The sequence below is a fragment of the Hoplias malabaricus genome, chromosome 1 (assembly GCF_029633855.1).
Source record: "Hoplias malabaricus isolate fHopMal1 chromosome 1, fHopMal1.hap1, whole genome shotgun sequence".
In the NCBI taxonomy this organism is placed as follows: Eukaryota; Metazoa; Chordata; class Actinopteri; order Characiformes; family Erythrinidae; genus Hoplias; species Hoplias malabaricus.
Genome location: NC_089800.1, coordinates 29,939,095 through 30,003,819, shown reverse-complemented (window position 1 = coordinate 30,003,819; position 64,725 = coordinate 29,939,095). Strand labels below are relative to the sequence as shown.

General features: G+C 40.4%; 3 protein-coding genes and 1 long non-coding RNA gene across 4 annotated transcripts; 3 read left to right on the top strand and 1 right to left on the bottom strand.

Moving 5' to 3' along the window:
• Positions 1 to 4,810: 4,810 nt before the first annotated feature.
• On the bottom strand, positions 4,811 to 9,609 carry LOC136686644 (uncharacterized). The gene is made up of 3 exons (XR_010800344.1): positions 9,527 to 9,609; positions 8,077 to 8,324; positions 4,811 to 5,398 (listed from the first exon to the last, which is right to left on the bottom strand). It is a non-coding gene; the product is annotated as an uncharacterized lncRNA (long non-coding RNA).
• Positions 9,610 to 9,673: 64 nt separating this feature from the next.
• dusp12 (dual specificity phosphatase 12) lies at positions 9,674 to 13,959 on the top strand. The gene is made up of 7 exons (XM_066686331.1): positions 9,674 to 9,759; positions 10,551 to 10,848; positions 11,324 to 11,437; positions 11,516 to 11,634; positions 12,371 to 12,458; positions 12,752 to 12,932; positions 13,763 to 13,959. The coding sequence occupies exons 2-7, from the start codon at positions 10,589 to 10,591 to the stop codon at positions 13,910 to 13,912; spliced, it is 912 nt and encodes a 303-aa protein (XP_066542428.1). The 5' UTR covers positions 9,674 to 9,759; positions 10,551 to 10,588; the 3' UTR covers positions 13,913 to 13,959.
• An 11,889-nt stretch (positions 13,960 to 25,848) lies between these two features.
• Positions 25,849 to 29,845, top strand: LOC136687340 (CD209 antigen-like protein E). Its single transcript, XM_066661728.1, has 5 exons — positions 25,849 to 25,974; positions 26,539 to 26,670; positions 27,133 to 27,275; positions 27,650 to 27,759; positions 28,583 to 29,845. Exons 1-5 carry the CDS (start codon positions 25,962 to 25,964, stop codon positions 28,728 to 28,730), a joined length of 546 nt encoding a protein of 181 aa, XP_066517825.1. The 5' UTR covers positions 25,849 to 25,961; the 3' UTR covers positions 28,731 to 29,845.
• A 13,478-nt stretch (positions 29,846 to 43,323) lies between these two features.
• LOC136708552 (CD209 antigen-like) lies at positions 43,324 to 61,959 on the top strand. Its single transcript, XM_066683221.1, has 6 exons — positions 43,324 to 43,394; positions 51,053 to 51,192; positions 57,564 to 57,929; positions 58,335 to 58,477; positions 59,934 to 60,049; positions 61,830 to 61,959. The coding sequence occupies exons 2-6, from the start codon at positions 51,066 to 51,068 to the stop codon at positions 61,957 to 61,959; spliced, it is 882 nt and encodes a 293-aa protein (XP_066539318.1). The 5' UTR covers positions 43,324 to 43,394; positions 51,053 to 51,065.
• Positions 61,960 to 64,725: the final 2,766 nt, after the last annotated feature.

The window sequence follows — 64,725 nt, the reverse complement described above, 5'->3', positions numbered from 1 at the left end:
GGATGGGAACAGTGTGAAATAAACACCACAAAAGAACTCGGAGAGGTCCAAACGAAGACGAACTGCCCTCTTCCAGCAAACTCACACTAATTCCACCCTGTCACTCCTTCACTGTGGGGAGATGCAGAGCCTTTCTCTCTGGGGACAAAAAGGGCAGTGCTTCAGTATTGCTCCTGCTCGTATTCGCCGGAGGTCCTGAGATTTTACACGGTATACTTACAGCTGCAGTGTACAGGGACGTGATATATTACTGTACATCACTGTCAGAACTACTGCAGTTCGTAAAACTCTTATATATAGTTCATCAGTTCATCAAGATATCAAGAAAAAAAAGTTGTCTTTTTTCTACATAAAGTTCATCTCTTTTCTTCAGAAAGGAATTTTTGTTACATTATTACAATGAAGTGATCAGTAAGATGTTGATAAAACAAATGCAATTAACTCATTAGCACAGTAAAATGGAGTTGAGAAACTGTGCCAAAACATGGCCTTTTAGGGTTTCGGCAAAAAACAGAATTTAAACTGAATTACATTTAAATTAAATCAATTAATAGAAAAAGAAACAGAAACCAAACAATTGCTTTAATTAAAAATATTTAATCCAGAGTAATATATATATATATATATATATATATATATATATATATATATATATATATATATATATAATCATTATAAAAATATATAATATAAATATATCTATTTTAAAATCTCCATTTGTCATATAAAAATTTAAATAGAAATGTTATATAGTCAATAGACTTATTATTTCGTATTACAATTGAAAAAACTCAGTAGGTGAAATATTTAAATTTAAGAAATGATTTCTCAAGAACCTCTCCATTCTCCTAAGTGAGTGGACATTTTTCTATCTGTGTGTAGAATCATAAAAGACAAATGTGGAAACAAATTATGACCACACATTAACATAAGCTGCAGAAAGAAGGGGCGATGTTTAGAAATGTTTCCGTTTTACTTCTTTATGTTCTTTATGTTTTACAGACTTTAAAAAGGAATATGGGAGGAGAAAGCAGTAACATCACTAACATTTGGAAATATCTCCAAATTTAGGAAACACATTTCTGCATGAAAGTAAACAAAGAGCGAAAGTGCTACAGATCTAAGCAACACGAGTTAAAATTGAGTTTCTGTGGTGATTCAAACAGTGAATAAAAACCTTACAGACACGTTCAGCTTCAGCCATATAAAAAACACCAGTCTTTTTTTCACCCTCAAACACACCATTCCACCTTAAAAGACACAGAGCTTCTGAGCATAAACAAACAAGAGGACAGCTACAATTCTAGACATCCCCTTTAAATCTCAGCAGAGAGCATGGACCTCTTAAACACAAAGAGATTGAGGATTGTAGATGCATATGTCAATCAAAGTTTAGATATATTGCACTTTTCACAATGGAATATATTGGTGAATGAACATGAATTGGTGTTCAGAGCATGGATCTTATTTTCAGTGACCAGTGAACACATTTCTTTTATTGCTCACATTCACCTTGTGTCCAGCTCTGAGTGTTTTGTTGAAGCACTGGTCAGAGTTTTTGACCAGGAGAAACTCATCTGTCATTATCTCGTTTAGGGAATCCTTCACTTGTTTATCAGTCTCTCTCTCTCTCTCTCTTGCTCACCCCCCCCTCACCCCCAGGAGCAGGGCTTCCCAACATCTTGCCTTGAGGGGGATGGGGATTGGTTTGAGCTAAGCATGCTTAGTTACAAAAGTTGTATAATAATGAAGATGGCTTATATTCAACATTTATTATTATAACTAAATTCTGATACTTAAATCCTTCTACAACTTTGTGAAAAAGCACAAGAGAAAGAGAAAGATTGATGTATTGAGTCAGATAGAGAGAGAGGGAGAGTGCACTAGAGAGCAGTGTTTGGCCAGCAGTAATAGAGCATGCAGTATTTGATCTCTGACCTCTGGAACGGAGGACCAGCTTCTCCTCAGAGCTACAGGAAGTGAGGTTATAAATCTTCCTCATGACCCCTGACACACTGATCAATGCTGACACAAACCACCAAGACCACCAAGGACAGCACATCAGTCCATCAGAGGAAACCAGCCGCCTTCAGAGAAACAGGGCCAATTAGAAAATGTGTTATGGCACAAAACCTTATATCTTCATGATGCACATAAATCAGCACAGGACACGCACTGGTTACAGTTAATGAATTCAGCCTCACTGCACACACAGCTTTGTTTAATAAAAGCCTGAAATGAAATGGGACACTCTACAGCAACAGTAGCACAAGCCTAAGGTCACCAAGCTAAGTGGCAAGTAATGGCTAATATCTTTCACATCTGCTCCATGTAGGCTTTCAGCCGGCGTCCCACAAGGTTCAGTGCTTGGCCCTTTTCTTTTTTCTCACTCTACACGTGCTCTCCTGGTGAAGTAATAACTTCTCGGGTTCCCTGTCCACTCTATTGCTGGGGACACTCAAACAAAATTTTTTTCCTGTTTGGCTGACATCTCATCATGGATGGAGCTGATCACCTGAAATCAACTCCAACAAAACTAAGCTGCTGTACATCCCTGGGAACACCTTCCCACCCCCTTTGAGAAAACACTGGTCGCTCATTTGCAGACAAAATTAAGTCTTGGTGTAGATGTGGATGACCAGTTATAATTGTCAACTCATGTCGCAAACCTGAACCAATCATGCTGATATCTCCTCGACAACATCCAGAAAACTTGTCCTTGACCAACCAGCTGTTTGTTCATTTTCTTCTCAAAACCTGTGTACTGCAGCTCCTTTGGGCTGGTCTTCTGTGGACCATCTGGCCCTTTCATCTGATCCAGAACATGGCAGCACGACTTGTCTTGGGTGCTCCTAAGTTCAGCCAGGTAACTCCTCTGGTTTGTTTTCTTGCTTCCTGTAGAACCCTGACGCTGCAATGCCCCTTCAGACTTGGTGGACGCAGTGCTACGAAGTCTCCATCTTTTGCTCTCTGAACTTCTTGTTCCTACCATTGCATTACTATTTTCTTCACAGTGTAGATATAAACCTGGGAGAGACGCTCATAAAAGTTGTCTGTTTCCCTCCCCCCAGTTTTATACGATGCATCTTTGCACATATACAGAGACAATTTGAAGAAATATTAAGCATGGAATAAAGTAGCAGATACTGTTATGTATCTTGGAGCTTGTACACAACAACGTGAGAACCTCAAACACACACACACATACACAGCAGACAAAAGTGGAGTGACATAAGCGACTTCTCGCCTGTTAGTGAGAATGGGGGTAAGTGGTGGAGCAAAATTCCCTGAGGATCTGAAGCGCTCGAAGGCCTCCAAACCCAGACTGAAGACACTTCACTTTCAAGAGTACACAAATCTGCACTTATCCTGCACTTATTAAAGGCTTGCAGTTGGACTCATGCCTCACTTTATCTGACATTCAGGCAAAGTGTAGTGTGTGAGTGTTGTGTATCTAGGCCAGCAAATGTGTAAATCACTCTGGATAAGAATGCTAAGTGCATTAAATGTAAATGTAAATCAAATATGTTTTGGAATGAGATGGAGGGTTGTTTGCCATCCAGAACTAATTGGCCAACTCCAGTGTCCATGAAATGTTGACCATTGGGGCTATCTTCTTTTCCTCTTCAACCACATTCAGTGTCCGTTACTGTTTTTTGTGTTTTTTCTAATCATTATTTATTTGAATAGTTCTTTTTCACAGTAGATTTCACAATGGACATTTCCTGTTTGACTGAGAGAGGATTCGAGGATGTGATAAGTTCCCGCTCTGTTACTTCAGTGACTTTGCGCATTTCTTACAAAACACAGACGTAATAAGAGTGTGATGGTAATCAGTGTTAGCTAATGTTCTGCAATCGGTCAGATGAAAATGTGGCAGCTCAAGAGTGTTCAAGACAGGTATAAAGGCCTTTTTCTGTAGATACCCCAATTGCAGTGTTTTTTTTTTTCTTTCTTTCTTTTGAGAACGTTTTGAGGCCCGCTCCTGCTACTATAACAAGCTTATCAACATTTAACTGAACACAGCGTCTTTATAAATCCATCTTCACAAAACATATAATTTGTCCCGGATTTTATTATGTATTATCAATAAAATAAAATAAAATATAATCAGTACATGATGATAAAAATGCCTGCTCTGGGATGCTTTCTCTCCTCATTCATAGGTCTGTCAGCCCAAAAACTCTGTGATGCTACATTTCTCATACATTCATTGTCTGTAACCGCTTATGCAGGTGAGGATTGCGGTGGGTCCAGAGCCTACCCAGAACCATTGGGCGCAAGGCGGGGACACACCCTGGAGGGGGCGCCAGTCCTTCACAGGGCAACACACACACAAACACACCTACAGACACTTATGATTCACCAACCCACCTACCAATGTGTGTTTTTGGGCCGCGGGAGGAAACCGGCGCACGCGGAGGAAACCCACATGGACACGGAGAACACACCAAACTCCTCACAGTCACCTGGAGCAGGACTTGAACACACAACCTCCAGGTCTTTGGAGTTTTGTGACTGTGACACTACCTGCTGCACCACCGTGTTTACTTTTTATTACACAAATAAAATAAATGAGTGTTACTGAATTAGTCAATTAACTGTTAGTGTGAAAATAAATAAAGTTATGACAGAGTCATTGAAAACTTTATTTTTTGCAATCTCACCTTTCACCTCCACCCTGAAATTAGTTTATTTTAGGAATCCATTAGTTTACAATGGATTAAAAAAAACCTCAATAAATAATTTTTAAATAACACTTCGTACCAAATAAATAAATAAATGAATAAATAAAAATAGAGCTGGCAATCCCAAGTGGATGCTGTGTGTGCTGTAAGTACATTAGCTTGGAACTGATAATAATTAAACACAATCAACTATAAATAACACACAATATACAAAAACTCTGCTGAGACACTCATACTGCATGGACATTACTGTCCAACAATAAAAATTAACAAAACGGAATGAAAACAACATGTTATATAAGAAAGCGTGCTCTGACTAAAAACTCACCTCCAGGAGGATGTGCCATGTACTGTGAATACATTAGTGTAGAATTGATTATAAATAAGGCACAATGAACTAAAAATAGTGAACTATATAAAGAAACATGGTCCGGTTCATTAAAAATAGACAAACCCAGGAGGATGCTGTACCAGGAAACTCTCACATTTAAGGGGGCAGTGAAGTAAACCCCAGGCCCGCAGCTGGAGCAGGACCCACTTGGACGCCCTCTGGAAAGGAAGCAGCAGGGCAAAGTCGATTGTAGTCAAGGAATGTCCAGGCCACGGCTCTCATCACCTCTCATTGGAATACATGCCTTATGAACGGGCAGCGAAGCTTGGGCTCTGATTAGTGCACTGTGTTCAGAGTTCAATACCAGGAAGAAAGGGCACTGGGAATCATGGGAAAGACAAGCAAGAAAACAGACCCAGTGCGTCAAAAACAGTGTATTAATACAGAGAGTGTGTATTGATAAGGTAATTGATATTCACTACATATATACTGTGCAAAACACAGTAAAACTGTATGCAGTGTCCAGCATAACATTTTTCATCCCTAGAATTTTACCGGCCCTTTTATATTTTTACTGGCCCTGGAAAGGAAGAGCAAAAGAAAAAGCACTGTTGTATAAAACTGTTAATTTATTAATTATTTGTACATATATGTTATGTACAATTGTCCAGATTCTGATTCATTTTCTTTCTGGAATATTTCATAGAAATTAACATTTCTAAATTAAATTCATATTAATATATTTGGTAATAACTGTGGATCCTTCACTGCAAGCTCAAGAAAAAAACTTTTCTGGGAATCAGATATTAATTTCAGCCAGTTAGCCAACATAATAATAATAATAATAATAATAATAGATAAGGGCTGGCGCCCCCACAAGTGTGTGTCCCTGCCTTGTGCCCAGTGATTCCAGGTAGGCTCCGGACCCACCGCGACCCTGAACTGTATAAGCAGTTAAAGACAATGAATGAATGAGTGAATGAATGAATGAATAATAATAATAATAACTAACTTGTTTTGTGATTGACCCGACTCTTTAGTGATTTACCCGTCATATTTCAGAAAAACATTACACCTATCGAACATCTTAGAGGTTACTTGTGAATTATAACTGAGAATATACAGAAACCTCACAACAGCTGACACTTAGAGAATATCTGTGGATGCATAGTGCTCATTAAATTACTGTAGTGGCCTGAGGTCAAAGATGAATAGGAAGATTTTTTTACCTCACTGCGAGTTTTCTAATGCTCTTTATTGAACAAGGCACTTCCTTACAGACATAGCGTCTCCACAAAGCATCACCTAGTTGCATGTTTGTGTGTGTGTGTGTGTGGGGGGGGGGGTGGGGCATGATGTGAATGGAAAGGGCATTACCAATACCACACACAGCCCTTTCAATACCAGAGACCCCACAGTGCTGCCACGGTATGAGAAGACCATTAAATAAATAAAACGACATTATAACTCTTTTTTGTTCACTATTTCATTTCTCACACTTCATTGTTTTTTTTTTGTTTATTTTATCTCATAGGTGAGAGTGTGTGATGCCCTGTGATGGACTGATACTCTGTCCAGTGTGTGTTCCAGTCCTTAGCCCAGTGATCCTGGGTAGGCTCTGGACCCACCATGACCCTGACCAGGATGAAGCGGTTACAGAAGATGAATGAATTAATGTTTCATCCTACCTCAGGTCACCACACCTTTTGGTGTGTGTCCCCAGGGCCAACAGTTTGGGCACCTCTGTTCTAAATATTTCTTGTTCTTATCTAGTATAAATCATTTTGTGTATGCTCTTGGGAGAAATATACAACATGCTCATCTCATCCTTAGCTTCTGGTTACCTTATGACAACTATATTTAGAAATACTGAATATAGGCATGAACCCATCCATCCATCCATTATCTGTAACCGCTTATCCAATTTAGGGTCGCGGGGGGTCCAGAGCCTACCTGGAATCATCGGGCGCAAGGCGGGAATACACCCTGGAGGGGACGCCAGTCCTTCACAGGGCAACACAGACACACACACATTCACTCACACACTCACACCTACGGACACTTTCGAGTCGCCAATCCACCTGCAACGTGTGTTTTTGGACTGTGGGAGGAAACCGGAGCACCCGGAGGAAACCCACGCGGACACGGGGAGAACACACCAACTCCTCACAGACAGTCACCCGGAGCGGGAAGCGAACCCACAACCTCCAGGCAGGCATGAACCCAAGGATTAATAAGTAGCATTTAATGAGAAATGTCACTGCTCAGGCATATAACCACTGCTCCTCAGTGACCGGCTTTTAGATAAATGTCAGAGCATCGTCTATTATCACAGACAACATCAGAGACAGTAATAACCCAAGCAAAAGGGCAGGATTGCACATATAGCAACTCATCACTTCCACTCCGTAAGACTAGAGCTGGAAAGATCCAGCAAAATCAAATACTGAAGACTTTTCTCTTTGCTCTGTGAGAGAAAATGGCAGTCCTCCAAGTAGTGGAGGATTTCAGGCCAAAGCATGATGACTTCAGAGAAACTTGAGTTGATTTGCTTCAGGATAAACTGAAGTGACCCTGATTTCTAAGCGAAAAGAGCGAAGGACACTGTTAATACGTTTTAAAGCATATTTGTGTAATGTATAACTGCAATTCAAAACATAAACATTCTCCTTTTTTATGGTATTTTATGGTAACTGTTGTATAGTGCTAGAATTCACTATATTCACTTAGTTAAAAACAAACAAACAAACAAAAAACTAAAAATGAAGTATTAATACACTACATTCATGATCACCATAATATTAAAATTAACATCTTTAAATTGTCTAAACCAAAACTCACACATACTTTTGGAAACAATATTATCCCCAAGAACAGCCAAATTGATGGAGTGCATTCTGCAGTGCACTTTCTTAATGGAGCTCATAACAAAGGCAGTGACCAATAAATTCTTCTCACTCACCACTTTTCAACTTCTTCATATATATTTGAATTAAATAATAATTGTTCTTTTTAATACTACACAACAGTTGTCATAAACTGGCATAAAGCATATACCTAACGGACAGCACGGTGGCGGAGCTGTTAGTGTCGCAGTCACACAGCTCCAGGGATCTGGTGGTTGTGGGTTCAATTCCTGCTCCGGGTGACTGTCTGTGAGGAGTGTGGTGTGTTCTCCCTGTGTTCGCGTGGGTTTCCTCTGGGTGCTCCGGTTTCCTCCCATGGTCCAAAAACACTCGGTGGATTGGTGACTCAAAAGTGTCTGAATGTGTGAGTGTGTTGCCCTGTGAAGGACTGGGTAGGCTCTGGACCGATAATGAACAGATAATGAATGAATTATACTTAACATAAAATACTTTAAAGCTTACTTGTACACCTAACATTTAAAAGTGCATCTATTTCTGACTGAATGTCAGACAGTCTGAAGCAGCCATGCTCAGTAACAAGTGTTAGCAAAAGAGGTGTATTTTCCCCAAAACTGGGCTATGGGGTGATGGAGCTCCATCCAGTCCTATAGGGATTATATGGAGAAGTGTTTGGGATCCATCACTAACAGGAATCCCACATGATGTAGTTGAATGCAGTCAAATCCTCACATGAATGTTCCCACATCTTGTGTATAGCCTTCTCCAAAGAATAGCTGCTAGGGCAATAAAGAGGGACAAGCATCCATATGTGGGCTAAAGGGGTGTCCACACACTTTTGGCCATGAGAAAATACTTGAGTATCTCACTGTGTTAGGGACAGGAGAAGTGTCTCAACTTCCAGGAGGAACTAACTGTCTGCAGAGTTATTTCAGGAGCTGAAACTTCTCAGTGAGTCTTGAAACTCAGACATCTGAGTCTGAGCTCAGAGCCACTATACTCTAAATTGTTTTCACATTCACTGTCCATTTTATCAGCTCCACTGACTATACAGAAGCATTTTGTAGTTGTACAATTACAGACAGCAGTCCATCTATTGCTCTGTAATTTTTGTGTTCTTCCATTCAACATGTTCTTTCAGTGACAGGACCTCCACAGAGTAGGTATGGTTTGGGTGGGGGATCATTCTCAGTGCTGCAGTGACACTGACGTGTTGGCCGTGTGTTAGTGTGTGTTGTGCTGGTACAAGTGTATCAGACACAGAAGTGCCGATGTCCAATCTAGACACACCTAACTTGGTCCACCTCAGACGTAAAGTAGCTGACAATAGCTCATATGTTATGCATAGTTTGTATTTGTTGTCCTCTCGTCCTCTATCAGTGGACACATGATGCTGTTGGATGGATATTTGTGGTTGCTGGACTATTCTCAGTGACACAGGGGTTTAAAAACCCCAGAAGCACTATAGTGTCGGATCCACCAGCACAACATACAATAAAATACCACCACCATGACAGTGTCACTGCAGCGCTGAGAATGATCCACCACCACCCAAATCATACCTGTGAGAAAATGAACGAGTGTTACATGTGAAAGGCATTATACTCGAACAGCTGTGAGGATTTTATGGCATTCAGACATACCAAAGGTATTTCATGGAGCTCCATCTCTCCAGAGAACACAATTCAACAACTCCACAGCACAATGCTGAAGGACTCTAGCTAACGTCAGTCTGAAAACTTTTAGACAAATATCCTGAGTTTGTATATATTGCCCTCTAGTGTCTGGAAAGAGAACAACTCCACAGCTCTGAATAAACGGAACTGATGAGCTTCACTCTTTAGTCCCCACCGGATCTGTTATTGTACAGAACCAGGTAACACGATGCTGATTATAATTGTCTTTTTTATTCATTCTGTTTCCCTATAATAGTTTTATAGCGATTTTATATCTAATTAAAAAGGAGATGTTTTAAATATTCATAACAAGCTAATATTTCATAAAGCATTCGTCTTAGTAATAAACTTTGCGTTCTACCTTAAGTGTACCGCAGTTACATTGTGTTGCCTCAGGCGTCATAATATAAGAGCTGCATATTTAAGGTGGAAGGAAAGTTCCATTAAGAAAGTGGAGAATGAGAAGTAATTTAACGATTTACTAATCGTTTGAGTGCTTTTTCTAACCACTTTAATAAACTGTATCCACTTTATAAATGAGCCTAAAACAACATAAATAACGCTGTTACTTAAATGAAATTATGATTCAAACTAAGTTAGAAGTAGCTGGTATTTCTTCTGGCATAAACACACATGGCAACTAAGCTAAACACCTTTTCACTGGAGTGGGTCTTTAAACTCTAGTTGTAGATCCGAATGCCATGTTCTGTATATTCATTGTCCATATTTTTTTACATTGTTGCTTTGATTTTTGGGCCATTCCAACTGTGAAAACTGTAATTATTGGTCTACCACAATACAGTAATTAAGAGCTCTATTAATCTTTATCATGCATCTGAAAATATTTTTCTGTTACAAAAATCTCCTGAAACTCAATAAAAATTTTGGTGCTAACTTGAGCTATTTACTCCCCGTATCTCTTTCCACATACCAAAGAAAAAATATCTGATTATTATTATTATTTTTTAAATTTTGTTACTGGTTTTCCTAGAAGTTCTCCACCAGACTATATGTGTATATGGGTGCACTATGATTGCCATTGAGCCTGGACTCTATATTGGATCTGTCTTGGATCTGAAGGACACTGATGCACTGATCAATGCAGGAATCACTCACATCCTCACTGTGGACTCCGAGGAGCCAAATATCTCCGGCTTTCACACAAAATTCGTCAATGCTTTGGATGATTCGTCTACAGATCTCCTCAGCAGACTGGATGGCTGTGTCCATTACATAACAGAAGCTCTCACTACACTCTCAGACAAACCATCATCTGTTATTGTTCACTGGTACGTTACAGGATCACAGTATAAATAAAATACATAACAAATAACTGTAATTACACCAGCCTCAATGAAGTAGATTGTATCCACAGTTGAATAACTGGAGTGATTCATTTACAGTATAAATATGAGATGTGTAGTGTTTACAGTTTGAGTGTAATAACAGTGGAATGATTATAATACAGTATAAATTTGTTTTTAGTCTCATGGTATTGTCAAATATGTATCCAGTATGAATTGGCAGTAATAACTAGAGTTTGATTTAAATCCAGTATTAATGTTTAATTTGCTTGAAATTTAAATGCATAACATGCACCAGGAAATGTTCATCATATTTAAGAAAGTCTAGAAACTGTTATAATAAAAATACAAACATATTGTGATATGACTGATTATTAAAACCCTGGCCCCTTTTCAGTGCATTCACTTTTGACTCATTGTCAGAGATAAAGTTTAACGGTTTCTTTCTGCTTTGTTTCAGCCATGTGGGTCAAAGCAGAAGTGCTGCGGTGGTGACTGCATACCTCATGAAGACACAGAAGCTGCGTCTGCAGGATGCATATACCAAGCTCCAACAAATCAAGCCTGATGTTAAGTGGGTACAAAAAACTGCATTGCTTTTGCAGACTACATAGCTAGGGCTTTATATTTTAACATGTTTTTTTTTCTTCAGAATGAACGAGGAGTTTCTGGACCAGTTGGCCTTGTATGAATCTATGGAATGTGAACTGGACACAAACAGTCCGTTATACAAGCAGTTTAGACTGAAGAAATTAACTGAGAAGTATCCAGGTTCATGCAGACTTTAACATTTCTGATGATATTATTTTGCTTTGTACTTAACATATACATATTTGTATAATCATGTGCCTGATATATATATATATATATATGACATTCAGATATTTTTTGCTTACTTTATTTATGTATTTATTTATTTTATTAATATCCTGATTTTTGACAATTTGATTGTAAAAATTAGTTGCCATCAATTCCATTCCATTAGCAGTTAGCAGATTACCCATCACACACCCAACCCCCATACCCACACACAGTCCCCATATGTCCCTCTGATTTTTGTAATGTCAAACACAGCCTCTTTTCACACTGCTACAAATGCAAAATCATCAGATAGTCCCATGTGGCTGTCACATCAGCAGAACACATCAGGAAGGCATCCCTCCCACCCAGAGAGTGTAGCCTGTTGTGCTGTCTTAGAACTCCTGGCCTCAGGTGGTTGAGGCATCACCAGGGAGCAAACCAGCAGTGCCCTAATGGAAGCGCCAATGCTGAGAAAGATGGACTCATTTCTGAGCAGTTGTTATCACACACCTTTACATTTCAGGGAGATTTCTATAGTTACATTTCAGGGAAATTTCTTTCTGTCAGGAAAAAAAGTTTTTATCATACAATGAACCCAAGTTTGCCATTTTTTACATTTCTAAAATACAGAAATAAATGTATGAAAATAATGTGTAGAATATATCCAAAATAAACCCTTTCAACACGGATGTTTATTTGGATTTAGAGCTTCAGAATATCCCCAAAGATGTATTCGCTGCCGACCCAGCACAGACACAAAACGCTGAAGCGGTCTACAGATGTCGAAAATGCAGGTGAGATTTCTGTTTAAATTCTTCTTGTTACATTTCACTTCACTTGCTATATTTTTAGCGCTTTCTATAGTGTGTCTCACTGTTAATTACATAAAAGACCGTGCTGCCCTTCTTGTAGCAGACTATTTATATTATAGCAGTAAGAGTCCTTAGTCAAGACTCCTAACACTCTTTGCTTACATGTGTAACATGATTAAAGTTGCAAGTCGCTGTGTATAAGTCAGTCAAATGCTGTAAATATAAATATAAGCACAATTGTTGTCTCCTTTTTGTTTGTTTGTTAAATCATACAGGCGAACTCTCTTCCGCCACTCCAGCATTTTGAGTCACAGTTTGGGGAGCGGAGCGTCTGCTTTTTCTCATAAAAGAGCCGGTGGTGGATGTCCTGCAGGAGATCAAACACAATGTACGTCGTACTTCATCGAGCCGGTGCAGTGGATGGAGGAGGCTCTTCTTGGTGTCATGGATGGACAGGTATTGCTCATAAATACAGATGATCAGATTGAAGCGTGTTAGATCCCTAAGAAATCCTGTGGAACTGGAAACAACAGTGAGGCCAGGCATGTTTTATAAATCTAAACACATTCACTCACATGTAGTGAATGCAAGTTTTGGACAGAAGGTGCATTTCTGAGGTGATTAGATTTAAGATAATGCGCGTGTGTAAGGAAGGGGAATGATAAAAGAAAGTATGTGACAAAACAGGGCTTTACAAAAACTGAGTTTAAAAAGTGCATAAAAGTTGCAGAGAGAATGAGACTTCTAATAAATGTGCAAGACCTGGCTTCGCCCTAAAAGTGTCCCTCTCAATTAAACAGATAAAAATTAGCAAGTCTCAAGAAGAATGGACCCTGTAAAGAAGGCAAATGTGGCTGCACATAAATGGGACATGTTTTTCCCCTTCTCCACAAGTGAACAGAGTTCTGGGTCTTAATTAAACATCCGTGACCTGCTTTGGTCAAAATACCACAAGGATCTAACCCCACAGCCGTGTTCTCCCCCTGAACAGCCTTGTTCGGAACGGCCGGTTTCAGCGCCTGTTCCTTTAAATGATAATGAGCCACTTGCAGTTCAACCCCCAACCTGAGGGCTCAGCAGTGAGGAGGTCTGTTTAACTCCCTTTAACCGTACACTCAGGTCAAGCGCTGTGATTGGACAGACTCAGACGAGGGGGCGGGGGTTTATCTGTTAATATTTTTTTAAAAATTGATAGTGTATTAGGTTTTTGAGGTTTTCTGATGTTTTTGACAGATTTTGGAACTGTGCTGTGTATTGTGTAAATCTGTGTGACTGGTCTCTTACAGCTCCTCTGTCCTAAATGCAGCTCTAAACTCGGTTCCTTTAACTGGTATGGTGATCAGTGCTCCTGTGGACGCTGGGTGACCCCTGCCTTCCAGATGCACAAGAACAGAGTGGACGAAATCAAGCACATCAGCATACCAATGCTCAAATAACAAAAGGCTGTTTAATATCACGAATAAAGGTTTATATTGTTGAAGTGTTTTGTAGGTGTTTCAATTGCTTCTGATGGAAGTAACTAATGCTGTATCTGTGCATTTCACTAAAATACACTACATGGTCAGACATTTCTGAGATGAAGGATATTAGAGTGAATCTTTGAAACTTTGCTGCGGCGACAGTCTTTAATCATCTCAGAAGCCTTTAGAATAGACACTGAAACATTTCAGTCTGAATTTGATTGCATTCAGTCGTCATCCATTATTTGTGGATCCAGCCACAAATCCCATAAAAAGGAGGGATTTCCATCACTCCCAAGAACTGAATATCTGTGTCCACAATAATTACGCCTAATGAGGGATAGTGTACATGATATATTTATTCATGATTATTATTTTACATCAATTTGCCTTTTTACGTTTCCAATGTTGACACTATAGTTATTTACATGATTTGTCCACAAGGTGGTGCCACGCTGTAATTGTCTTTCCCTCCAACACAGTCCTTTTAGTCTATTTCACAATTTTAACAAATAACCTAAGCTCAGAATTGAGGGATGTCCAATAGGTATTTTGCTGTCGGTTGGGATTAACTCCAGGCTTAAGTTATCTGAATAAACTGATAAATCCTCCATTCTCTGGAACGATGGAGCTCCATCCAGTACCTTTGGGACAAAGTGGTCTGGTGTTTATGATCCAGAATGAATCCTGCAACATCAGCTACTGACCTCACTAAAAAGATTAAGGCTGGAGGCTATCAGATCCTCACAGCAGTGGTCCTTCATCTAGGGAAAGTAAAAGCTGTTGCTAGAAAAGAAAGGACAAACTCTAGATGAATACCTTTTATTTCAGAAGAAATTTTGGGTGAGCTGCTGACCACAAGCTTTTTTTCCATGTAGTGCATAAAAAAAATATGTAAAACAAATGACATGCTTGTATTTTCCAGGATGTGATTGTGGCCAGTTTGTGTCACTGTTTATATGTTTAAAGCTTGCTGAAGTGTATAATTACAGATTACAGACTCTTGACCTGCTGAAAGGAGTGGAGCTGAATACTTCTCAACACTGATGCTTCCAGGTTTAGCCAATGTTATACACACACAGTGCTAAGCACATGAAAACTGACCACAGAAAACACCCTTATTGTCCTTAAACTTATTTTTAAGGGGACATTATTCTACCCCTTTCCTATAAGTGAACACAGTTCTGGTTCTTAATGAAACGTCCGTGACATGCTTTAGTCAAAATCCCACAGCAGTGTTCTCCCCTTGTCTAAACAGCCCTGTTCAGAATGACCTGGGCTGGGTGTCCCAAAAGCATCTTGGAACAAAGATTATTCAGTGGTATGTTGAGCATCACTTTGATCATCCTCCCTCCCTGTTAAGATGGTCTTAACATTAAGATGTTTTTGGGAAATTAGGCCCTGTCCCTTTAAATGATAATGAGCCACACAGATGTGTTTTTCCCCCAATGCATCTATGTTAGCTTCCATCTACAGACTTCAAAGTTATAGCACATTTTTCTAGCTTCTCCATGCTTATATTTGCAGTTTTATTACAGTTGTCTTCCCTGCTCTAATTTTTTTGCAATTTTAGCTTGGTTCTCTTCCTTCTCTGCTCATTTTCAAAGACTTAACTCTGTTCTCTTTTTTCTCAGATCTTGTTTTCACCACCCCAGGATGAATTTATTACCACAGCCAACCTCCTGCTTTAACTGATTTAATCTCACATTTCCTTTATTAGCTCCTCTAGAGGCTGTATGTTACTGTGATTTTACTAGAGAAAAGAGTTGTTGTTAGGCACACCACAAAACAGATATGATCAGAAACACCTTCCTCCTCCACACTTTTATTAGAAACAGACTTTGTAAGTCTGTTCACTGGTCAATTTATTAGAAAAGAGTGTAGATTCATGCTGCTGTACCCACCTCTGTGTAGTCATATGTGCATTTAAACCTTCCATTTCTTAACATGTAGTATGGGCATGTACAGCAGAGTGACCAATATTTCTGCTCGTTTTGATGGTCTTCTTTAACACATCTGGAGCTTTGCCCTTTTTTAGGCCCCAGCAGCTGTAAGGCAGTAATGTAACTGTGGGAACCCCAGAGAAACTGTCAGTTTAGTGCCCTGTTTCTCAGATCCTGTCCAGTTTGAGGGTCAAATCCTCTGCGTAATGACATGACCCTTGCTTCAAAGTACTGTGTTTGTGTGTGTGTGTGTGTGTGTTAGGGACTGTATGATCGATTGAGTGAGTGAATGATTGACTGATTACCAGAGAGTAAGCATTCCCTGTTCTAGTTTGGCTTTGGATTCCTTCTCACTTTTAAACTATTTACAGAATCTGACCACTTCCCTTAAACCACTCTGGTCCTGTTGGAAACATTTGTCCTAAAATGATGAGTATTAATTAGGGATTTGTCTCCCCCTGTCTGCAGGCACAGCCTCTTTTGAGATGTTGTAACACTAGACATTTGGACATTTTTGCAACTGTTTTGGCACCTAACCCTAACTGCCACCTGCCACTCTAGATGTGTTTGTGGTGGCATACTGTATTAGGCATGTTGGGTTTCTTAGTCTCATATGCAGCTGCTCCAGAGCATCACAATTCATGTCATGCTTTTCTATGGCGATTATAATGGTACAGACATGGCTGTGTCTGGTGTTGATTAGCTAGGGCCCATTTGTCCTCACATTGACAGCCTTGACCTTTTCTCAGCAGCTGTCGTGGTTATAGACAAACTTTCCTCTATCTTTACAGAGAGAGAGAGAGAGAGAGAGAGAGAGAGAGAGAGAGAAGTCTGTAAAAATTCTGAGCTGGCTGCCTCACATACAAACAGGATCCAAATGACATTTTATTGCACTTGTAGTGAGAGAAATATGAAAGTAGATTCATTAAGGAGTGCTAAAATCACCAAAAAATGAGACTGCTTTGGAAAGGAGGGATTGGAAAACTGTGTAAGGAAAAAATGTTACATTGCCGTCTGCACCTGAGCAAACTCAAACTTACTGGAAGTGGCCCCAGTGGTATTAGCTACAGCACTATAACATACATCTATACCAGATATGTAAACTGGATTCATTTATTACATTTAAATACCATTTATTAGAAAGTGATCAGGATTGATGACATTCAGCTTCATTAGTGAGGGCAGTTAATGATGGTGAGTGACAAGTTCTGGATCACAAACACCACTCAGCATTGAAGTGAATTTCATTTCTTGCTTTTCTACCATCATTACACAAACTGTGTGTGCACAAAGGGGGAACTGTTTTCAAGAATTATAAGGAAACATTTACTAACCTCTTAATTAGAAGCACTAGCCACTTTATTAAAAAAAAGCTGCTTTGCATTTCCACTTACTGAATATTTTATTGAAACACATAACTTATACTGACAGGCAAGTGTCCAAAGTGGCTCAATATGCTATAAATGGTATAGTAAGAGTTTTAAAATTGTATTCATATCAGACAATGATTTAAAGAAATACTAGGTAGTAATTTTACCTTAAAAATGACAGCTTAAACCCATTGTGATGCTCCACTGAGTTTAACAGGGAGAATAGAGCCTCTGTCGATGCTACTCTGGGCTCAGCACTGCAGAAACTGCACTATGTAATTTTTGGAGGAGGGTAGGAAAACAACCCTACCCTTGATTTCAGAACAGTGTTGTAAAGGTGAAGTACATTCTGCAACTGTAGGGGGAGCCCAGGAGCAAAGATACCAAATCTTACCTAGTGTTGATTTAAATCCAAATGATGATGTTATTGTATATCTGCAGATATAACTGGGTTTATGCCTCACATGCTTTAAGGCAGAGGTATTCAAACTTTCCTTCAGACTCCCATTGCCATGTTTTTTGAGTATGTGAACCCTCATGCGAACTGTAGAAAACAATTGTCAGTATGTAAATCAGTGCAGCGCATGTATAAACAGGTCAAATCATTCCATTTCTATAGGACTATTATGGTGTATTATAAACTGGCTAAAAATAAAAAGCTGCATATGATGATAAGAGCTTCCCCTCTTTCCTGCTCATCGAAACAGAACATATGCTACTGCTCTGGGGGCTTTCTCTCCTCCTCCAGGGGTCCAGCAACAGCTAAACTCAATGATGCTACATTTCTCTGCATGTCGACTAGCGCAGCAGGTAGTGTCGCAGTCAAACAGCTCCAGGGACCTGGAGGTTGTGGGTTCGATTCCCACTCCGGGTGACTGTCTGTGAGGAGTTGGTGTGTTCTCCCCGTGTCTGTGTGGGTTTCCTCCGGGTGCTCCAGTTTCCTCCCACAGTCCAAAAACACACGTTGGTAGGTGGATTGGTGACTTAAAAAAAGTGTCCACAGGTGTGAGTGAATGTGTGTCTGTGTTGCCCTGTGAAGGACTGGCGCCCCCTCCAGGGTGTATTCCTGCCTTGCGCCCAATGATTCCAGGTGGGCTCTGGACCCACCACGACCTGGAATCGGATAAGCAGTTACAGATAATGAATGAATGAATAAATTGTATTATTTATTTTTTCAACCTCACCTCTCACCTTGTCCCCTACAGTTCTTTGCCCCAATGTTTGAATACCTCAGCTCTAAGGCTTCTCTGTACAGTTCGACAGAGAGGCCCATGTGGTGGGAGTGAGAAGAGGAAATGTCTCAGGTTTGTTCTCCTTGAAAGAAAACGTGTTGCAGATACCACTACGGCAGGCAGTCGTTTCCCAGGTCAGCAGGTTCAGGATTTGGACTGGGATTAGTGCTATAAATTGGGGCCTGTGTGGTCAGAGGAGGGTCCAGCAGACCCAGCAGCTTCCTGAGATTGATGATCTAGTGCTCCCTGAGGTCAATACGATGTTTGAGGAGATACAGATCACTTCCTCAATAGACATGTGCTGTGCAGAGGGTAGTGGAAACCACATGTATGTCTACATTTACAGAATGTAGTCCATCTGTTGCTCTGCATACTTTGTTTGCCTCCTTTCACATTGTTTTTCGAAGTTCAGAAAGGATCCCCACAGGGCAGGAATGATGTGGGTGGTGGCTTGTTCTCAGTGCTGCAGTGAGTTAGTGTGTGTTGTGCTAGTACAAGTGGATCAGACACAGCAGTGGCTGCTGAAGTTTTTAAACACTCTGTCCACTACCTCACTGGTCCACCTTGTAGATGTAAAGTCAGAGACAATGGCTTATCTGTTGCTGCACAGTGTGTGATGCTTGTCCTCTAGTCCTTCATCAGTGGACACAGGACATTGCTGACTGGATATTTTTGGTTGTTGGATTATTCTCAGTGCAACAGCATTGCTGTGTCTAACAAAGCATTACAAACTGTTGACTGGAATGTTGTTCCAAAGCGTGAGGCTTTATATGAAAAGAGTTATGAAATGAGTATTTGCTTTTCCGTCTTATACTTTGTTCACAGTATTGTTTCAGACTGAAATTACATGCTCTAAGAGTGGGTCTGCTCCACACAATGATATTTCCAGTGGTTAGACTGTTGTCTGTGGGCTGTGATTGCAGAGAACAATACGAGAGAAAGCCCCCACCTCCCACCTCAGTGCTGAAATCTGTTAAGAGTCTGAGGTAACTTGTGGGAAAAGGCCCAGTGCCCTGTGTTTAATGGGGAAGCTGTATTTCTGGAGCGAATCGAAATAAACCTTCATCTAAATGTTTATAATAGATGTTTCCCTCTCAGCTCTCCTCCCTTTGTTCTTTACTGGGAGGATGAGCAATTCCTTCTGCTTCTCCTCAGATATCATATGATACAATACAATGCACACTTACAGTGCACACTTACAGCTCTTGTGCTCTCTTATGCTCTCAAGGACATCAAACCCTCACAGAAATGTGTTACAGCAAATTAAGGGGGAAAAACACCCCATTCATACCCTTCATTTCAGAACAAAAATGTGGATCAGCCTGTGGGGGTCCTGACCATTGAAGAACAGGGTGATGAGGTGTTTAAAAGTATGCAGAGCAACAGATGGACTAAATCCTGTAATAGCAGATCTACAGAGTGCACTTGTATGGTCAGAAGGGCTGATAATAGGGACAAAGAGAGGTGGTTTTACTGTTATGGCTGATCTGTGTATATCTGTACTGATTGAAACATCTTGTACTTTAATCCTGTTAATGCCCACAGTGCTGTTATGTATTTGGACACTTTAAACAAGGGCCTAGAGTTTGGGGACATGTTTCATAAGCTTTGGACACATGTCCAACACGTTTAACTTCATTCAGCTCTGAATTAAAACTGTGTAGTTCCTACATTGCAGATGTCACTCACTCAGGCAAAGATGGGTCATTATTTTCAGACGCAATGACCTCCTCCTGAACATTACGTTTCCAAATGGGTATTTTTTAAAGACTATCACATGTTGCAATAAAATTATCTCCTGTTCAAAGCTTGTGCATCAGCAAAGTAGTTACAAACGACTTCCTCAAGTATGGACAGATGACTTTATAGGTCAGACACCTGGAGAAACACATTAAATGGCGCATGTCCTACATTTTAAAGTCAAATTATTATAGCATTTTTTTGTACTGTTATATTTACTTGATTTTTTCCCCCCCCCACCTACTCTTTATCTTCATCTAATGTTTTTTTATTAAACACTATTTAACTCATCTTATGTGTTTTTAAGGGGCACTAGGTAATATTTTTGTTAATTAAAGCTTCAAAATCATTGTGATGCTCTTACCAAATCTTACTTAGTGTTCCTTTAAAGGGCTAATGTCCTACATTTTAAAAACTCTTTTTTTTAAAATAATCCTACTCTTATCCTACTCTTTATATACCTGTATACTGTATATAAAACAATACAATAAAAAGAAAGAATTATTTTTATTAAACCAGCAGTGCCTTTAAAGCTGTATGTTGTATAAATGAGCTCTGATTGTCCGCCCTGCTTACACAGTCAGAAGGATGCTATGGAGTAGCTGCATCTGAGGCTAAGGTCACCAGGCCCAATGCCAAGAGTCACTCAGAGGGGTATAAATCACCCCAGCATTGGGATGTTTTGCAGTGGAACTGTATTGTCTGTAAATACAGAGCTCCATCCAGTAGCTTTGAGATGAGTTTGAGTGGGGTTTCTGACCCAGAACTACTCTTTCACCCATCATCAACACCTTATATCATCGATATGTATGTGGCTGGATGCCATCAAATCCTCACAGCAATGTTCCAACATCTAGAGTGCTGCCTTCTCAGAGTAGAAGCAGTAACTGCAGCAAATTTCAAAAGACACACAAAAGGTCTGGCCTAGTTTGTCTATGGAACCAGCAGCAATCCCACACAGCCTTGAATCAGCAGTCCCACAGAGAGGGAAGGTTAGCAGACCACAGGCTTCTGAATTTAACATCAGACTTCTCCACAATTGTCTGCTGTGATTGTGTGAGTGGTGTTATTATAGTGAGAGAGTGCTGACTCTACGGGAGCTGGAGCTCTGCTGCTTCTGTTTCTGGTTCTGTTTCTAGTGTATCTGTCTCTCTTCAGACTCCAGATGCTTTCTCTTCTCAGAAACCTCATGGCTGTGATCCCAGATCTGAAAAAGGTTTCTCGGGAAACCAAATAAAACACTGCGGTCGGAACTGAAGCGGCTCTGAAGTTTGAGCTGTTCCACAGACCACGGCGAGGAGAGAAACACAATGGAGATGAGATTCAGGTCAGGGAAGTACAGGGATGCTCTAAATTTCGAAAACTGTGCCACAGAATTATGATTTTCCACTGAATGTTACCTACTTGATCAACTCTTTTGCTTTAACATTAGGTAGGTTTGGTACCAGGAACCTGTCCCCAGGTGTGTGTGTGTGTGTGGTTGTGTGATACAGTGAGTATGTGAAATTGTTGCATTCTTTTGGATAATGCTTGTCTACAAACTTTTGACAGCTCATTTGTGAGGATCTGGATGCAGTACACATTTTTGGCACATTTTGGCACCACATTTTGGTGTGTTCTCTAACACTGTGCAGGGTGTGGGAGTCATCAGAGTGAAAGAAAGTTAAAATAAATCACTGCCTGGAACACGAATCACATCAAACATGTCTTCACCCCTTACGTGTCTTTTCCGAGAAACAGATCAAGATTGAAAGTCTGGTTCGTAAAACATTCCTGACTATCTTTGGAGCTACACAATGAGCTGTGTATTCTGCATAATAAGATGGTTGAGAAGTGAGGGTAACAATGTCATCAAATCATGGTATCACTGTGAATATTAATATAGGAAATCACGACATATGCATTAATGTTACCCATACACCTCACCGTGGCTTCAAGGGCTTCAAGTCTGGCTCCGGGTCACTGTCTGTGGTGTGTTCTCCCTGTGTCTGTGTGGGTTTCCTCTGGGTGCTCCGCTTTCCTGGAAAGGTGGATTGGCTACTCAAATGTGTCCATTGGTGTGAGTGTATGTCACCCTGTGAAGGACTTGCGCCCCCCTTCAGGGTGTGTTTCTGCCTTGTGCCCAGTGTTCCCAGGTAGGCACCAGACACACCGCGACCCTGAACTGGATAAGCGGTTACAGACAATGAATGATGATGACATTCCTCTGATAAAAGCTTAAAGACATATTCACCTCTCCTTCTGCTTTAGGGAACTCCACTGGAGAGAGAGAGAGAAAATTGACCCGATTGCTGTATTTCTTCCTATTTTTATAACCAGTAAGATAGATCTTCATCCTCTCATCTGTTAAATGATGTAACCACTGAAACCTTTGGCTTCATATGACGTTTGGGATGGTTTTTAATGCACTAAAATAAATGTTTTAGATTTTAGAACCAGAAATTAATTCTAGTTTTCTAATAATGTGAAAAGAATCACTTGTTCAATGCAAGTGCATATTAATGTGTGAATCTGGAGCCCACCAATCCACACACTGTGAAACAAGACCACCCAGTCAGTTTACTGTGTGCTGCCTATGTCAGAAAACATAGGATAAAATGAGCCATTCTGATTCTGCTCCAATTCTGACATCAAGCGCAGAGACTTTAGAATGGCCTCACACCCTTGTCTGAGTCTGTCCAATCAAGGCGCTGGACCCGCATTTATGTGATGGTGCAAAACCAGGGTAAATGCAGCAAGACAGACACAACAGCTTATTTTCACTAAAAGGAACAGGCACTGAAAGCTCTGTTATGGACAGGGCTGTTTAGGCATGGGAGGAATGCAGCTGTGGGGTTTGATCCTTGTGGTACTTTGACCAAATTAGGTCACAGATTTTTCATTAAGACCCAGGATTGTTCTCTGGTGGAGAAGGAGGAGAACATGCCCCCTTCATTAATTCCATATCAATTCTAGTGAATGTACAAATTGTAGCAGTGAGACAGTGTCTGCACTGAGTTGAATGTGGCTCTGCTGCTGCACAATCCATCCATCCATCCATTATCTGTAACCGCTTATCCAATTTTAGGGTCGCGGGGGGTCCAGAGCCTACCTGGAATCATCGGGCGCAAGGCGGGAATACACCCTGGAGGGGACGCCAGTCCTTCACAGGGCAACACAGACACACACACATTCACTCACACACTCACACCTACGGACACTTTTGAGTCGCCAATCCACCTGCAACGTGTGTTTTTGGCTGCTGCACAATCTTTGAATTAATTCCATGTTTTTTCCTTTTTCTTTCTGCCTCGCGTCTTGGAAAACCAGACTTTGTCCAAATGCACTTTCTTGATGGATACTCTGGAAAGTTGGCCACTGCTAGAGCCCCAGCATCACTCTGACTTTTCCATGCGCTCAAGCTTAAGGAACGGGAACTACAAAGCTGCAGTTTCAAAATGAAGCTCAAAAATCACATTTATATTTAGAAACCATTGCGTCTTGCCAGACATGAGTGTCCACGTAACTCGTAAATCCATTTCCAGAAATTTTTAAAGGTACAGTCAGTGTCTTTTACCTCCTAACAGTAACAAAACATATTTATGAAAGTAGTTATTTACTATTCTTTACATGTTGTTTCTATGAAGTTGAAAAGCCATAAGATGAATTAAAAATTGCTTTGTAGTTGATGAATGAACCAGTTATTTCTGCCCAAAGTAGGGCCCACACATGAGGGTGTCCATGTATAAAATAGGATTAGTGTAGTGTAATACAGCTAGGCCACTTCTTCTTCATGTCCTGAAACACTCATTAAACTGACAATTAGTTTAATGAGTGTTTCAGGACATGAAGAAGAATCACAGGTAAAAGTGACTGACATCTCCTTTAAATAAACCACAGAGACTAAGTGTGCCTACAGGTTTAATTTAGCCTCCAGTCCTGGGTTTGTGGACCTGGGGAGGTTGTCATCTATCAGAAAACAGGACATCTAACACAAATGCTGACTCTTGTAGAGCCTGTACAAGCTCTGCAAGCACCTTCTACAGTGTCTATGTCATTTCTTAATGAAGAAAATTATATTCAGTTTTTACTTCTGTTACAGAAATGATCCCACAAGAAATGTTCCGTTATTAGAAATCATGAAACTGAAACTAGTTCAAGAGGCTAATGTAGAATGCAGAAATAGTGAGAGGAACCACATATAAAAAGAAGAACCAATCTTTCTGAATTTTTTAATTTTTTTGATCCCAGAAAACAAAATACACAAGTAAAATGAGCTTACAAGTGCTCAGATCAGGAAGTGCACACACACACACACACACACACACACACCGACACAAAAATATTATTGGTTACTAATGATGACAAACAGTGTAATGTATCTTTAAATGTACAGCAGTGGTTCATTCTCTTCTCCAGAAGAATATCTGTAATTTTTCCTAATAAAACTGGTTAAAATAAACAAACACAATAAAAGTCACATGAAAAAAAAGATGAAATGAAGCATATGACATAAATACAATTTAAAAATCTACAATTAAAGAAGAATATGGCATATACATTTTACCTGTTTAAAGGTACTGGCTGTGTTCCTCTGAGGGTACCACCATGAAGACAGGAGTCCTGGGTTCAACACTTGTCTCCAGTCACTGTCTTTGAGGAGTATAGTGTATTCTCCCTGTGTCTGTGGGGGTTTCCTCTGGGTGCTCCAATTTCTTTCCACGGTCCAAACACACGTTTGTAGATGAAATGTGTAAGTATGAGTTTGTGAGAATGACTGGGTGATCATGTGACGGACTGGCGTCCATGGTATTGCCTGTGTTTCTACTTTTCACCCAGTGATTCTGTGTAAGATCTGAACCCATCACGACACTGAACAAATATATTAGTAGTACTCATTTACATACCAATGTAATAGGTGTATACAGCTGCAATATTTAACCCTTTAATGACAATCACATGATGACCCACCATAGCAAGCGGCCTGATTGTGTCAGAGACACTGTACTAAACCGATTATGTTCAGGACCCACTCTATGGATCACAAATGCATTCAATCAAGAAGCAGTTTAATTCTTCAACTCATGAGAGTTGCACTTTATAAAAAATATCACTTTTATAAATATTTCTGATGATAAAAAATATGCTCCTGGTTGGAGTCTCCCATCATCTGTGGAGTACACTTTAGCGTGCCATAGTTTCAGAGTCCCTTAAGGTCTTAAGATCTGTAGCAGAGTAAACCGATCAGTGGTCCCCACTGTGACATTTCTACACTTTAGGGATTTCTTCAGAGTAGATGCTGGAACATTGCTGTAAGACATTTTTCTGTTTGTCCATTAATGAGATCAGGTCCTGTTTCTGTGATTTGTTCTAGATTCAAATTTTATTCTCAGTGGATAACCTTCTGGATAGAGCCTCATAGTCTCATATTTGTGGGTAATAAATAGGACTTGCTGGAAGCTGGTCAGGTTCACGCCCAGAAATCAGAATTAGGAACGAGTAATCAGGGGAAGTAGGAGTTCAGAAACACATTAGAACTGATATCTCGGTTTCAGAGTTTGACCAAATACTTTCAAACATCTCCCTCTGGTCAAACTGATTGACTTATTACTGCTCCACAAGGCTATAGCTGAGCATGGAGATGAGGAAGGAAATCTCTTCAAAAAAAGCATTTTTTGAAGATAGATATGATTCAGATTTATATACATATGAAAATGAGGAGAACCTGGGGACCACCAGGACCAGAAACATCCAGGAATCAATGACGAATTCAGGTACTGTAAACTCATATGGTTTATTATTGCTATATAATATGTGTATTTTCATCTTAAGAGGAGAATTTAACATAGGAAATTAACAGGAGAAGGCAAAGTTATTGATCTATTGGTCTATTGGTCTAATCCCTTACAAATCAACCTGTTATTTCCTTATTTCAAATAACTTCATCATTTTCACGACTGAGTGCAGATGGTTTTGAGTGTTGTGTATTTCAAAAGGCTGAAGCGGATAATGTAACCCTTTTAACTTCAGTTAGATGAAGAAGTGGTACTTTATTAATCCCCAAATTGTGTATGTGAACACAAATTCATGCAATTTTTTTTAACAAACACACACACACAGTCAACCAGCTGTCAGCTATAGCCCCTGGGGAGAAGATAGGGAACTAGATGCAATTCAAGGACATTAAAAGTTATACCATTGAAAGTCATTAAAAGGAGAAGAAAACAGTTCCTCCACTCCCACCTCCCCTGTCAGTCCTGGGAATCAAGCCCACCTCTCTAATCTGCAACCTGATGTCTATGTCTAAATGTCTTATAATTATTTCTTTCCATATTCAGGACATGATGCTGTAAGGAGCAAATGCTACAGACTGGCCGTGGTGTGTCTGGGGCTGCTGTGTGTTCTCCTCCTGATTGGCATCACCGTGCTGTGGATCGAATACAGCAACCTAAAGAAATCAGCTGATCTAAGTGAGTATATCTGAGCAGGAGGGAACTGAGAAACGCTGACAGAAACTAGCACTTATTTAGCAGGTTAATCACAGAATTAATAAATAATGTTGTCTGTGGACTTTTCCACCCAAACAAGACCAGACTTGATGCTGTTAGAATGGGGAGAGACCTATAAATTTAAATGTCACAAAACTGTACTTGCTTCATTCATTTGTGATGCTCAGTGCTCGGATGCTGAAATCTGAACACTGGAACATGTTTTGATGTTTAAGGCCCTTTGGAAATAAATTATAAGCGCATTTGTGTTTAATTTTTAGGCCCTTTAGTCTTAATTCTTTAGTAGAAACTCACTAAGCATCTGATGAATGTACAAACCGGATTCCAAAAAAGTTGGGACACTAAACAAATTGTGAATAAAAACTGAATGCAATGATGTGGAGATGGCAAATGTTTTGCATTTTGCATGTTCTGTGTGAGCAGGTTCGCACCTCCAGTCGGGATGGGTGTACTTCGGCTCCAGTTTTTACTTCATCTCATGTTCCAGTAAAAGCTGGAGTGAGAGCCGGGATTTCTGCAGAAACAGAGGAGCAGATATGGTTATCATAAATAGTGAAGAAGAACAGGTGAGATTAAAAGGACTGATATTTATCTCTTTGTTGTATTTAACTGTTTTTATATTAAATAAATTATATTATTGTATTTCTGAATATGAATTTCTGAATTAAATTCATGATTTGGTTGGTGGATCATTCTGAAAGCTGCAGTGACGTGGTGGTGCCAGCATGTTAGTGTGTGTTGAGTTGGTATGAATGAATCAGACACAGCAGAAAATAAATTATGTAGAGAAACAGGTGGACTACAGTCTTACTGTAGATCTACAAAGTAGTTCTGTGTAGTATACACCTTTGTTTCTGTGGTTGGTTTTGTGTAGTGTTATGTTTCTGAGATTCTGTTAAATTGGTGGAGTATTCCTAATGTTATTTTTCTACTATCACAGGATTTCATTGCTGAAAATCTATGCAACGCAAAAAACGCTTGGATTGGTCTGACTGACAGAGACACAGAGGGCAAGTGGGAGTGGGTGGATGGCTCAATACTGATCAGTGGGTAAGAGACCAATTAAACCAAGAAACTAGTGAAAACATTCATTCATTATCTGTAAGCGTTTATCCAGTTCAGAGTCATGGTGGGTCCAGAGCTTACCTGGAATCATTGGGCGCAAGGTGGGAATACACACAGTCCTTCACAGGGCAACACATACACACACACATTCACAGACCCTTTTTTTTTGAGTCCCCAATCCACCTAACAGGAAACCCACACAAACACAAGGGGAACAAACCAAACTCCCGGAGCGGGTCTCGAACCCACAATCTCCATGTCCCTGGAGCTGTGTGACCGCTACGCTACCTGCTGCGCCACCGTGCCGCCCAGTAGTAAAAACAACACAATTTAAATTTATCTGTGAGAAACTTCTAATGTAAACCACACTGAGAAGTTTAGAATCATCTGGTTAATCCAGGAGTGGCACGGTGGCGCAGCAGGTAATGTCACAGTCACACAGCTCTAGGGATCTGGAGGTTGTGGGTTTGAGTCCTGCTCTGGTTTTCTCTCACGGTCCCAAAACAATGAGGGAAGGTGGATTGGCAACTCAAAAATGTCCATAAGTGTGAGTGAATGTGTGTGTGTATGTGTTGCCCTGTGAAGGACTGGCGCCCCCTCCAGGGTATCTTCTTGCCTTGCGCCCAATGATTCCAGGTAGGCTCTGGACCTACCACAACCCTGAACTGGATAAACGGTTACAGATAATGAATGAATGGTTAATCTGGTTAAGCCTTAAAGGGTTCTTCATTTCTTAGTACTGAGATAAAGTCAGAACTCAAGGTCATCCTGCCCTTTAGCATATGTATGTGATTCTTTTGGTTTTCAGGAACTGGAAAAAAGGGGAGCCGAACAATAAGGGCAATGAGGACTGTGTAGAATTTTTCCCACAGACTAAGAAGTGGAATGATGAGGACTGCTCTGATGAAAAACGATGGATCTGTGAGAAAAAAGTTGGGGCTCTTATCTCCCAGTAAATCTGCAATGTGTCAGAGCTAACAGACCAGTAATGGTCATCTAGGTTCATATATAACTGACTCTTCTTTAAACGCATCTACATGGATCCTGATAGTTTTAAAAACTGAGATTTTCCTCCCTCTGTTTTTGAAAATATCCCTGTCCAGACGAATACAAAAACAGTTGCATTATCATTCCAGTCCAGTAGGGGTCCATAGTACCTCTTAAAGAGAGACTGTATATAGATTTAATTCATACAACATTTCTAATATAAAATTATTTATATGTGGAAATGTGAAATCTAATGCCACCTGAGTGTGAACATTTTAGTTTTATGATTTGTGTCATTCACTATATAGAGAATGGGGAGCTACTTTGATTTCAGACATATGCTCTGTGATGTCAGTGTTTCAGAAAAGCTCTGTTCTCTCATCCACATGTGAACACTTACAATGGCGTTTTCCAAAATCTCCTTGTAGAGTTTTTTTTTTCAGATTTCGTGTAGGTGGGAGGCCAAAACACAGGCAAAAAAAAAAGTTTTTAAAAAAGCAGATGCGTGTGGACTCACAACCCTGAACTGGATAAGCAGTTACAGATAATGAATGATTGAAGATGCGTGTGGACAGGATCTAAAATTAAAGCTATAGTATGCAATTTTATCATTTTGTCATGGGGAAAAACTGACTACTCTAGCGCAGATCCAAACACAAGACACTCTGAAACCCAAAAACATTTAATGTTGATACCCCTGGCAAGGGGGACCTCCAACCTGGAGGAACATCACAATGATTTGGAAGCTGTAATCTTAAAGTAAAAATCCCACCTAGTGTTCTGAGTTTCAGAGTCCCTCTATGTCTCTGCGGCTAGATCTGTGATAGCACAAACCAGTGGTCCTCTGTGACACTTCTACACTCTACATGTCTCAACATTGCTATGAGAATGTGTTCTATTCAGCCATGAGATTATTAAAAGTTCAGGTATAAATAGAGTGATTAGTTCTTGATTCAAAACTCATCTCAGAGAACTTGCAGGATATTATACTAAGCATTAGCCATGAGATGATAACATTTACAGTAGTTGAGACATTTTGTTATTCATTACAAATATATGGTTACATTGTGTTCTTTGTACCACACCATGTTCTACCTTTCTTTCAAGCTGCATGATACTTCTCTATTGTTTGCTCAATTAAATTTTTTTGTAAGTAGTGTCCTGATATGTGCCCTGTTTGAGGTTCACTAATGTGTGTGTATTATTGATGGGTCAATTGTAGAGTTCATTAATTGTCTGTAACTACTCTAGTCACTTACACACAAACACCTGTGGAAAATTTCACACACTCACCCAGTCACTCACACACACACAAACTACTGTACAGGCACATTATTGGGTATAACACTGGTTTTAAAGACCAGTTGTTTTCCCTAAAGTTACATTACATTTTTTTCTACAGAAGGAGAGGGGGATATATGTAACATTTCATTATAGAACTGTGTAAAATAAATAACATAATAAAAGTCCTAGAAATGAATTATTATGAATTATGAATTAAATGATATTAAATCAAAACAATTTTAAAATAGAATTACAATTATAATAGAATGAGGTACAATAATGTTCTTAAACTAAAAGAACTGAATGTTTCCCTGAGAGTACCACCTCAGAGACAGATTTTCTTTTGTGTCTTTTCCACAAAAGGCTGCAGGTTTTTCATTTCAGTCATACACGAGTCCTGAATTTGTGCCTAGGTGTGAGTGACTGAGTGAGTGTGTGAAATTGTCCATATGTGTGAGTGTAAGTGACTGGGTGAGTTTGTGAAATTGTCCACAGGTGTGAGTGACTGAATGAGTGTGTGTAATTATCCACAGGTGACTGGGTGAATGTGGTGGACAGGCATCCATGTGTTCCTTCCATGTGCCCAGTGATTCTGTGTAAGCTCTGAACCCACCATGACACTGAACAAATATATGAGTATTATTATTTAAATATAAATGTAATAGGTGTATACAGCTGAAATATTTCACTTTTTAAAGACATGATAACAATCACAGCTAGTACAGAGTACACAGTGCGATAAAGCAACATTCCTCCAGGACCATGGTGCAACACAAACACGAGTGCTGACACAATGCAGACAAAAATGTGCTATGTTAAATATAGACAATCTGAACAGCAGTCTTCATGGTAGCATCCACAGAACAGTAATACAGTCCAGGAGGTAATGTGCAAAATTGTGCAATGTGCAACAATGCGGGCAAAAGAGTCCAGGGTCACAATGTGAGGTAGTAGGTAGGTGCAATAATTGTCACATTATCTGGAAATAGTGGTTGATTAATATATGTGGGTGTTTGTATTTGTGAGGAGCAGTCTAACAGTTTCAGACTCTCGAGTCTTACGGCTTGAAGGGAAGAAGCTGTTTCAGAGTCTGGTTGTGTTTGACTGGATGCTGCAGTACCTTCTTCCTGAGAGAACAGTTTGTGTGAGGGGTGGGTGAGATTTTCCACAATGCTTGTTTTTGTTTTGCGGATGGAGCGGACAGTCTATGATGGAGAGAAGAGAGACTCAGATAAACCTCTTAGCTAATTAGTCCCAAATAGTTCCAAAGTTCAGAGTTTTATTATTTTAAGAGCATTTACACACACACCCTTTCTTTAGAAGAGTACATTGAATCATCACTGCCTACAAATCATACTCCATTCCTGCCTAATCTGGACAATATTCCAACAAGCACAAAATCACAATCTTTATCATTACAAAGCTTTATTACTAAATCAGGAAATTGTTCATATTTGTTAGTACCTCTCCCACAGAGGTTTGCTCTTTATGTGCACAGTTGCTGTCTCATATCTAAATCAGAAGAAAGAAAGAAATAAGAACAAGAAAAATCACATTTATCACATTGCTTCTCTGCATCCATGGCAGTGAACACACAAACACACACTAGTGAGCAATTCTTCACACTTACTAGGGGCAGTGAACACACAAGGAAACACATAAAAAAGGGTTCATATTCATTACTACCTATCTGCACAGTTGAGGTCTTGTAACATTTGTTTGTGCTGTTGAGTGCTCATGAGCCCTTTAAGCCACACATTCGTTACACATTCATGACATTATCCAAGATCCACTTTGATCTCTTGATGTTCCCTGCAGAATCGAATTCCAACAATGGTGCAAATGGGAACTGTACTCTAGACTGGCAGAGGTGTAATCCCCCCACCCACACGAAACAGCAGGCTGTCAGCTATAGCCCCTGGGGAGCAGTTGGAGAACTAGGTGCATTTCAAAGGCATTTAATGTCATACCAACTATGAATGTTGAGGAAGAAAAGGTCCTCCAATCCCATCTCCCCCATGTTTCCTGTCAGTCCTGGGAATCAAAGTAACTTTACACACAGTACAGACTAGGAACACCTGGGATAACAAACAAAAGGGCAGGACCACAAATGAGACACAGGTGGAGACACTGAGGACTAGGGGGACTAAGGCGGAGACAAAGGAGGAGAAGGGAACAAAACAAAAACAGAGCCATGTGCTAGGAGCATGGGAAAAACCAAGCAGGAACACATGAGACAGGGCAAAAGCGTTACAAAATGCTACTCCCTTCATTCACTTGTGATCCTCAGTTGGCTGAAACCTGAACACTAGAACATGGCTTAATGTTTAAGGATCTTCAAGATAAATATAAGTGTGTTTGTGTATATTTATGAGGCCCTAACATTCATTGAACAGAATGAGAGTATGTTATCTTCAAATATTATTTTAAGTCTTCACTTATTTGGTAAGGTATGGTACCCATTATGGTATTGTATTTTCTTTAGTCTTAATTCTTTTATAGAAACTCACCAAGCATCTGATGTAGGTGTCTGCTTATTTTCTGTGTGAACAGGTTTGCAATACCAGCTGGGACGGCTAAAGCCAATGATTGAAATGTGTTAGGACTGTGTTTTTGTGTTTTATACGAAGAAGGAGAATAACAACATGATTGAAAAGTGTAAAGACCATTATTTGTTTTAAAGAAATTGATGCAGATTCGTACGGAACCCCTAAAGGGACTGGGGGAAAAATAAAAAAACACTATTGATTTTGCGTTCCCTCGAAAAATGCATTGCGCTCATTTGCAAATATTTTATGATACACAATTGTCTTTGTGACTCATTTAACACATCAGGACAGTGCAGTTTCCAGGGAAATTCAGCCACTTGAAACAGAGATTATATATGTATTTATTTATCTCTACTAACACACAGTTTCGTTGCCAGTGCGAATAGTTCATACATCTGTAAGGAACTGCCTAACATCAGAGGAAGTTGTGAACAACAAGTGGAAGTCAGAACGCCGTAGCTCCACGTATATCCATAGTAACAGGTGTATGAGACGTAGGCGGCTTCGTGAAAGAAAGTAAAAGTGTGGACGGCTGGGTTTATTTATTGTTATTGACTGGGGTAGGGGTCAAGCTAAGAATCTTAACGAAAAACCTTTACCAAGCAAAGACTCTCTTAAAAGTCCGGTCATTCAATAACAAGATGGAGGGTGTAAGGTAGTGGCTGTTGTAGAAAATAATTTTATTACTTTTTGTTTGTTGACAAATATCCTTAAATGATGATTAGTTAAATTAGCATACTCATGGTGTGAAATCCTGTACCCTATATGCATGTATATGAATGACTAACCAGTATTTACATTATTAATTACTTACACATGTAGTTAAACATTTTTACTTGATTCTGCACTACTAACTCATATGATAATTACTCTTAAAAACATATTATAAGCTAACTTCACTATATGGCATGATAACTTGATATTTACACACAGTTTTAATTCTTAACGTCTAACCTTGAACAGATGTGCACTCCAGGATTGTAACACACTGACATCATAGTGTTGGGCATGGAGGCGCTGATCTGTAGCTTCTTCTTGTGGCCTTGAAGTGTATCTCTAACTCCCTAAATTTTAGTCTCTAGGAAAAAAAAGTGCTGAGAAGAGAGGCCCATTATAAGCCTGACCAGATAATGAATGTCTTCAGGGTCACAACAGGCACCTGAATATTGCACGTGAAGAGCTGAGTACTAACACGTGAAATTATGCATATTAATATACGCTAATCAGCCAGAAACGCCTTACTACCAGGCTATACGTCATCATGGGTATAACTTTCGGAGTCAGAGGATGGGAGGTCAGAATTTTCACTTGGGAGGGGTATTAGACTGTTCTCAATGTGTGAATTCTCCTGGATCCAGTATTTGGGTAAATAAATACTTTGATTTGCTTTGAACTTCACTCGACTGGTGTCTGCGACTCTCTCGTAACGGACATGCCTCCCCCGAAGAGGGAGAGTGTATTTTGGACCTTTTTGTTATTTTCTCATTAGTTGGTAAATTTTAAATACTTTGAGAATGGTCCAAAGGAACATTGTATATCTTCAAATTGGTGACCCCCGACATGCGGGAGGTCCAGACGGCGGACAGCTTCGGACTCCTTTCCACTCGCGGCCGCAACATACTAAGGTGGGTGTGCAGACCCTGTTTTATTCAAATTCTGCATATTGGACATTTTAAATTAGAGTGGTGTGGAGCCCCGAAGGCGGTCCGGAGTGGGGTATTGAGCAAATCAATTTATTTTAAATATGTTTTTATAATTTTTTATCAGTTTATACATTTGGGGTTGATTGTTTGGAAAATTAATTATGGAATTTAAGAATAACTGGGACTGGGAGCTGGCGTGCCCCCCTCGGACCTGACGAGGTGTCGAGATAATTGCTCGGTCGGAAAAAGGCCGTCCGTGGGCGTGGTCTGCCCTGAAGTATAATCATATTTTCGCAGGTTTTATAAAGGTGGATGCTGTTCCCACCATGGGTTATTGTGGATTTAAATGAGATTTATGGTATATCGGAAGCGGATGTTTGTTCCCGCAGGTTTTATAAAGGTGGATGCTGTTCCCATCATGGGTTATTGTGGATTTAAATGAAATTTATGGTATATCGGTAGCGGATGTTGTTCCCGCAGGTTTTATAAAGGTTTAAGCTATTTACATTTGGTTTTGGTGTATTTTAATGGAATTTGATTGTGTATTCATGTTTTATGTCTGTTCTAAGAGCTTGTGTTATTGTTAGAGGCTGTTTACATGACTGTTGTGTATGTTTTTGCTCGATAGAGGAGTGTCTTGCTGTGTGTGTGTATGTGCATGTGTCAGCTGAGTGTGTGTGTCTCACCCCTCCCTTTTTCCATCTTATAACTTTGTCCCTTGTCTGTAACTGTGTGCAGGTGTCAGCTGAAAGAATTTTTTTTTTTTGGGAGAAAAAGGAGAAAGTAGGGGACTGATCAACCCCCTTTCTTCTGTGGTTGTTTGTGTGTGGGGAGAAGTAGTTTCTCCATGGGCTGTAAAAAGCCATGAATTTTTTTTTGTGGGTGTGTTTAAAGAAAAGTGGGGAAAGGACATCTCTGCCTAGAGAGTGTCAGAGAGAGAGTTTTCGTAAGTGTTTCGAGAGTGTTTAAAGAAAGTGGGGAAAGGTGATAAAGAATGAGTGATTTAGAAATTAATAGGGAAAGATATTTGTAATGGTAACGATTATGAGCTTCGTTCAAGGACAGTTATTTAAAGAATATGAACCTCAATAAAATGAGGGGTTTGTTTATTTATGACAATGAGCCTGAACGGAAGACATTTTTAAAGTAAAAATATATAAAGTAAAAATAAATGAGCTTTCTTGGAGACTATACATTAAGAAAATATAGACAATGAGCTCCAGAAAGACGTTTTTAGAGGTTGAGAATAGGAGAAAGGAGAGCAAGGTGTAAAGCTGAGGTATTAATATGATAAATTGGGGAAACTGTAAGGTTTAAACATGGGAATTAAAGGGAAAATTGGTACTTGAACACTTGCTCTAATTTTGAATCTGGTTTCTTTGTTATTGGGGTTAATTTAGACTGGTAGTGGATAAAAATATATTTGGTATTTTGTTTACTGCTTATTGTCCTAAGAATCTTATTTTTCCGGTTCAGTTTGCATTTTTTTTTTTACTGTGGTAGTTGGTGTTAAAAAAAAATTTTCTGCCTCGGTTTGAACTTTTTGTTCATCATAAGATATTTTGTCACTTGCTTGCTACTTTTGTAGTTCTCAAAATTTTGTTTTCACTTTTTATAATATATCTTGTAATTTGACTGCTTATTGATGGTGTGCTGATGATGTTTGTTTTGTTCGGCTGGAAATTGATACTCTACATAATAGGCACGATGGTGGCTTGTTGACTGATAAGTGTGTTCGGTATCTAAACTATAGTCTTTGGTTTTTTCTGTTTATTACAAATTCTATTTCATACATTGGTGTTATTTGCGTCTGACTAAAGAGCTTTTTCGGTTCGTGGGTTGGTTTGATAATTAATGTACATTAGGCTTGGCTTGCTTCTAATTCAATACTGTGTTTGAAGACACGCACTACGTTTCTTATCAGCCTGTGAAATTCTTCACAGGGCTGAGGTGGTCCTGCTTTTCTTGGCTGAGCTTGAAAACTTGACTTTAAAACTTTTATTTTCTTTTTATATAAACTGAGCCGGAAAGCGCTAACAACACAGATTGTTACATTGAAAACACCAGGTCCGTATACAAAACACAAGGGGGAGGGGGCTACTGCCCCGCCTCCGCCATACAACATAGGCCACGTCCCACCAGCTGACATCATCCTGCCTGTCTTCAGTGTAGACTCGGGCACAGTGAGTTTACAGAGTCACACACACAAACGCAGACACAGAAGGGAGGGGCTGGGCTCTGTGAGCAGGCAACACACAGAGACACAAACACAAACGCATACACAGAAAATCTTTTTGAATTGCGGAGGCCACGAGAGTTAATTTTAATTGCAAACAAATATTAACACCGACTGTTCTGACATTATAGATACCACGGGAAATTATATAGAACAGGATAAACCGCGCCTTCACCATAAACAAACAATGAAAACACCATTTAAGAACCAGATGCCACGAAAAACTAAACAAAACATTAGGATTAAAGCAGATTTAGAGGGCCATGTCACAACTGATGATGATTCTGACCATGATGACGGACACACAGCAGATGATGAGGACAGTGCAAACGGACGATGTGGTGATAGACGGATGACTGATTTGAACCATACATTGCGTATCATGGAAAACCTCATATTAGAAGAAAAGAGACAATTGAAATGAAAACAACAGACTTTAGAACGCACATGCACACCTCTGACAAAACGGACATTTTGAGAAGAAGCACTAGACACCGACACCCGCCTGACAGGTATAGGACTGACACTAACGTCGGCACTATGTTTCCATTAGTGGCCACTAGTACAGGAACATATAAATATGTACCATTAAAAATTAGATAATAAAGACAAGGAGACAGTTAAGTTACAAAGGGACCTACTAACTTTTATACTAGCAGAAGCCAGGAAATCTATTAATGATAATAAAAAGCAAACAAGGTCTGACACCATGATGCCTATGACTGCAGTACCACAAACATTCAATCAACCACCACAAACATACATGAACACAAACATATATGCCAACCCAAACAGGGCCACCACAAAACCCATCGTATAATTATGGACTAATTTCATATTTCCCATATCAGCCCTACTCATGGGGCAGGGGGCGGGGTAATGGTAGGTGGAGGGGCAGGGTCCACCACCAGACCGGGGCGTGCCTAAGATGTGGAGCTTTGGATCACTGGGCAGCACAATGGAGGGCACCACTCTTTACTGACAACAGCTATCCACACCAGGCACTACATCCACAGGCGGCACCAAAACCGGAGCTATCACATCTTCCTGCTGGCCAATACAGCATGGAGCCGTGGGGTGGACATTGACGGGGCCCAGAGGAGCACCAGGACAGCAGGGCCAGGGCAGAACCCATGCTGTCATTAACTGTGGGGGCCTCCAAAATAACTTTTCTGGTAGACACGGGAGCCACATGGTCAGCCATCAACACAGTATTACCCGCACACCTGATGAGACCTCAACAGGATGAGTCTGTAGACATTTACTGGGGTTTAGTGACTGGACAGACAGTCCCGTCACCATAACTAATTGACTTGTTCCACCAGTGGTCGCCTTGGATTACAGCCATGGCACCCTATGTCCCTCCGCCCGACCCATTCCGTGTCACCCTGTTATATGATGTAGGGGGAGATTTAACTTACTATGAATTTTTTCAAACAGAATTAGAGGGTACAGTGTGGTCGGTTGACACCACAGGGATTTATGTGGGTCTTGAAGGGGTGGCATCTCCTGTTTCACTAACACCACAACAACATTATTGGTAAAAACTGTCTGACAAGGCGGCACCACACATTTCACTAGCTCTCCATCAGAGACAGGAGGCCAAGCAGTTGGGCCCTATGGTAAAAAGAGCAAATGAGGCCACGGATTGGGTCCGGACCCAGCTGCCTGGTGTCGTGTTTTCACAGTCAACACAGACATATCACATCACTGATAACTCATGCATCCAAGTCACATTGCACCATCAATTGCTGCCTAGACACCATGGTTGTGAGGACTCTGATCATCCACAGACGGAGGCATTATTGGCATCACTGCCTGACACATTGTGGTCCACAGGCCCAGATGATGTACGATAAACTAATCAGACACCCGTCTCTTTTTGTATGAATATTACACAACCAATTTGGATTCACCAAAATAAACACAAAACCTGAGACTGTGTAAGACATGTTAGCATTTTTAGGACTGACTGGTTACAGCAGACAATACATTACTGACTTTGTCGGACGAACATAACCTTTTAGGGACATGGTGAAATTTCTAGGGATGAGAAATTTGTCTGGTAAGCTCAATTGGATGGTGGAGTCTGAACAGGCGTTTATAGATGTTTAACAAACCTTATCAGTTGCAGTTGACTTAGCCAGACCTGACTATTCACTAACTTTTTACATGGATGTTTCTGAAACAGACACTGTGATTAATGGTGTACTGTTTCAGAAAAAGGGGGAACGCAGAACTGCTAGCAGTAATTTCAGCACTAGAAGTGGCAGAAGGAAGGGACGTTACTATTTATAGTGACTCAGCGTACGTAGTGACAGCCGCGCACGTAGACATTCCACACTGGAAGCAGGCTGGATATGTCACAAGCACAGGGAAACCAGTCAAACACAAGACAGAACTGATGCGATTAGAAGCAGCTATACATTCCAAAAAAGGTAGCGATTGTGAAGTGTAAAGGACACCAAAAGGGAGACACAATAATAATCAGGGGGAATGAAGCTGCAGATGGGGCAGCAAAAAGAGCAGCAGGATACACGGAACCCAACAATATGCTTGTGTTGGACTCCAGTGTACCCTGGGAACCGATTCCCACAGGACAAGAGCTTAGACACATACAGGATCAGGCAAGTCCAGAAGAAAAGTCAGTATGGCTAGCAAAGGGGGCTAGCCCAAACAGTCAGGTGTGGACGTCACAAGAAGGACAAGTAGTTTTACCAATGTCATTAGCAGAAGCGGTCTTAGAAGAAGCACACTCAGTGGCACACGAAGGAAGAAAACAGACACTGAAAAATCTAAAACAATGGTGGCACCCATACATGTCAGCATTAGTGGCTGATCGCATCACTAAATGTCAGATTTGTAACACTCAGAATGTAGCAAAAGCATTTAAACTAGCTCCAGGAAGGTTTCCATTGCCAGATTCTCATGGACATGAGATTCAAATGGATTACACAGATATGATTGACCCCATTAGGAGATATAGATATCTCCTGGTCGTTGTAGATAGATTCTCGGGGTGGATAGAGGCACTCCCCACTCTGAGGGAAGATGCAAAATCAGTCTGTAAGTTTCTGATTAATTGTTGGATTTCTAACCATGGGTTTCCTAGAAATTTTTTTTTATTTTTTATATTTTTTCAGATAGCGGGAGTCATTTCACGAGTAAAACACTGCAGTGGGTGGAGCAGTCGTGGCTATGGTTGTGTGTATTATCCTGCCTCACAAGGTCAGGTGGAGAGGATGAATCAAAACTTTGAAAACCAAATTAGCAAAAATCAAACTGGCCACGGGCATGAATTGGCTTGATGCACTTCCAATTGTTTCAATTAGTGTCCGTAGTTAAGTGAATAGAAATACAGGGTTCACTCCTTTTGAATTAGGGAGGGGCATACCTTTTCAAGGCCCCTCCAGCGCGCTTGCGTCCCCCCAGAAACTACCTCAAGCAGAGTACCGACAGCTATATGAAGAACTAAAAGCTGTTTGTAAAGATTTCTCTATACAGGTGCAGGAAAGGAGAGAAGGAGAAGAAACGGAGGAGAAGGATCCAGAAGTGACAGTTTCACCCTGGGTCCTCCTGAAGGTTATCAAGCGGAAGTGGTATGAACCTCGCTGGACAGGACCCTACCAGGGGACAGAGAGAACCAGTTGTGCAGTCCGGCTGAAGGGTAAAGGCTTATAGTGGTACCATCTCACACAGTGCAGAGCCACACCGACACCTAACATCAAACATTCACTGAAGGAAAAACAACACCTCAGAAGAGGCTGATCAAGCAGCCTCAACCAACATAGGGGCAGAATAATCCCCTGAGGCAGGGGCACGACAAGGAAAGTCTATCCTTGCCCCCAGCGCAGATCCCTACCAACGGATGAAGAATACACTTTAACACATACACATATAGGGCTCATTGTAATCTCTTAGTCCAGAGAGTGAGTGGTAGGACAGAGGTGTCCACTCCCAACAGGAGTGGTGTAATTGCCCGCTACCACCACAATCTGCCATCACGCTCTACCTAAGTCACTCGCCAAACCGGGGTTGACCTAGGCAGACCAATTTAACATTAATTGTTTACCATTTATCTAAATGTGTTGACCTGTCAGTTGGACAGGTCAAAAGGGGGAATTGTTGTAGAAAATAATTTTATTACTTTTTGTTTGTTGACAAATATCCTTAAATGATGATTAGTTAAATTAGCATACTCATGGTGTGAAATCCTGTACCCTATATGCATGTATATGAATGACTAACCAGTATTTACATTATTAATTACTTACACATGTAGTTAAACATTTTTACTTGATTCTGCACTACTAACTCATATGATAATTACTCTTAAAAACATATTATAAGCTAACTTCACTATATGGCATGATAACTTGATATTTACACACAGTTTTAATTCTTAACGTCTAACCTTGAACAGATGTGCACTCCAGGATTGTAACACACTGACATCATAGTGTTGGGCATGGAGGCGCTGATCTGTAGCTTCTTCTTGTGGCCTTGAAGTGTATCTCTAACTCCCTAAATTTTAGTCTCTAGGAAAAAAAAGTGCTGAGAAGAGAGGCCCATTATAAGCCTGACCAGATAATGAATGTCTTCAGGGTCACAACAGGCACCTGAATATTGCACGTGAAGAGCTGAGTACTAACACGTGAAATTATGCATATTAATATACGCTAATCAGCCAGAAACGCCTTACTACCAGGCTATACGTCATCATGGGTATAACTTTCGGAGTCAGAGGATGGGAGGTCAGAATTTTCACTTGGGAGGGGTATTAGACTGTTCTCAATGTGTGAATTCTCCTGGATCCAGTATTTGGGTAAATAAATACTTTGATTTGCTTTGAACTTCACTCGACTGGTGTCTGCGACTCTCTCGTAACGGACATGCCTCCCCCGAAGAGGGAGAGTGTATTTTGGACCTTTTTGTTATTTTCTCATTAGTTGGTAAATTTTAAATACTTTGAGAATGGTCCAAAGGAACATTGTATATCTTCATGGCTTAACACACAGAGATCTCAGGGCACGCTGCGGACTAATTTCTACAGAGACGTGGCTCAGCGCGATGACTCCAGACACGGCTGTGGAGCTAGAGCCGGTCGCTACACCATGCATTTCGTTTTATCTGGGAATTCTGTTTTTTAAAGTTGCAGTAAAAAGGATATCATTTTCTGCCAAAACTTTTACACACATTACTCCAATACACTACCAATAGCTACACATTTATTTAGGTGTTCACTCCCCTTTCTCTCCCACTGGAAACTGTGTTCATTGTCCGTATCTCTGTACTGTTCACGTAACCTTTGTCCATGCGCTTGCACTTTAAATTCTCTCATCCTCATTTCATAGCAGTCAACAACACAGCAACAAACGTTTCAGTTGGCGCTCCCCAGTAACATATCCATGTTTTCTGCTCAGAAGAGATGCTACGTCTTTATATTTCAGTCCAAGATCAAAGTAAAATTCAACGAGCTGCTCCATAGTTCACCTGACACGCACAGCAAGCACATAATCAACAGCAAGCACAGTACTACGGAGCCCACAAAGTATTTGCGAGGGAACGCAAAATCAATAGTGTCCCCCCCAGTCCCTTTAGGGGCTCCGTAGATTCATGTGTGTTTCTCTGTTGTGTGTGTGTTTTAAACTAATTGAGTAAGAATTGTGTTTGAAAAGCCTCGCAAATTCACCTATTTAAGGTGGAATGGAGAAATCAAGCTTGGAGGTACACAGCAAATGTAAGCGTTTCACTAGTAGGTAGTTTCAGTGATATACACTTGTTTGTGTTTTAAATGGATAAAATGGGAAATGAGACGTGTTTCAAAATGAGTTTTTATAAATCCTAGTGCTAGCTTTAGCTTCACATAGCTGTTTAAGGTGGAAATGAGTATTCAGTAAGAAGCTAGAACAAAACAAATAAGACTATTAAACAGACCCATGTAAGGTGGAACTAAATGCTTGAATACAAAATTTGGGAATAATTGGTTGAATTATACAATTGGTTTTTGTGATTTAAATGAATAAAGTGGAATAACAGTTGCTCCAAAATGTTTCAAAAGCTATTGCGTTAGCTTCAGCTTTTAAGGTGGAACCTTTCAAGACGCTGGCGGATAACACCATTAGGACTCGTAAATGGACACATGTAAGGTGGAACGAAATGTTTGGCTATGAAATATTTGTCCTAAACGACGAAATGGGCAGATAGATGTTTTAGTGAAATGATGAACACTTTTCTGTGTAAATGTTTGTACCCTTGGTTAAAATTATAGCTCTCTTACTAAAATAAAACAAATAAGTAATAATTATTCATTCGGACCAAATCCAAGATAAAAATGGAATAATCTGTATATATAGTTCCAATACATTACATTTTATTGGTTTGTTTGGTAGCTTAAAATATCAAGGGATGTACGCAATGAGTGAAAAGCAGTGGAAGGGGAGGACTTAACACCGCTATCTTTTCTCAGTTATTACACGAATTGCCCACTCTGTAATTATAGTTAATACTGAATACTGCTTGTGCCATGTTTGTGAAGAGTTCCAAACGGGAACCTATTGGTTTATAACTTAGCCAGCCTTGCTAAGGAGCTACGTGTGGTTAGCCTGCTCTGCTGTTTTTTTTTTTTTTTTTGTCGTTATTTGCTCTCTCTCCATTGCTCATAAAGACTGTGGTGTTCGAAAAACGAGCATTGTTACACTCTTTTCGTTGCGCTGGACACAGAAACTCAGTAATTCTGCCCCAGATAGCGCTCTGAGTCCCCTCATGGCTAAGAGTTCCTGGCTTCGAGGGAACACGCTCAGCCTCTCCATTACTGCCTGAAGGGGGTGGTGTACTCCTGTCAACCACGACAACACGCTCAGCCTCGCCATTGTCGCCGGGATATGGTGCTCTCATTCTCTCCTACCTAGTAAAAACAAGGTACACTGTTCTGATATTTCTTTTTGCTCTGTTGAGTGAAGCGACCGCTTAAGTTTTGGGTCTCCACGTTCCCGAGCATCGTCTCAGGCCTGCAACATTTTTATATTTTCATAATTTTAGGTTTTGAGTATTTAAGACCGTGGGCCCACAAGAGTTAAGATATCGTTTAAAGTTACGTTTCATTTATGTCATTCAGTGCTCTTTTCAACGTGTACTATATCATATAGTGTAGCGAAATTATGCACTTATGTTAGGTGGGTTTATTCAACAGCATACTGTGTAAAAATAAGCTGTAAATTTGGTATCTGATAATTTGTGTAATGTAAAATTTCTATCAAAAGATTAGAAAATTCACAACAAGAGGTACACATATAAGCTCAATAGTACATTGTTGAAACATTAAGTAAAAGTCTAATTTTTTATACATGTGTATTTGAGTTATCTCTTTAGTGTGGTTGAGGTGTTATTAATTTAGATTGATGAAGAGGGGAATTGGAATTCAGGACCCTTATTCCTTATTCTAGCCATAATTAATGGGGTAGGGGTTACATAATAAATTGGAGGCATCGCTGGGATTATTCCCCTTTTAAGTTATTACCTTATCTTTAGGCTGTCATTATTTTATTAGCAGGCATACAGGAAACATGCAGTTCCAGTTAATTTACACAAATAGAGAAGTTATGGCAGAACACACTAAAGTTCACACCTCTGTTGAGCTTGGCAACTGGTGCAGAGGAGAAGGATTAAATGTTAAACATGCTTTCATGCTAACTGGTGTTCCTGAAGACACTGATATTGCATATATTGAAGAAACCATGCAAGCCATAAAAGTACTAGGCAGGGTAAGAGTGAGGGGCAAGATATTTGACGCCCAGCAGAACAGTCTGGTGGTGCTTTGTGAATGCCGTGAGGTAGTGGATTGCACAAGAATTCCACCTGAAATTAGTCCTAGTGATGGAAGTGCTGAATGGAGAATAATTCTTTCAGATGAGCCCAGTAGTAATGCTGAGAAGTTCACAGAGAAACTAGTCAGACTACTCGAAGAAGAAGGTAAAACACTCAGTGACATTCCAGCCTTGCATATTCTGAGTACTCCCCATGTTAGTAGTCCTGAGTCTATTATTCAGGCTGTGGGTGACCTGTTAGAGAAAATGTCTAAACCGATATATGAGAGCAATGCATACAGACATTTGAGGACTTTTTCTGGAACCAGTCCCACCCCTGCTGGGGAAGAAACTCTAGACAACTGATGAGTGTGCTTGTTCTGATCGTGAAAAGCGAAGGAGAATTGTTGAAAGCAGTTAGAGCAGCAAACCCTGAAGCTAGCCCCACAGAATATGATGAGGCTGTAGAAAGTTCATTTGGTAGTATGGAGTCTGGAGAAGACCTGTACTTTGCTTTTAGAATGATGCGGCAACTGCCTGGAGAGCGTCTCTCTGAATTTCTAAGGAGGCTTGAAAGGTCCCTTACAAAGATAGTGCAGAGGGGAGGTCTTCCTCCTTCTTCAGTTGATAAAGCACGAGTAGAACAACTACTTCGTGGTGCATTTGATTCGGAGCTAATGCTGTTACACCTTCGACTCACAGAGAGAAAAGACAACCCTCCTCCTTTCCTGAAGCTTCTTAATGAAGTCAAGGATGAACACATGTTCGAACTGTTCAGACAAATGAGGATGCCCTCTCTGAGTTAGAGTAACTCAAAGAATTGAGAGCAGAAATTAAGAAATTCATTACAAAAGTTGGAGATAGGACTGGTAAGCAATGCATGACCCCTGTTATAGATGCTGATTCTGGAGCATCTAAAAAGAAGGCAACCAATACAGAATGCGACAGCGAGGTGCAGAAGCTACAAAGACAAGTACAAGAACTACAGTCTCAGCTAACTGTAATGGTGGTACAGCAAACACATTCTCCATCTTACAGACTAGAGACACGTTTCAAAAAGTCCCGGGATGTTTCTGAAATTGACAAGCCTAAGGAGGATGGACAGTGGGCAAAGGGTAATGACACATTTTTTTTGTTATAGATGCGGAGAGGATGGGCATATTGCTACAAAATGTAAGGCACCTGAAAATCTTTCTAAAGTTATACAGAAATTAATTCGAGTTTTGCGCAGAAAAAATAATGAAAAGAGAGAATCCACAGAGAAGCTGGCTGACAAGAACTGTGCGAGAAATGGCATAGTAAAGAAGATGCCTACCTCTGGTCTGCCTCCAGGATTAGTGGGCCCTTCTTCCATCATTTCGGTTAAGGTGGGAGGCCATTCCTGTCAAGCACTGTTAGATAGTGGTTCTCAAGTCACAATGATCTTTGAGAGCTGGTATTCCCAACACCTACCACAAGTTCCGCTTCAGCCGGTTACAGGCTTGGCAATATGGGGCCTCAGTGATTCTAGCTACCCTTACTGTGGCTATATTGTTGTGGATGTTCAATTTCCAAAAGAGCTGACGGGTGTTGATAAATCCCTCCCTGATCTTGCTTTGGTCTGCCCTGAACCTGCAAAATCCGACCAGATTCCAATTATAAGCGGAACCAATGCAAACTTGTTCAAACGGCTAGCTTATCTGTGTCAGGAGACTGCTGAAACACAAGTACCACATTCATACCATGTACAGCCATTGTTTACTCAAGCTTTACATCTTAACCAGTCTTGTAAATCAGACACTGATTGTCTAGTGGCTGGGACCTGGCTCTCTTTCCCTTGCGCCAAGAGGGGAATGCCATGTAACGTGCAGTATAGAGCCATTACAGACCTTGTCTAAAGAGATCTTGTTGGTTGAGACTCCTACTTGTCTAGCACTTCCTCAGGGTGTAGTAGTTCAGCCCATGGTGTTTCCTACTTCAGAGATTAAAGACAATAGCCTTACCATGCTCCTGCATAATGAGTCACTGAAGAATGCATCAATTTCTGTGGGAACAGCAGTAGCTCACGTGTACGCTACAGACACAGTGACAGTCGCTCAGAAATCTAATGTGACACCTGGTAAACTTGATGCAGGACTTTTTGATTTCGGACACTCTCCCATTTCTGAGGTTTGGAAAAAAAATGTCTCAGTCACAAGCTGGCAGAGAGAAAGAATGTTTTTTCACTTAATGAGTGGGATGTTGGCTTGGCAAAGGGTGTAGAGCACCACATACGCCTAAGTGATACCCGACCATTTAGAGAACGATCTAAACGTATTGCACCAGCTGACATACATGATGTGCGTCGGCACATACAAGAATTATTAGCTGTGGGAATCATCAAAGAATCGCGTAGTCCCTAAGCGTCACCCATTGTAATCGCTAGAAAGAAAAATGGCAGTGTAAGGATGTGCGTTGATTATCGTACATTAAACAACCGCACCATTCCTGACCAGTACACAATGCCTCTCATAGATGATACCTTGGACTGTTTATCAGGAAGCAGGTGGTTTTCAGTTCTAGACCTTCGGAGTGGGTATTATCAGATTGCGATGGCGGAGGAAGACAAAGAGAAGACGGCCTTTATATGCCCTATTGGTTTCTTTCAGTTTGAGCGCATGCCACAGGGCATCATGGGAGCACCAGCGACATTTCAACGGCTCATGGAGAAAGCCATTGGGGATATGCATCTTCTCCAAGTCATTGTTTATTTGGATGACATAACTGTTTTTGGTAAATCCTTGGAAGAGCATGAGGAGTGCCTCTTGAAGGTGCTAGACCGGCTTGAAGAGGTTGGCCTCAAAATTTCGATTAACAAATGCCAATTCTGTCAATCTGAGGTCAAGTATGTAGGACACATTGTGTCTGAAGCTGGCATTTCTACTGACCCTGATAAAGTGTCAGTTGTGACTAAATGGAAGCAGTCCATTGATCTCAAGTCTTTAAGATCATTTCTAGGGTTCTGTGGATATTATCGCAGATTTATTGAAAACTATTATGTGGTAGTCAGGCCACTCACAGAGCTCACCAAGGGTTATCCACCTGCTCAGCATGGAAGAGAGGTTGTGAAGGACAAAACTAAAGTTTACCTCAAAGAGTCTGAACCTTTTGGGGCCAGATGGGATAAAGCATGCACTGAAGCTTTTCATCAAATCATTCATTGCCTTACACACGCACCTGTCCTAGCTTTTGCAGATCCCTCAAAACCATACATTCTACATGTAGATGCTAGTCTGAATGGCTTGGGAGCAGTACTATACCAATCATACCCAGAGGGCCTGAGGCCTGTAGCTTTTGCAAGCCGTAAGCTGAGCACCTCTGAGCAGCACTACCCAGTACACCAGCTGGAGTTCTTGGCACTCAAGTGGGCTGTGGTAGATAAATTTCATGATTATTTGTATGGAGCTCGGTTTACTGTCAGAACAGACAATAATCCGCTTACTTATGTTCTTACAACCGCCAGACTGAATGCAGCTGGTCATTGATGGCTTGCTGCCCTTGCCACTTACAATTTTGATGTTCAGTATCGGCGTGGAACACACAATGTGGATGCTGATCTTTTGTCACACAACCCACCAGAAGATAATACTAATGAGTGGGCAGAAATTCCTCAGTTTGGAATCAAAGTTCTTTGTAAGCGGGCTGGGCTGACACAGAAATCAGAAATCGCAAACGGACTGGTTGATCAACTGGGAGCTCCACCAGAAGTCATACCTGAAGCATATGCTTACCCAGCCACCTTGACATTGAGTTCACTAGAACGCTTGAGCAGGCAAGATATACAGAGGGATAAATGGTAATGTTTATGATTCTCCAAAAAGTGATAATTCAGATGTTGCACGGTTACGCAGAGAAAGTGCCAAACTGACAATGAAAGATGGCATAGTATACAGAGTAGTGAAAAAAACAAGCGGCAGAAATGTTTTGCAGCTTGTCTTGCCAGACACTTATCGAACCAGTGTTTTAAAGTCAATGCATGATGAGGGTGGACACTTGGGGATTGATCGTACAATTGAACTTGTGAAAGACAGATTTTATTGGCCCCGAATGTACCTGGAGATTGAGCAATACATTAAGACATGTGGACAATGTGCAGCTGGAAAAACACTCCCACAAAGAGCTTCTCCATTAATCCGGATCACAAGCACTGGTCCTCTTGACTTAGTTTGCATTGACTTTCTCACTATTGAGCCAGATTCCAAAGGAATCACAAATGTTTTAATAGTGACAGATCATTTCACTCGCTATTCGCAAGCGTTCTGTACAAAGGATCAAAGAGCAGTAACTGTGGCCAAAGTTTTATGTGAGAAGTATTTTGTTCACTATGGATTGCCAGCCAGAATTCACTCGGATCAGGGACGTGACTTTGAGAGTATGCTCATTAAGGAACTCCTGACCATGTTGGGGATAAGAAAGTCACGAACATCTCCATATCATCCTCAGGGAGATCCTCAGCCTGAGCGATTCAATCGCACTCTTCTTTCCATGCTCAGAACACTTGATCCTGCAAGGAAACAGCAGTGGAGCCAACAAATGAGTCAGCTTGTCCATGCATATAACTGCACGAAAAACGATGCCACTGGTTATTCACCATATTTTCTAATGTTTGGTAGAGAAGTGCGTTTGCCAGTGGACATTTGCTTTGGCACCTCTCCAGATGGAGAAGATGAGGTCCACTATCAGCAGTATATTGCCAAGATGAGACAATCACTAAAACAAGCATATCAGTTGGCATCTACAGCATCTTTAAAAAGCCATCAAAAGAACAAGGCCCGTTATGACCAAAGAGTAAGAAGCCAACCCCTAGCAGAAGGTGACAGAGTGCTTCTTCGGAATTTTGGTTTAACTGGGAAACATAAACTACAAGATAAATGGAAGTCTTTGCCTCATGTAGTGATTGGAAAAATGCCAAATTTACTGGTGTCAAACCCGAGAGGGGTACTGGACCGGTTAAGAATTTACATAGAGACCATCTTTTACCCATTGGATATTTGGTAAGAATGCCAGAATCTTCAGATGTGGAAATGTGCGTTGGTGGAAAGCAGTGAAGAAACCACAGAGCCTGAGAGTGAAGAAGTGCATCAACCTCCTCAGATAGACCTTGTAGATGTGCGAAGGCACCTAGGAGAGATGTTGGAACCTTTTGAACAGACTGATGAGGTTGAAGATGATAGACAAGCAGTGAATAATGGTGAGATGGATCAAAGCCCAGAGGTTGTTGAAATGGCACCAATGACCTTTCTGGAGAATGCTGAAATGGAGGAAACCACACATCCACATACTGATACTGTGGTGGACAGATTTAGAAGCGGGAGATGTCCCTGATTCTAATACTTCAGTGGAGGATGTTGGACCTATGTGTACCCGTTTGTCCAGGAGAGAAAGGAGACCTGCCATTCGGCTAAAGTTATGGATGAACTTGGAAAGCCTACAGATTGCCCTGTAACCATCAGTCACAAAGGAATGGTTATACAGTTCAGTAAGCACCATGAGGGTTGCCGAGTCCCAAGACTTAGTTCTCAGAAAAATCCTGTAGCAGTTTGCTCTATGTGCTTAGTCAAACTAAGTTCAGTGTCAACTAAGACACATGTTAACAAGAAAAAAAAACAAAAGTTAAAAAAAGAAATAAAAAATAGATAAATAACAGCAGGCATAATGAGGACATTAGCCATTTAGAAGGGGGAGGGTGTAGCCTTGGTTAAAATTATAGCTCTCTTACTAAAATAAAACAAATAAGTAATTATTCATTTGGACCAAATCCAAGATAAAAATGGAATATTCTGTATATATAGTTCCAAGATGTATATTACATTTTATTGGTTTGTTTGGAAGCTTAAAATATCAAGGGATGTATACAATGAGTGAAAAAAGTGGAAGGGGAGGGGCTAAGGAAGAGAGGTTGAGAGGGAGGGAGAGAGACAAGAGGTCGGAGATGGCGCGAGAGTAAAACGGTAGAAGCAAAGTTAAGAAAAAAACTTAACACCGCTATCTTTTCTCAGTTATTACACGAATTGCCCACTCAGTAATTATAGTTAATACTGAATACTGCTTGTGCCATGTTTGTGAAGAGTTCCAAATGGGAACCTATTGGTTTATAACTTAGCCAGCCTTGCTAAGGAGCTACGTGTGGTTAGCCTGCTCTGCTGTTTTTTTGTGGATTTTCATAATTTTAGGTTTTGAGTATTTAAGACCGTGGGCCCACAAGAGTTAAGATAAACCTGATAGGAGCATGAACCACCATCATGAGTGGTGACATATAAAATGCACTTAAAGCTTTCAAGAGCACAAGAATTCAACATTCTTTCACTAATTTCTCCCTTCAATACACTTCACTGTACATAATGCCTCTGAATGAGTTCAAAGAAAAATAAAGTATAAATGTATACATTATAAATAATCACGTTCAGAATTATTGTGTACTATTTTTTGGTGGAAATTTGTCTTGACTTTCAAGGCAGCTTGTCGTGTTCACACCCTGAATTGGGCGTATGTGTTCCAAAAAAAGAAACACATTAGAAGATGTATTACCCGCTATATATTTTAACTCTGACTTAATGCATTTGGTGGGGAAACGTCTTGTCTTTCAAGGCAGCTTCTCATGTTCACACCCAGAATTCACACTTGTGTAAAAAATATACATGGGAAGTAGGCGTTCTAAAAAAGAAATACATATACAGATGTATCTGAATATGAATTAGACACAATACTTCCATATATCATTTGTTCAAACTGATTCACTTATTACTGTTGCATCAGGCTATAACTGAGGATGGAGATGAGGAAGACCAAAGCAATTCCTGAAGACAGATATGGTTCAGATTCTTGTATATATGAAAATGTAGAGAACCTGAAGACCACCAGGATGACAAGCATCAAGGAATCAAAGAAGAATTCAGGTATTGTAAATTCATCTTCTTTATTATCACTGTTCAAACAAAACTTCAGCCACTTAAAGGTGACATTCGCGATTCGTGAGTTTGTGCTCAACACTGCTCTAATGTGTTTACAATGCCCCAGTGCCTGAAAATGGGTAAAGATAAATACAAAGTGTCTCCAGTATGCTATGCTTTCTCTTTCTGGTCATGGCAAAAAAAAAAAAACTCTATTTTCGAGGTTAAGGATTAGGATACTGTTTTATTCCTCCTCCATAGGTGAGTAATATTGATTTATTTTTGCTGTTGTTGCACAAAAACTACACAAACTGAATTACAAATGTGTTGCTGTGCTAATTCAAACAGTAAATAAAATCTTATAGACAAGTGAAACAATGGTTGTTGTTGTGTCCTCCACCTAATACCGTACCACCTAAAAAGTGCCAAGCTTCTGAATGTAAAAAATTCAGAGAGAACTGCAGTTCCACACAATCATAGATGCTGCTTTAACAAGAGAATATAACATTAGAGAGCAAAGTCATTGTGAAAATTGAATGTTATTATTGTTATTAATGTTAGTGTGAAAACATTTCATATAAGCAATTATGCGTTTATTTTGGTCCAAACATTGTGATTTTCACACAAGGTGAAAGCTGTGTTCAATAATTTAGACAACCTCTCTCTCTCTCTCTCTCTCTCTCTCTCTCTCTCTCTCTCTATATATATATATATATATATATATATATAGTGGCGGATGCTGGTCTTTCAAGGAGGGGAAGCTCAATTTCGGCCTACATTATAAAATGTATCAGTTTATTTATATGTAAATTCTACCCTCCGTTCCTTTTCAAGAAAATGATATATGACCCTGTCGTACCAACAAGGCGTCTTTTCCAGGGACTTGACTAGTGTCCTCTCAATGTCCAGCAGAGCTAAGCTGCTTAAACGGCCTTGGCCCATGTGAAGTGTGTCCGCCTGTGAGTGCTTTCTGACGGTGGAGGGGCTCAGCAGCACCCGCTGGACAGAAACTGCGATAGATGTCAGAAAGAGTGATAGAAGTCAGTCTCCAAACACAAGCAGCTACAAAAAAAAACCCACCAGAAATAGAAGCTCGATTTGTCGCTAGTTGTTTTTAGCAAAGAAAATGCCGCTAAGAGGTTTCTGAAAGTCTCCTGTTCAACTCAGAACAGAATGAAAATTGAATGCTCCCACAGATCTTTACACCAAAGGATCGCTGATTCGCTCATTTCGCTGTCAATCAAAAAGGGATTCAGCCTCAGACAGATCATCCAATCATCATGCAGAAGCTGAGCGTCCGAGCCAGCCGAGGCCGGCCCACTGCCCCATAGACCCCCAGAGACGCTGAGCGTCCGATGGGCGGGACGAGGCCCAGCATTTATTCAATGGCTCGTCTCGTTTCGCTGATCTTCGCTGCTTCGCTATTGAACTCTGTGGACGCAAGGACCGTGAGCCTGCGGGAAAGCTGCGTCTTTGTCAGTGATAAGAAGCTGATTCTGAACAAAAGTTGAGCGCATTGTAGTGCATATTAATTCAATGACATGTACACACAACAGTATATATTTGATCACTTATTTTTTGACATTTTAGGGGAAGCAGAGCTTCCCTTGCAGTCTTAGAGCAATCGCCTCTGATATATTTATATTTGTATTTGATTTGATGACTATAACTGACAACTAATGAAAATCCCAAATTCAGTATCTCAGAAAATTAGAATATTACTTAAGATCAATGCAAACGAAAGATTTTTAGAAATGCTGGCCAACTGAAAAGTATGAACATGTACAGCACTCAGTACTTAGTTGGGGCTCCTTTTGCCTGAATTACTGCAGCAATGCGGTGTGGCATGGAGTTGATCAGTCTGTGGCACTGCTCAGCTGTTATGAGAGCCCAGGTTGCTCTGATAGTGGCCTTCAGCTCTTCTGCATTGGTGGGTCTGGCGTATTGCATCTTTCTCGCCACAATAACCTATAGACTTTCTATGGGGTTAAGGTCAGGAGAGTTTGCTGGCCAAAAGAACAGAGATACTATGGTCCTTAAACCAGGTACTGGTAGCTTTGGCACTTCAATTATATATGTATAATGTAAACCTATTTATATGTTAAATCAACAGGGATAAAAAAAGTGTTGGACAGTAGAATGTTTAACACTGCGTTGCAACATTTTAACAACACACTGTAAGTGTTTGGGAACTAAGGAGACCAGTCATAGATTTTAAAGTGACCCGTTTTGATTCTTGATTCTTTTAAGATTTCTGCTGCCCAACAGCTTGGGGTCTCTGTTTTAATGTTTCTTGTTTCATAATGCGGCAGTTGTTTTCAGTGGGTGATCGGTATGGAAAAGTTTAGCTCCCAGACTCTTAATAAGGAGCTATGCTTTTGTAATCCATGCAGAATGTGAATTTGTCATGTCTTACTGAAATAAACAATGCTTTTTCAAAAAAAAAGGCAGCATGTTCCTCCAAATTCTACATGTATCATTCAGCATTAATAGTGCTTTCACATGTGTGCAAACCACCCATGCCTTGTGCACTAATGCTGTGGTCGCAGATATTTGTTTTGGGAAGTGTTTCTGAGTCTATGCAGAAATGTGTCTGTTTTTAATTTAGTGCTGAAGACTACAGGTTTTGGGCCTTGTTCCATTCATATACAGATTTCTCCAGATTTTCTGAAACTTTTAATGGCATTATGTGCCACAACTCCATGTTGAGTAGAATGGCTCACAACTTCCTTGAACTGGTGTTTATTTCAGGGTTTACATGCGATGTGGAAGTGGATGTAAGTGCAAAGAAACAATAAGGAGTTATTAAGAGATAATACAATTTATTTTCTGTGTATATTTATTAATGCATATTTTAATAATATAAAAAATGTTGTTTTTAATTGTTGTTTTTAATGTAATAATGGGGTGTGTGTAGGAGTGGTCAAGGAGCGAGGGAAGGAGGTATGTGCAGGAGACTTTAATAATAATAACCAAAAAGAAACTAGTTTTAGAAACTAATTTTAACAGAGGGAAGCTAAACACAAGGGCAAAACAAGATGGCTAAACAGAGTAGAACACAAAGAAACTAAACAGAGCTGGCTAAACACTTAAAGGATAAACGCAAAACACTGGGGCTTAACACTAAACAAGAACATATTTAAAGGGGCAAGACACTAAACCGTAAGATGAACATTAAACCAGGCTAAACAAGAAGGCTAAACACAGAGCAAGGCTAAATACAAAGCATTAAACATAGAACCAGACAGAACAAATGGTGTGAAACACAGAGCAAGGCTAAACACAGAGCAAGGCTAAGGACCCACAAACAGGAAACACTGACAAGGACTATATAAAGACAACACAAACAAGAAACACCTGGGCACTAATTAAGACACATGACACTAGAAACACAAAGGAACACGCAGGAAGCAGACACAAGACGGGGAACAGTCACATGACAAGGAGAGCACAAACAAGAAAATATACATAACACAAAACTAAGCACATTACATAACTCCCCTCTAAAAGCATGCCTCACCAAGGCATGCAAATGACAAGACATGACACGACACTAGAGTAAACAAGGGACTGGACCCAAGACAAGACTGGACTAGTCAGGGGAACAGGGACCAGAACATTAACAGGAACAGACACAAACACGGTGACAGGAACAGGGACAGAGACAAGGGCCGTAACAGGTACTGGGACAGGAACAGAAACAGGGACCAGGTCGACGCCGGCACATGAACAGAAGCGGCAGGGGACTCCACCTGCACAGGAACAGAAGCGGCGCAGGACACCACCTTCATTGAAGCGGGAGCAGCAGCACATGCTGCCTTCTCTGAAACAGGAGCGGCGGATGCCGTCTTCTCTAAAACAGGAGCGGCGGATGCCGTCTTCTCTAAAACAGGAGCGACGGATGCCACCTTCTCTGGAACAGGAGCGATGAATGCAGCCTCTTGTTCCAAAAAAGGCGACATCCGCTGCTCCTGTTCCAGAGAAGGCAGCATCTGCCGCTGCTCCCGCTTCAATGAAGGCGGCGTCCCGTGCCGCTTCTGTTCATGTGCCGGCGTCGACCTGGTCCCTGTTTCTGTTCCTGTCCTAGTACCTGCTTCTGTTTCAGAGAAGACGGCAAACCCAGCCACTCCTGTCCCTATGAAGGCAACAAACCCAACTGTTCTTGTCCCTGTGAAGGCGGCAAACCGTGCCGCTCCTGTACCTGTGAGGGTGGCATCAGCCGCTCATGTTCCAGTGATGGCGGCATCCACCGCTCCTGTTCACGCGAAGACGGCACCTGCCGCTTCTGTTCAAACGGCCCCAAGGACTTCAGGGCAGAATCCTAGAACTTTGCCTAGGCTGGCCTCTCGGACATTGACTCAGACTTATGCCAGTCCTGGGCATCCGGCTATAATTGTCTTTGTACCTCTGTCTGTCCATGATTTGGTCCCTGTTTCTGTTTCTGTCCCAGTACCTGTTATGGCCCTTTTCTCTGTCCCTGTCACCATGTTTGTGTCTGTTTCTGTTAATGTTCTGGTCCCTGTTCCCCTGCCTAGTCCCCTTGTCCCCTTGTCATGTGACTTTTCCCCCTGCTTCCTGCTTGTTCCCCGGTCATGTGATACCCTCCCCTTGTGTTTCTAGTGTCATGTGTCTTAGGTGTGCCCAGGTGTTTCTTGTTGGTGTCGTCTTTATATAGTCCTTGTCAGTGTTTCCTGTTTGTGGGCCATTGTATGTATGTTTGATGGTTCTTGGCATTGTTCTGTGTTCAGCCTTGCTCTGTATCAGCCTGGGGCTCTGGATACACTGGAGCAGCCGGGGGCTCTGGATCCTCTGGAGGAGCCGAGGGCTCTGGAGCTCTGGATCCTCTGGAGCAGCCTGGGGCTCTGGATCCACTGGAGCAGCCAAGGCCTCTAGATCCTCTGGAGCGGCTGGGGGCTCTGGATCAGCCCCTGTGGGCTTCGGATCCTTTGGACTCCGAGGTCCGGTAAACTAGCTCCTCCCAAACAAATTCATGAAAGTTGTTAATTTGTAAATGAAGTCCGTCAGGTCCTGATCCTCACAAGACTTTAACACCGGTAGGGAAAGCCGGACTGCAGCTGTAAGTTCTATAACCTTTGCCCGCAGAACATGAGCATACTGGCGAATTGGTGTTATGTCCATGGGGCCAGAACTCAAGGCCTGAGAAGACTTGGGACCCTGGGGGCTCAAAGCAGGAGAGGAACTGGACTGGAGACAGGAGCAGGACTCTTGGACTCCCTGCAGTAGTGAGTTCAATAAGTCCCATAGAAAGTCCAAAATCTCCCACTACCTCCTTGAGTAGATGGGTCATTATGTAATAATTCTGGGAGTAAGTGATGGAGGTATATGCAGAAGATGTTTATTAACAATAAATAAAAGGTAACAAGACAGAGGCAAGCTAACAGTAAACACAAAACAAGGCTAAACAGTAAACACTAGACAAAGCTAAACACTAAACAAAGCTTCTAAACATTAAACACGGCTAAGCATTAGGCAAGGACTATACAGAACAAAAAGGAGTTACACATAGCAAGGTTGAACATAGAGCAAGGCTAAACACAACAAGGCTAAGGACCATTGACATAAAGCAAAGACAGCACTAACAAGAAACACCTGGGCACTAATTAAGACACATGACACTAGAAACACAAAGGAAGGGTATTACATGACCAGGGAACAAGCAGGAAGCAGACACAAAACAGGGGGAACAGTCACATGACAATGGGAGCACAAAAAAGAAACAATACAGAACACGAAACTAAGCACATTACAATTGTAATATATTCATATTCTGGTTGTTATTAATATAATATTTAATATAGTATTTTTACTAATATGAATAATAATATTCAATTTTCAATTATATTAATCAGAGTGGAGTGGCTGATGGACCTCTGTGCTCTGGGAGCTGCACAGTGGTCACCTGATCACCCCAAGAGATGAAAGAAAAAGTTAAACAGGTCTTTGTTATATCTGGCGACTACTTTCTGTAGTCATCTCATCTCATCATTTCCACTTGTCCATTTCAGGGTCGTGTGTCCTGTAGTTGTGGTTAACAAATTTAATGTGGTTAACATCAGTATTTCTGTCCGTATGGTATGCTGAGAAATTTAAACGTCTTGTTATTTCTGGCCAACACAAGTAATGCATCAAACAGGAAGTCTCTCTCTCTCTCTCTCTCTCGTTTTCACACACACACGCAAAGAAACTAATAATTTGAAAAACAATCTCTTAATAATTCTTTTTTAAATAATTGATAGTGGTCTATGGATAATAATACTATAGCCTTGAGGATGCATTAAATTGTTATTTTTCCTCAATGGCTGTTACAGCTGAAATGTCTTCTTTCCAGATGATTTCTAGAAATTGTTTCTTTCTAGATTCAAGACACAATGCTGCAAGGAACAAATGCTACAGACTGGCTGCAGTGTGTCTAGGGCTGCTGTGTGTTCTCCTGCTGACTGCCATTACAGTGTTGTGGATCCAGTTCAACAACCTGACCACAGAGAGAGACCAGATAGTGGCTAGTTACAAAAACCTGACTGTGGAGAGAGACCAATTACAGACCAGGAACAATAAACTGACTACAGAGAAAGACCAGTTACAGACCAGGTACAAGGACCTGACTGTAGATAGAGACCAATTACAGACCAGTTACACCAGCTACAGAAAAACAACAGCTGTAGAGAAACAAAAGCTACAAGAGCGTAATGACAAAATAACTAAAGAAAATGAAGAATTACAGAGTAGTTACAACACTCTGAGAATCCAGAAAGACATTCTACAGAATGAGAAAAATGGGCTTCAGAGGGAATTAACTGAATTGGGTGAGTACATTTAAGCAGTAGGGCATTCAATTTGTCACAGGAACTAGAATTAATTTAGCATGAACAACAAAGATAATAAGCAAGAAATCCTGTCATATATTTCACACATATAAGATCAGGCTGAAATGAGTGGACTGCACAGAATTTGATAGTATAAAAGTTAACACCATATACACATGCATACATATGGACAATTACATATTCTTATAGTAGGTATTATATGATGTAGTGCCCAGCACATTGCTCTTTCTTTAGTTTTAGCTCATTCTTAAAGAGAAACTCACCAAACCACTTATGCTGTCTTTTTATTTTCTGTGTGAGCAGGTTCACAAACTCAGCAGGGATGGCTTTGCTTCAAATCTAGTTATTACTATGTCTCACGTTCCACTAAAACCTGGAGTGAGAGCAGGGATTACTGCAAAAAGAGAGGATCAGATCTGGTGATCATAAATAGTGAAGAAGAACAGGTGAGATGAAAAGAACTGTTTTGGGAATCCCTCAGTAGTCATTGTCTTTCAAGTTTTAGCTCTCAGTAACATTCAATAAAAAAAATTAAAAATCTATATTTTCACTGGTTATTTCTGAAATGAAATATAACAGTGGCCTTTTCTTTGTTCTCCCATCTCAGTCGTTTTTGGTGACTCACTGGTATTTGTAGATTAGCATGTGAGCTAGTTCTGTGATCACAGGCCACTTTTTTCAACTAGCTGACTTTTTAGCTTTGGCAACAATTTAATAGTTCTTTTCTTCAATCCTTGATAACATTAGCAGGGGGTGAGAGTGAGTACATACTGTACTGTGAGTATAATACTGAGTAAATGTTTAATCTGATAAAAAAAATGCTGCTTGACCAACACAGCTTTACACTATTACTAACACATTTTTGAGGACCTACTTAGGTAATTAAGTTGCAAAGCTGAGTGTATGCAAATGTCCAAAATGCAGATTTATGCTTCATTCAGGTGGTCATTGGAAGGTTGTATACCAGGTGGTTAAGTAGTAAATATGACTTTACTCTGTACGGGTTCTTGGCTGAAGATCTGTCCATTGTTTACAACATGTCCCCAAGACGTGATTTATCATTAAGGACAACTAAACGCTTTTTGAGTAATAACAAATCTGATCATAATATTTTACTTTTATCTACAGAAAACATACATAATGAGACACTTCAAACGCATATTAGCTATTTTCTCAGGGGAAGAGCTAAGATCACGATATATGTCACATCGTGTAAAGCAGTGTATCATCTAGAATTTGTAGTAAATACGAATTTGTCCGCCATTGCAATTTACAAGTGGGAAAATGGGTATTTCCACAGCATAAGACCTGGTCGGTTGTTGATGGGCACTATTGTCCCAAAATGCAATAGGAAATGGAAAAGGGAGGAGGTAAATCTGGAAAGTTTAAAAACTATAGATTGAGCACAAGATTAGTTTTCCTGTCTCAGTGACAATAAAATGGAGTGGTGCCTTCGTGTGTTGTATTAACCTGTCAAACCCATGCTATTACTATAAATATTATGGCAACACAGAGTTTACTTGGGAACTCCAAGCATGCTTGGTGGCCACCCTTTTTTTGTTTTACGTTGTTCTGGGATATGAATATTTGTGTGTGTGTTTGGGCATGGTATGTTGCGAAATGTGTTGGGGTTGGGACATGTGGTGCCCCTTCATCTTGATAAACACCAAGTTCAAAATGCTGCCTGTTCCCTTGCCCCTTTTTGCCTAGTTCCCTTATACAGATGCTAAATAAAGGTTGTTGATAGCTGTAATGGTTCCGTCTTTTTTTCTTGCCTCCAGTGATGTCACAGTATATGTTTAACATTTTTGTTGTATAATACACAATTAGAGCCTGTTCTTTCTGTACTTAGTTTAATATAGTCTGTTTTTGAGATTGAGTTTTTTACTCCCACTATAACAGGATTTTGCTGCTAAATGTCTAGGCCATGATGACAGTGCTGTAGCCTGGATTGGCCTGACTGACCTTGACACAGAGGGCAACTGGAAATGGGTCGATGGCTCAAGACTGACCAGTGGGTAAGAGACTATTTTGACTGTAGTGAAAATAACACAATTTAAATTTAGCTTTTATGTTCTCTTTAAGGGGCGCCATGTTAGCGTAGCAGGTAGTGTCGCAACCACACTGCTCCAGGCACCTGGAGGTTGTGGGTTCAAGTCCCACTCTCTGGGTGCTCTGGTTTCCTCCCACAGTACTAAAACACACATTGGCAAGTGGATTGGCTAATCAAAATGTGTCTGTAGGTATGAATGTGTGTGTGTTGCCCTGTAAAGGACTGGAGCCTTCTCCAGGGTGTATTCCTGTCTTGTGCCCAATATTTCTGGATAGGCTCCAGACCCACCATGACCCTGAAGAGGATAAGCGGTTACAGACAATGAATGAACATGGAATTATTATTTAAATAATATGGTACAATGGTCTTCCAGAGCTCTGAAATCAAGCAGGAGGTGGGAATGTGTTTTGCTAACTTCCTCCAATCGTAATATATTGCAGGTTCTGCAAAGCTGATCCCAGAGTAGCAATGCTCTGTTTTCAATACAACAGCTCTGTGGAGCTGTGGATGCCATTGCAGTAATCAATCTTTTATAGTAATCATATTGTGCATGTGTGTTTTTTTGCTGAACTTGTGTATGTTTAATAAATTGCTTGCTGGTGAACGGTACACATCTACAAAACTTTCCAGGAGGGTCAGACTTTTTTCAGTGAGAAATTCAGAGAATTGTGATACCCAAATCCTCAAGTTGACTTTCAACATTTTAACATGGCGTAGAGGAAGAGAGAGAGAATCAGTAATGGATAGTACATAATTTGTTATCTTTAACAGTGCTTTAGTGGTTATTTGTGCACATTATTTTAATCTACAATGTATTTGCTTATAACGTGCTAGACAACTATTTATTTGTCCATCCATAGCAGATCTATCTGTCCTATTACTGCAGTGCAGTAAAAAATAAAAATAGCATTACCTGAAGTTGAGAATGTGAAGTTTACTTACACCATGTGAAGGCAGCATTAGAGCACATGTTCAAATTAACAGTAAATAACAATAAATAAACACTTAACAAATCCTGAACTTGAAAGCCTCTCTTCCATTTACTAGGTCTGGGTGGTACACAGGTGTCACCATCCTCTCTACACTAGCAGAACATTAGCAGGAAGAGAGAGAAAACAAAAACATAGTCAAGCATGTGAAGGAAAATAGTGAGGTCACTTTGTCCCTGGCTGCTCTGGGCTCTGAATGTGTGTTTGCTGCCCCTAGTGTATGTTTGACAAATTGCTCACTAGTGTGTAGTACACATCTCCATGACTTTCCAGGCAGAGGGGTCTTTTCTGAGCACTGCTATTAACTGTTGTTATTGCTGTAGAGCACATTTTCATATTAACCTCTTCCCAGATCACCTCCAAACAAATTGTTTTGTCTCTGTGAAGAGAATGTATCCTTGAGACAAAGTAGCCTGCTACAGACTGACATCTCACTGGCTAAACAGCCTGGAGGCTAAATGTGTATAGGGTATAATAGGCACAGTGCATTTCCACTTTAAAAATAAAACAACTGTGTGCTTTCTTACTGAGGATTATTCAAGATGTTTGGTATGAGCCAGAACTTTGCCCCATGCCAACCATACTTTCAGAAATCTTCTGCTGATTTCTAGCCCATTTCCTCCCCTGTTAAAAGCTAGCTAATCTGGTTTTAGGTGTAGCCCTTGAAGTGTTTTACGTTCCTATGTACTATGGTAATCACAGAACTGAAGGCTAAAGTGCTAATCAGCATCCGTATGTGATTCTTTTGGCTTTCAGGTACTGGAATGACGGAGAGCCTAACAATGTTGGCGAAGAGGACTGTGCAGTGATAAAAGGAAACATTAAAAAGTGGAATGATAGAAAATGTTCTGATCAAATACGATGGATATGTGAGAAAAAAAACTGAGGTTCTTTTCTAAAGCTTAGGTTTGTCAAAGCAAATATATGCATTTCATTTTACAGATTTACAGAAGCAGTGTGATATGATTATCAGAAGCACTATCTGGTTTGATTTGGTGGTGGATCATTCTCAGCGTTGCAGTGACACTGACGTGCTGATGGTGGTGTTAGTGTGTGTTGCACTGGTATGAGTGGATCAGACACGGCAATGCTGCAAGAGATTCACAGGGTGAAAGGGGGCTAGCAAATTCTGCAGAACAATAGGTACAATTCTTGTAATTGTAGTATTAGTGCTCCTGTCTAGGCAGTGGAGCTGATCAAATGGACAGTGAACATAGAAACAAGATCATCTTAATATTATGGCTGACTTATGTATATCAGTCTAACATACAGTAACCCTATATGTCAAAATATTGGAGGACACATTGTGGTATTCCACAAAGCATGACTTATGAGATTGCAAAGTTAACTGTCCCATAGGATTTTCCCATTCTTCTCAGATTCTTTTTTTACTGATTTAAATACACCAGAGCTTCATAAACACACTACCTCAATTTCCAGTGCAAACTGATTGGAGAGCAGCAACTGTTCAGGAAACAACTTCAGAATTGTATATAAAAAGTGTTTTTATTACAATCATGACTGTCACCTTTAAGTTATCTGGCTAAACTGTGAAATCCTGTTTTGTATTACACCACTCGGTTCATGTCTTCTGAAATTAAAGTTATTTACAGGCATTTTGCTGCCGTAACAGCTTCTTGGAATAGCCATTATGTAACTACTGTTTATACTAGTTCAGAACATGTGTTCTTCAGTACATTATATAAACAGGTGCTGGTCATAAAATTAGAATATCATGGAAACGTTTATTTATTTCAGTAATTCTATTCAAAAAGTGAAACTAGTATAATATACTCATTCATTACACACAGACTGATATTTTACAAGTGTCTATTTCTTTTATTTGATGATTATAACTGACAACTAATGAAAAATTCTGTATCTCAGAAAATTTGAATATTGTGAAAAGGTTCAATATTGAAGACACCTGGTGCCACACTCTAATCAGCTAATTAACTCAAAACACTCAAAATATTCTAGGCTCTCTAGGCTACACAATTATGGGGATGACTGCTGGCTTGACAGTTGTCCAAAAGTCGACCATTGACACACAAGCAGGGCAAGAAACATAAGGCAATTGCTAAAGAGGCTGGCTGTTCGTAGAGTTCTGTGTCCAAGCACATTAATAGAGAGGCGAAGCGAAAAAAAGATGTGGTAGAAAAAATTGCACAAGCAATAGGGATAACCGCACCCTAGAGAGGATTGTGAAACAAAATCCATTAAAAATGTGGGGAAGATTCACAAAGACTTGACTGCAGCTGGAGTCAGTGCTTCAAGAACCACCACACACAGACATATGCAAGACATGCGTTTCAGCTGTCGAATTCCTTGTGTCAAGCCACTCTTCGACAAGAGACAGCGTCAGAAGCTTCTCTCTTCCAAAAAGAACTGGACTGCTGTTGAGTGGTCCAAAGTGATGTTCTCTGATGAAAGTAAGTTTTGCATTTCCTTTGGAAACCAAGGTCCCAGAGTCTGGAGGAAGAGAGGAGAGGCACAGAATCCTCGTTGCTTGAGGTCCAGTGTAAAGTTTCCACAGTCAGTGATGGTTTGGTGTGCCATGTCATCTGCTGATGTTGGTCCACTGTATTTTCTGAGGTCCAAGGTCAATGCAGCCATCTACCAGGAAGTTTTAGAGCACTCCATGCTTCCTGCTGCCGACCAACTTTATGGAGCTGCAGATTTCATTTTCCAACAGGACCTGGCACCTGCACACAGTGCCAAAGCTACCAGTACCTGGTTTAAGGACCATGGTATCACTGATCTTAATTGACCACCAAACTGTCCTGACATTAATCCAATAGAAAATCTATGGGGTATTGTGAAGAGGAAGATGCAATACGCCAGACCCAACAATGCAGAAGAGCAACCTGGGCTCTCACAACACCTCAGCAGTGCCACAGACTGATCGACTCCATGCCACGCATTGCTGCAGTAATTCAGACAAAGGGAGCCCCATCTAAGTATTGAGTGCTGTACCTGCTCATATTTTCATGTTAATACTTTTTAGTTGGCCAGCGTTTCTAAAAATCCTTTTTTTGTATTGGTCTTTTCATGATATCTTTTTAATGATATTCAAATTTTAAGTTTTCAAATATATTCAAATATTCAAGATATTCAAATTCAAATTTTATGACCAGCAATATATATATTGCATTCATTTTCTGTCCATATTCTGTCTTTCCCTCTGAGTTATGCATGAGTTCTCTGTTGCTTCCTCAACAAAATGAAATAATTATTTTATCTATCATATATCTGAAGATTTTTATCAAATAAAATATTTAAGCCAGCAATATGCATTGTCATGTTTTCATTTGTGTGTGTGTGTGTGATGATGTACAGTACCTGTGACACATCACCAAGAGAAACCATTATGTATACTTACCTGTACTTACTCACCTGCATACGGGTCATGTGAGAGGGAAAAGAGTACTATCTCTTGATGCTGAGTTTTACTTACCTGGTTGAATCCATTCTCCACAGAGGGAAGGGGGAACTAGCATCTAGAAGAGGGAAAATATATTATCTAATAAATAGTGATATTATGAATGAATGTTAAACATGCCATGGCTGTAATTGAATCTTGGTACAGTTGTTAGTTCATTGTTATTTTTATTGTTTATGAAACTCGTGTATCCAAGATACAATAACTTTT

Bases quoted from the DNA above. Each gene is read 5' to 3' on its own strand.
- dusp12 (XM_066686331.1), top strand. From the start codon at position 10,589: ATGATTGCCATTGAGCCTGGACTCTATATTGGATCTGTCTTGGATCTG. The intron at 10,849-11,323 runs GTACGTTACAGG...GCTTTGTTTCAG, and splicing joins TCATCTGTTATTGTTCACTG to CCATGTGGGTCAAAGCAGAA. The intron at 11,635-12,370 runs GTTCATGCAGAC...ATTTGGATTTAG, and splicing joins ATTAACTGAGAAGTATCCAG to AGCTTCAGAATATCCCCAAA.
- LOC136687340 (XM_066661728.1), top strand. The intron at 26,671-27,132 runs GTGAGTATATCT...CTGTGTGAGCAG, and splicing joins AAAGAAATCAGCTGATCTAA to GTTCGCACCTCCAGTCGGGA. The intron at 27,760-28,582 runs GTAAGAGACCAA...TTTGGTTTTCAG, and splicing joins GGCTCAATACTGATCAGTGG to GAACTGGAAAAAAGGGGAGC.
- LOC136708552 (XM_066683221.1), top strand. From the start codon at position 51,066: ATGGAGATGAGGAAGACCAAAGCAATTCCTGAAGACAGATATGGTTCA. The intron at 57,930-58,334 runs GTAGTTACAACA...CTGTGTGAGCAG, and splicing joins AGAAAATGAAGAATTACAGA to GTTCACAAACTCAGCAGGGA. The intron at 60,050-61,829 runs GTAAGAGACTAT...TTTGGCTTTCAG, and splicing joins GGCTCAAGACTGACCAGTGG to GTACTGGAATGACGGAGAGC.